This window comes from Mercenaria mercenaria, unplaced genomic scaffold, assembly GCF_021730395.1.
Source record: "Mercenaria mercenaria strain notata unplaced genomic scaffold, MADL_Memer_1 contig_3132, whole genome shotgun sequence".
Lineage (NCBI taxonomy): Eukaryota > Metazoa > Mollusca > Bivalvia > Venerida > Veneridae > Mercenaria > Mercenaria mercenaria.
Genome location: NW_026461245.1, coordinates 3,175 through 70,569, shown reverse-complemented (window position 1 = coordinate 70,569; position 67,395 = coordinate 3,175). Strand labels below are relative to the sequence as shown.

Sequence of the window (67,395 nt, the reverse complement as noted above, 5' to 3'; positions counted from 1 at the left end):
AGTCAGCTGCTTCTTTTAAAATCGCATATTTATGATTATTTTTTCCTCCCAAAGTTTCTTTCCAATTTTTTCCCTGATCTTTCTATGCTGCGAGATACATACGTTTAGAGTTAATGTCAACTTTGAGTGAACAATTTTCTTCACGGACATACCGACTACAGACTATTCCAAATATAATTACAAAGATACAGTAAGTAATTCCACTTTTGGTTCTAGGCTTCCCCTACTTTAGCCGGTTATATAAAGTCAGAACCTTGAACTAACTTCTAGGTAATACAGGAAAAAAGTCCTTAAAATCCAAGCCAAACATTGAAAAATTAGGTAATAATTTTACATTATTATTAAACAAAGTATTGTAAATTTATCTAAAAATAAAATCAATTAAACGAAATATTAGTATTATTTCTTTATTCACATGCATGTATTACATAATAAAGCAGTTCAAGAAGCATTGTATAATTGAATTGAATAATTGCCTAAACCGTTTATGGAATTAAAGCAAACTTTGTTGTTATCAAGTACCCCATCAATCTGCAACGTGAATACATTTTTGTTTTAAGAGTCCCCTATGCCGACGATTTTGTTTTAGAATGTAGATGTAAATGTGGTTAGAAATTATATGTTCTGAATTTTTACACCATAACACTTTTTGACAAAGGCGGTAAAATACTAAATGTAGCTTACCAAATCTAACAACATGTTTTTTCTGATATTCAAAACAAACATTATTTATCAGATTATTATATCAGTAGTATAACAATACAACAATCAGACATTACTTCAGGGTACTAGATGCAATATGTCAAGAATGTGCCATGATATTTTTGAGGATTTTTTTTATGTTTCATTTCTTTAAATGCTATAAATTCCACACCAAAAAGTTTAATTTGAAATAAGTTCAACTCCAAAATTTAAAATTACCTGCCTTATTAGAGTGTAGCTCCGTACCGTAAAACTATCATCCGGGTAATGTTAACCGATTAAAGACCCGCCACAACCGCTACAATCTAGTGACCTACATTTTCCTTCTACATGAATTTTGTGAAAATTATTCTGATAATAGTGGTATAATCCAGCTATATCACAAGACGACGATTGACAATTCAGGTCCTTCCCAATTTAATGTGGTTTTTTTTGCACAACTTCATCTGCAAAGTTATTCACTTAATCTCTTTTCAGTATAGTTTTAAAATCATAGAAACGTAACTATTTTATTTTCTAGAAACAAACTGTGGACTAAACTTAACTTCCGTTAACTTACGTCGATTACTGAGCATACTGCTATATTCATTCAATCAACTATTCAGACATTAAACATATTGTCTTGCCCTAGTGTACGTCACAGTCTCTGCAGATACTAGTAGTTCTCAATTTTTACATTCAAATCATATAATTGTATAATTAGGCGTATAAAATTGTTTGCTTCCGGTATCCCGACCTACCCTAAATTTTTGGCCCGACCCTAAATGTTTTTATGGCCTTTGAGAATTTTCTTTTACAACTTTTTGTCAAAAAGTTGCCAAACTGCACTTGTTATGCTTTAAACAGGGTCAGTGATGTTAGAAATCAATCAATTTCCTGATGCTCTAAAGGCATAACCCCTTTATTCGTATTCATTTTTTGACACAAAAATAATTTCCGAAAAGTCTCCATTAATAATAAAAAAAAATTCCAAAAAAAAAAAAGCCAGCCTATCTACCTTGATTTTTCGAGCATGTTACCGGAAACAAAGAATTTTTTTAGGCCTTACCATCATTGCAATACAAAATATTACAGTTACTTTATGACTCATCTTTAAGGTAATCGACCAATAATGGCAATCGTTAATTTTCGTGCGTTTACGTATTCTAGAATGGCATTTCGGCATTCTTCGGACGATAATTAAGTTTATACAAGAACCTTAGTTTACGTTCATATCGGAAAATGCCAAAATCGCTTACGGAGAATAAATAGTCAGATTGTAGCGCGTCTTTAAGGTAATGGACCGATAATGGCAATCGTAAATTTTCGTACGATTACGTATTCTAGAATGGCATTTCGGCATTCTTCGGACAATAATTTAGTCCATACGAGAACCTTAATTTCCGTTCATATCGGAAAATGCCGAAAGCGCTTACGGAGAATAAACGGAAATTTCCGATTTTGTCATTATGGGTTCCCTTCCTTGAAAACAAGAAAATTTAAAATACAATCTAGTGCTATATTTCAAGAGTCAACTTAAAAGCTCATCTTCTAATATATTTTTTCACACAGTTTATAATAAAAAAGTAAGAAAAAAGGGAGAAAATATGAAAGTTGAGGAAAATGACAGTACATGAACAGAGAATACGAAAGCATATACAGTGTTTTGGTATGGTGATTTTCTTTGGCTATCAGTAATAGATTATGTTTATATATTCAAAAGCAACTATTTCAGAGTTATTTGTTTAATAATATATAAATAATCTTAAAGCAGTTTGTCGGATATTTTGTCTTTGTCATTTTATATTAGAGTGTGAAAACAACAACAGCAAAAAATAAAAACATGTTTCAAAAAAAGCAATTCTAAATTTTGAACCAAATCAACATTTTGTATAGAACATATACATCTTACTTAAATAATATTTATTACCTTTTGTATTTTTACTGTTTACGCACTGCATAATAATGCCTTTATATCATTTAAATTGAAAATAGTTCAATCCATCTATAAAAGATCTTTAAAGATTAATGAAAATGAATACAATATCAAATTGCTCTTCTAAAATATAAATGCTGGAGTTTTTCTATATGCTTTTCTTGCCAAGTCGTTAAAGTCGTTAAGTTCGATGAGTTTGAACTACTTGCCAACTTTGTTCGAACAGAGCTCGTACAATCATTTGAAAACGCCATCAATATTATGTAATTATACTATTATGGTGTCCGCAACTGTACTTTGTACAGTCGTCTGCGATATGATCTGAACTGCCTCGATTTGACTTAAAACTAAACAAAACAAAAACAAAACTAAACACAAAAGCGTGAACTAGTTCTTTTAACAGTGCCAAGTAAAATGCATAAACGAAACAACTCAGTAAAAGTAACTGTAGAACACTATATAGAAACATGTTGTTACTTCAAACAAAAAAATATAATATGAAGGAGGTATTGATCTGGTTGTCGGATTGGTCGAACTTACATGGGGTGCTATTGCTTATAAATATATGACATCAATACAAAAGGATTTTTCTGGAACGCAACCACGATATTGATTCAGATTCAAGTTATCAAAATTAACCCTTACCTTTCTAAATTTCTATAACGAACTTGTCCATCTTTGATATTGGACAGTACCAATAACTGTTAAAACTGCTGCTTATCAAAACGATACTGACTGAATAGCGAACAACGCAGATCTTGATCAGACTGCACGGATGTGCAGGCTGATTATAATCTATACTGGTCGCAAGGGCATAACCAATCATGTCCAGGATGCTAAGGGTTAAACAAATAAACTGGTATAATATAAACACAGTGGAGCTCGTTAAACTGGTATTGACCAAACAACTATATAATCCAAATTAACAGGACAGTTTAAATAAAAGTAAAAACCACCAGAAGGAACCTTCACATATCATATGGTAAAAAAGGCACGATGTGATAAAAATCAACAGGAAAAATGTCCAACATGGATATCAAATTGTAACAAAGTCAGACAAGTTGATGTATAGACACGGCGATCCGCATTTGACAAAGTAATCTAACCATGTTATCTCATGCTCTGTTACCCTTGCCAGAACAGAGCGTTAATTCCAATAAATTCAATATTCCCCCACAGAGCGTGAATTTCAATAAATCCAATATCCCCCAATGAGCGTTAATTTCAATAAATCTAATATCCCCCACAGAGCGTTAATTCAAATAAATCCAATATCCCCAATGAGCGTTAATTCCAATAAATTCAATATCCCTCCCCCCACCACAGAGCGTTAATTCCAATAAATCCCATATCCCCAATGAGCGTTAATTTCAATAAATTCAATATTCCCCCCACAGAGCGTTAATTCCAATAAATACAATATCCCCCAATGAGCGTTAATTCAATAAATCCAATATCCCCCAATGAGCGTTAATTCAATAAATCCGATATCCCCCAATGAGCGTTAATTCCAATAAATCCAATATCCCCCAATGAGCGTTAATTTCAAAAAACCTAATATCCCCCACAGAGCGTTAATTCCAATAAATATAATATCCCCCAATGAGCGTTAATTCCAATAAATCCAATATTCCTACCCCTTACCTAAATATGTTTTATCCATTATAATACATGACACGTGACCTGCTCTGATACAGTTGCCAGATAAGTAATAGCAAAAAAGTATATTGATGACATCCGCTATATATATTAAAGCGTATTATTCGCACACTATAAGTTTTAATTGTTTACTATATAGCTACCTAGACCACGCTGTCAGCTTTTAAAACAAATCAGTTGGATAGTAGGAACTTCCCTAATACAGGTTGCGCCATATAGGGCATTGCAACGGTCTAAAGCTGAGAATCTTGGCCTTGTGTCCATATGTGAGACATTTCTTAAGTGGTATGAAAATACCTACAACATGTAATATTGCAGAAACAGTTCAGCACATTTTGAATCTTAATGATCCGCTCCTGAAGTTTTAATTTTCATTGCACGAGACCTACTGTAGAATTAAATTGGAAACTAAAAAAGATTGTTCTAGACACCGGAAGCAACAGCTTACGCAAAGTTTTACCCATTACCCGTCTGGTATTTTCCCAAACATTACCACGAAGAAAATGGCGCTACATTCAGTTAAATTACGTTGCTAATAAAATAAGACAGCGATTCCATTGTCAGATTGTTGCCTATGTCGTAAAAAATGGGCGTGCATACATTAGTTACTCAGTCTGGTGGAAATGCCCGATGACATCCATTTAACGCAGATGATTTTTTTAACAGGAGGAGAAGGGGCCCAGCCCTGTGATTTGGGGAAAACATAGCTCGGTATTTCGGCAAATGGGAATAAAAAACCTGATGTAAAGTCAATATTTGGGAAAAACTGTATGAATAAAAAGAAATTTTCTGAGGGGAAGGGACCTAATATTATCCCCTATTATAGAAGAAAAAAACCCTGATTAGTATATGATATTATGCTGAATACCATTTCAATACTATTTCTTTGTTGGTTAAAACGGTAAACATGAATTTCCCTCCACGTCATTAGTGTTATTTGGTTACAGGCCATGGCTGTTGGTTTTAAGTTTATGCTTCCCCGCTTTGGCGGAAGGTCCATTTACAATGCGCATTTTTGTAAGAGTACCTAATGGCGTTTTTTAACATCAAACTTTATGTGTAGTCTGTTCCTTTTTTGCTGGTTGCTGGGTCTCTCAAATTGCTTTGTTTAAACCTGCTGTTCAATTTTAGAATAACTGCAAACAACAACTATTCTCTTCGTGGTGTAAATGGCATTTTGATATGGTAAAAATCATGGTCGCAATGAACGTGACTTATTTTCGTTATGTGTTATGTGAAAACAATTTAACGCAAAAGATTCTTCATGGAACCATTTAACTTACACTGTTCACAGTGAATGATTTGTGAAAAGTGATGACCGCTGGTGGCCGTGGCTTGCTAGATCATATGAAGTAATATTTGTATGAGCGGAAAAACTTAGATGATCGATATTGATTATTGAACCATCATTACCCATTCATTTTCATAAAAATATTAAGATATAAAAAATATCTCGCGCGCTCAACAAATTATTTTGGGTGCACGGCATCTTATCTCAAGTGCATGACATATTTTTTCGATCGCACAACAATTTATTTTGAGAGCATGACATCTTATCTAGAGTGCTCGAAATTTTATCTTGTGCGCACGACACATTATGTCGATCTCTAGGGATAACTTAGTCTAAAAATGTGTGTCTTAAACATAACCCATATAAAAAGACATGCAATGCATTATTTACTTATAAAAACAGTTTCGTTGTTGTTCAGAGCCCATGTTCATCTACGTACGACGGGCGGCGCGACATTAATGTCACATGACCTAAACAGGACTCCGAAGAAATCAGTAGTGAAGACCTAAAAGTTCTGTGGCGAGTACCGCTTTGAGGTTCAAACCTGTAAATATCCAAGCAATAGCGTGTGTATAGTGTAGCACCATTAAAAAGCAAACATGAAGTTCAGAATAATATGTCTTTTCTAAGCCCTTTCTATAATCCACACAATGCAAACTCACGTTGTAACGACTGTTGAACTAACCTATTACTTTTTCTTCTTTAGTTGTGCGACATTTAGCGTTGGTGTTGCGGCAAATAACGGCGAACAGATTCTTGCGACATTAAGCGTTACATGTGGGACATATAGCGGCAGATGTTTTTGCGGCATTTAGCGGTGGCTGTGACATATCACGTCAACCTTGCGACATTTGACGGTGGTTGCGATATTTAACGATGGTGCGATATTTAACAGTGCCACAATTGTGACACATTGATATTTTCCAGAACATCGCACTTACTGAGGCTTTTTCATGGTTAAACAAAGGTGAGCTCAATTTGATGTTTTAAATTCTTTGCCTTTTGGTTTAATTAGTAGTTAAAGTAAGACCTTTTGCGCAAAATAACTATGAACATGGGTTATAACTGCAGATACCATAAATCAGAAATTTTCAGTTACTTCTCTCCCTTTGCACATTAAAAATAGAACAAGGATGTATAGCCTAATTTCCTCGAAAGTAAAAGATATTATTTTGTTGACAGGGTACTGTAAAATGTTTAAAAAATGTCTAATAATGTAAACTGGGACAGAAGGTTTCTCTGACATATATCGGTAAGTTTCCTTTTGTATAAAACTACTGGAATTAAATTAAGTTGTTTTAATATCTTAAAATGTTTTAATGAATTTGGCCGTATTTACAATTCGTGTTTAAGCATGTTGTCTTGGGCGATATATAAATAAAATCATAATCTATATTCTGATAAATTTGATAAAAAATCTTTGTGTGAATAATAAGGTATTTTTCTTGAGGTTCCGTGGAGCAAGGAAACGGTGAAAAGTGAAATTAAACAAGCTTGTATCTTTCATAACCTAGTGTGTGTTTTATATTAGATGGCCCGATTTCAAATTTATTCCATTTAAATACATATTCTCAAATGGTTTGTATGAGTTTTATTTGACAAATAAAGTAAACAAGAGGGCCAAGATGGCCCTAGGTCGCTCATCTGAGAAACGCACCATAAAAGTGTAAACATGTTTGACCTAGTGATTTCATGGAAATAAATATTCTTGCCAATTTTCATTAAGATTTGAACAAAAATGTGGTATCTTGAGTTTAAACACGTATTTTCTTTGATATGATCTAGTGACCTAGTTTTTGATCCCAGACGACCCATATTCAAATTTGATCTAGATATTATCAAGGCTATCATTCTGACCAAATTTTATGAAGATCAATTGAAAAATACAGTCTCTATCGCATACACAAGGTTTTTCTTTAATTTGATCTAGTAACCTACTTTTCTATCCCAGATGGCTCATATTCGAACATGACCTAGATCTTATCAAGGTAATCATTCCAACTAAATTTCATGAAGATCAATTGAAAAATACAGCTTCTATCGCATACACAAAGATTTTATTTGATTTGACCTAGTGATCCCAGATAATCTATATTCGAATTCAGCCTAGACTTCATCAATGCAATCATTCTGATCAAATTTTATGAAGATCAATTGAAAAATACAGTCTCTATCGCATATACCATGTTTTTCGTTAATTTGGCCTAGTGACCGAGTTTTTTTTACTCCAGATAGCCCATACTTAAACTTGACCTAGATCTTATCAAGGCAATTATTCCGACCAAATTTCAAGAAGATCAGTTGAAAAATACAGCTTCTATCGCATAACAAGTTTTTTATTTGAATTGATCTGTTGACCTAGTTTCTGATCCCAGATGACCCATATTCAAATTTAACCTAGATTTCATCAAGGCAATCATTCTGATAAAATTTCCTGAAGATCAATTGAAAAATACAGCCTCTATCGCATACACAATATTTTTCTTTGATTTGACCTAGTGACCTACTTTTTAATACCAGATTACTCAGATTCAAATTTAACCTAGATTTCATCAAGGCAATCATTCTGATAAAATTTCCTGAAGATCAATTGAAAAATACAGCCTCTATCGCATACACAATATTTTTCTTTGATTTGACCTAGTGACCTACTTTTTAATACCAGATGACTCATATTCAAATTCGACCTAAATTTCATTTAGGCAATCATTCTGACAAAATTTTATGAAAATCAATTGAAAAATACAGTCTCTATCGCATACACTAATTTTTTCTATAATTTGACCTAGTGACCTAGTTCTTGACCTCAGATAAACCAAATTCAAACATGTTCCAGATGTTCTCAAGGTTATCATTCTGACAAAATTATATGAATGTCAGTTGAAAAATGCAGCCTCTATCGCATACACAATGTTTGTAATTGATTTGATGTAGTGTCCTAGTTTCTGATCTCAGATGACCCATTTTCGAACTTGGCCAAGATTTTATCAAGGTAATCATTCTGTCCAAAGTTCAAAAAGATCAATTGAAAAATACAGCCTCTATCGCATACACACGTTTTTTCTTTGATTTGACCTAGTGACCTAGTTTCTTTACCTTAGATAACCCATTTTCAAACTTGGCCTAGATTTCATCAAGATTATCATTCTGACAAAATTTCATGAAGATCAGTTGAAAAATACAGCCTCTATCGCATACACAAGCTAAATGTTGACAGACAGACAGACAGACAGACGACGGACGCCGGACATCAAGCGATTACAAAAACTTACCTGAGCATTGCTCAGGTGAGCTAAAAACGGAACTGTAGAATATACGACATTGATAGTACACATGTATCTGCGGGTGTCTGCCGTTAGTGATATTGAGTCACATTTACAACATGTTTTCCATGCACGGATGCAGCTTGTGAGGGGAACCCCCACCCGAAGAAACCTAACAAAGGAAAGAAAATAAGAAGGAAAGTAAATGGTTTTCAATAAAGGCAACATTAGGACCGCATTCAAAGTGTATATGACTGCTGCTTCATACGAACCCGACGTAATTCATATTTATGTTAAATATTTCAAAGAAACAAAGACGTTTACCTTTAAGTATACTCAATTTTTTTATTTTCCCCAAAAACACGTGAACTCATAAAAATGTGAAAATAATGGGTTATTTATATAAAATTGCAGTGGAAAATGGGTTCTTAAATGCTCGTAAATGGCGGGGTTGGGGCGGCGTCATGAAACCTAGCTCGTCGGCTACTTATCTATTTCAGCCTGTTCAACAAAAATTTATTGACAACCCTGTACTTGTAAACGGCTAACATCCAATAAAAGCACACGTAGGGCACGCCACCACCCCCTCCCCCACCCACCTGAGAAAATTTGCTGGATCCGAGCATGTGTAACTATGATAAAAACTGATAAAGATATGAAGTTTAATATTTTATCACAATACACACAACCTGACTACTAAAAATGATACAAACAAATTTAATTTTACATTGCAGTAAAATGGCTGCGGGGAGATTCTCCACATCAATCAAAGACGGTTCGGATGCGGACTTTGAGTACACATGTACGCCGTGTGGGGAAGACCATATAAGGGAGGAAGCTGTCAAGTACTGTCCAGAATGTGAAGTGTATCTGTGTACAAAATGTACCAATCAGCATGGACGGAGAAAAGCTACTCCTTCACATAAGCTACTAGACAAAGATGTCACTAAACGAGGTTCTATGGTAACCATAGCTACAAAATGTCGTTACCATCCAAAGAGAGAAATTAAGATGTACTGTTGAACCCATGATATGGTTTATTGTGCAAAGTGCATAGCAAAGGAACATAGGTACAACTTCTATTTTGATAACTCGTGACATAATTGCATAACAAATATACTTTTATTTGAAATGAAATATTTACCATCGCATAACGCCTTGGTCAAATTTAGCTCGAGGGGGAGGGGGTCTGTGTTCTCCGCATTCCGTTGTTTAGGATATTTTGTTGGTTTTTTTCTTTAACACTAGATAAATTTGATTTATTTCCGAATCACTTTTACCGAACCTTTCTTTTCTTTGCCAACGTGCCGTTAAAAGTGCTTTAAAAGTTAAAGTGCTTGTTTTCTTTTATTTCTTAGGTCAGGTAATGACGTTAGTGAAATAGAAGACATGAACACATCTCTCGTTCACGAAAAAGAAGTACAACGTTTACAGATGCAGACGAGAAACATTCAAGATCGTCTTATGGCCATTGATAGGAAAACACAGAAAAACATCTATAGTCTTGAAGAGCAAAGGGATGGTGCACTCGCCAAAATCGAGGAAATTGTGAGGAGCTTGATAGAACATATCCGAAAATTAAAACATGAAGCAACGAGTGCTCTAAACAAGGACTATACTTTGGAGAAAGAAGAATTGAAGTATAACATCAACAAGACGGCAAATACGAAAAAGGAAATAGAGAATGCAAGTACCCAGTTGCAGACATTTACCAGTATGGAAGCAGGACAACAGTTTGTTCAGATGAAACTGATACAACAGACTGTAAATGATGCAGTAAAATTGGTTGAAGAACGTGAGGCGACAGGTAGTAAAGCTTTATGTTTTACAGAAAATACAGATTTGAAAACCTCCATTATGACAGCGACATCTTTAGGATGTGTAAATACAGTTATAGCAAATGAACGTCAAACTGTCCAAAAAATATATAATGTGAAATCAAAAAAGGAGGTAAATATCAAAATGCAAAACGACATTAGCACGTGTTATATATTTGATGTATGTCAGCTCCAGAACGGTACGATAATTCTGGCTGATTTCAGTAATATTAACATTAAGAGGCTTGATATGAATTACAACATCAAGGACCACTATGACCTAGGTAGCTATCTCAGTGGTATCTTTTGTACTGGTCAGAATGAAGTCGCTGTGAAAATGTACAACAACAAAGTTTAGTTTGTATCAGTCGGCAGTTCATTGTCTAAGCTGAGAGATATATCTGTAACAGGTGGAAACTATTGGGGAATGACTTCTGGTGCCGTCTGTCTTCGAAGAGATGGTACGGTACAAAGAGAACTTCGGGACAAAAGGCTTGCCGAAACAACAGGTGTATGTGTATCTAGTGATGGAACCGTATTTCTGTCTGGGTCCAGTTCACAAAATATTGTGATCTTCGATAAGAATGGGAAATGTCTCGGAGAGTTGGTAGCCAAAGACGCTGGTCTGAAAACTCTAACTGCGTTGCATTATGACGGCAAAAGAAATTGTTTAATCGTATCATGTGTTAGTTCTGACAAAGTAATTATTTTTGATATATCCGATTGAAAGACGCTGGTCTGAAAACTCCAACTGCGTTGCAATATGACGGCAAAAGAAATTGTTTAATCGCATCATGTGTTAATTCTGACAAAGTAATTATTTTTGATATATCCAATTGACTTTGTATTAATTTGTACTTTCAAAATTCCAAAGCAACTCAAGAGTTGTGCCTAAATACATCTAAATTAATTACCAATTTGAAACTAAAGTTCAGTCTTGCAACTTATCTGTAAAAAAAGTTTGATTTTAAGGTATAATCATTATATATAGGTATAAAAAGAAGTCAAAACTACAAAATTATACAAGGGGCCTCCGTGGCCGAGTGGTTAAGGTTGCCGAGTTCAATTCACTTACCCCCTCACCGATGTTGGTTCGATCCTCAGCCGGAATGTTGAACTCTTTATGTGAGGATGCCATCCAGCTGGCTTACGGAAGGTCTGTGGTTCTACCCAGGTGCCCGCTCGTGATGAAATAATGCAAGGAGGGGCACCTGGGGTCTTCCTCCACCATAAAAGCTGGAAAGTTGCCATATGATCTATATTGTGCCGGTGCGACGTTAAACCCATCAAAAGCAAAACCAAAATGACAAATCACTTTTATTTATCACCTCAAATATTGCCATTCGAATCCAATCTTATACGGTTTTCAGTTTTTCTGATCTACTGGACGCGGTAACGTTGTCACTTATGGAGCTTGTGCTGTGTCTTACAAAATGTATATAGCGTACGTGCGTGTAAAAAATTCAGTTATTTTTACAGTTGATACAAACTCATCGATAACCTTTTACTTCATTAATTGCCCGATGTTTCAGATATTTAGCGTCATTATCGATCTTTATTATTGTTAAAAGTAGGCGTTTCTTAAAATATTTTATTAAAGCTCTATAACGTAATGGTGTTCCGGTAGACCGATCGTATAGTCGTACTGGCGATCCCTTAAGAGGTAAGTATGGTGGCTGATTTGGTTATTCATTTGTTCTATAAAGTCAAGATTAGAACGTAGACCTAGGTCTGCAATTATAGTTCAACATTCGAACATTTCAAGCGTGATAACAAATAAAAAATGCAATAATTGACTACACAATTCATGAAGATTTTAAACATTACTTTCCGTAAAGTAATCAAACTTAAAAAATTGTCTGTATATATCAATACCTTGAATGATTTCGTTTTGAAATGAATCAATTAATATATGAAAATTACTAACATAATATTACTTACATAATATTACATGTTATGTACAATGTATTACTTCCCTTTATATTTATAACCTTTCCAAATAATCTGAACTTGTCGAATTTTCCAGTATTCACTTACGTATACTAGTCTATGATTTAGAAAAGTACTTGTTCACATTTCGCTCTGTCATTATTTAAGTAATGAACGTTTGTATGGATGTGCATTCGGGTAACTTTGAAAGTTCAATTTAGGGAACGCTTCTCACATGCAAGTCATGCTGAATGAGACATTGCCCGTATTCATCAACGGTTCAAGTTTGGAATTTAGAATTTTGCTATACAACGGCTGAAGTGATGAAACTGTGCATAAAGTGCATTCTGACTCAACAAAATTTCATTAGTATGAATTTGCTAACAACAAAACGCCGTTTCAATATTTTTCCAGTTATATTAACGACGGTGTCGAGCATAATGCCCAACTTTATAAGGCATACAGACACTTAATAGAAAAATGGCGCGAAAAAAAATGATAGTCGCATAATGGCGGATACAAATAGTTCTCAGTTTTTTTGCTCTGTAGAGCTATTTTCCTTACTTTCTTCGCAATTTTTTTGCTAAAATCACATGACAGATCTATGCTTGACATGTAGGTAGCATTTTCATAATGAAATAACAACATGACAAAAATTTTCATGGAAACTTAGATCATACACCACCAGTGTTATTTGGGGTCTCATTATTTAGCTGATTTTGCAGTTTGTGTGTTTGACTGAAATTATTTTTCTTGCATCAAACATGACCCCCACTTTTCTTTTGATTTTTATTTAGCATTGACAAAACTCTTCAAGAAAATGTAGGTTACATACATTTAAAATGGGTCCTGATCTGTGCTGCGGCCATTGGAAATAGGTCAATTTTATATAGAATAAAGAACAATAACTATTTAGTGTGTTATAACCTATACTGCTACCTCGCCGTAGACACGTGACATAATACTTCACCCAATCATATTATACTGACACCGGGCTGACCAGTCCTAGAACTGTCCTCTTACTGTCGAGCGACAAGCGAGGAAGCTACTAAATTGTAGAACCATCTTTCACGTCTTTTGCCACACGGCAAAGGAGCGAACCAAAACCTCCCGTACTCGAAGCGGGCCCACTACCACTGACCTACCTAGGCGGTCGTTAGATGCAACACAAAAGATGATAAATAACTTTGCGAGAAATACAGTTTTGCTATTATACTTTATCCTAAACACGGACAGACGCATAGGATGATAAGTATATCAAGTTAACTGGATGTCGCGCAGTCATGAAGGAATGCTGTCACATTGAGTCGATTTGAATCCACAACTGTTTTGAATGTTTAAACGATCAGTGGTATATTTTTACTGATATACGATGTATGAATGTATTGAGATGTAAAGTTTACAGATGTACACCTTTTATTGAGGAACAGCTCCACAGAGATGAAATCTTGTTCAACAATAATTGTTCTAGGATTTGGATCCGTAAAATCAATTGACAATATCCCGGTTGTTCAGAAAGCCACACCATATATTATAGCAACATAAATGCCAAAGAATGCCGAGGTAACGAGAATATCACAAGTGTATTATCGGCACGAAAACAGTATATCGGAACCTATAAAAGGTAAAAGGTAAAGGTCTTGTTTATTATAGTGTCACCCCTACTGAAAGGGCAAGCCAATTTGGCTTATGAGACACCTTTATTGTGCGTACCAATTACCTCCCAACTCCTACCACTATGCCAGGCGCCAGGCGGATAGAAGTCGGTAACCATTCATTTAACTAGCTCGCGGCTCACGAACCGGCCATTTCGGAACGAGTCCCATGACAAACATCCCCCGGACGAACGATCCCCATGGGGCTCGAACCTTCGACCTCCCGATCCCGAGGCGGACGCCTTAATCACTGGGCCACGGTGACCGGTTTTATCAGGAGCCAAAATTTTCAGCTCTGAAAGTCCCAGGTTCGATCAATTTTTTACTTCCGGAATACATTTTGAAGAAAACAAAACATTCCACAGTTCACACTTTCTTTTATTGGTTACCCTTTCTAAATTGTTCAAATTTTACAACTCAATGATAACAATTTCTCAATTACAAAACCCAAAAAATAAGCAACTAAAATTTCCTAATATAATATCTGGGGGGAGAGAGAGAGAGGGATTATTTCAGACAGGTCAGTGAAAGGAGATATCCTATATCTGATACAAAATTACTACTTTTACATTAAGAAATTTAAGGTAAATCCTGAAACAATTTCAACATGTGTAATAGAGTTCCGATTAAGCCGGTGCTAGGGCGCGTGAGAAGTGTTGCACCGAGTCTGCTATTATTATTCTTGGTTGCATTCTTTGCTTCCAAAGGATCTTTTCACAGATTATATTTACTACCAATACAGACATTAGTATCCACAACTCATTCATGCGAGATTGCTAGTTTGAGAGAAGAGCCTCTTCTATTCTTCTATCCGCATACTGATGATGCTGAAAGTGAATCGTGTGCCGTGATCGTATCCGGATCAAGAGCTCCGGAGTTTGAGCCCTACGAAGAGAGAGATAAAGAGACAGAGACGGAGAGTCCACAGTTGGTCTGAGTAATTGGTCCAGCGGATATACTTTATTCCTGATAGATATTCAGATAATAATAAAGCATTTCAGTTGGTCTGGCGCAGAGAAAAATCATTCTTGACAGAGTGTCTTCATATTACAAGTAAGCACAGCTACTGGTCCGATGCAACGAATTTGTTCCTTAGCGGGAACCTTTTAATCAAGTTTCTTTTCTCCACAACCGTGATTTTTGGACTTCTTCGTAGATTTTCATATAAAATTCCTATCGTAATATTGTTCCGCCGAGGTGGACCGAAATTAAAGTCTTGGCACCATTTTTGCTTTTATCTCGACGTGTGTAGTTTGTCCTTAATTGATATGCACAGGTGGCGAACAAACATACCGTCTTCTTTGTACAGAAATTACATTATCCGTACTGTTAAAGCTAAACGCCTATAGATTTATGCAAAATATTTCAAAATTTAGACAATGCTTCCATTTTTACGTGATTGCAATAAAAAGAAAATAAAGTGATTCTGTGCATTTTATGAACTTTTTATCTATAAGAAAACACTCTGTTAATCAGTAAAATGTGTAGAAAACTCTCAAAAAGCGTTAGTCATGCTATTGAAATTTGATGCAAAATAGTAGGAATTTAGTATTTTATATAATTCGCAGTATCTACCTAAACAATTCTTTTTAATATGAAATTAGGCGCTGCCTATCTGACGGGAAAACCTAGTGATAGTGATACGGATTCTTTCTTTTTTTCTGCATTAAATTGTGCTTTCTGATATTTTCTGTTTGGCTTTCAGTTTTGACAGTAAGCCTGATGGTTTTGCTATTGTTATAAAAATAAGAAGGGGAAATGTTTTAAAAAGTTTTGTTTAAATGAACATAGATCTAATCATTTCTTCAAATGTATCAAGACTAGACAGACAAATATGGAAAACAGTGTTCATGAGTTAAAGATAATAGCGATATTTGGGTGCACAGAATCTAGTCCCAAAATGCACCATTAGTTGTACTGATGATAAAATAGAGAAAAGTGGAAACTTCACATGTCGCTCAACACGACAAAAACGAAACTGTTGCATACACCCGGACAGATAACGGGGGATTTTTGACCTGTCACTTTTTTATTTCTGCAAATTGTTATCATTTATTGGTATCAAAATAATGCTTTTCCTGAGAACTTTACATAATTCAAATTTATATCTAGTAAGCAAATTTTAACTCACACGAAGTGAGCGCCGGAAAGGGGTATGTAGAATGGGGGCTGTACGAACATTGATAAATTCGAACACTTTGTCATTTACAAAATTTTCCTCATAGTATTATATATGGTGCAACAGTCATTCAAAAGTGACCCAATATCAGGCCTTTATGTGTTGTCAGTGAGCATGCGTAAAACACACTCTTCCTCAGTAGTTTTGGATAAATATTTTATTATATACAGATGCAAGTCATTTATTTATACATAATATTACCAATTTTGTTTCTGTTTACAACGATCATGCCTTTGCTATCAATTTGTTTCTCTAATACAAATTTCTGAATCCGGAAATGCACATATTCTTTTCAGTTCATTTGTTACAAACAAATAGTTTCTAAAAACGACAAAACAATCCAAAAAATAAAACACAACAATTTGCACATTATGCCTGCGTAACATCACATTCAATATCATCTTATTCTGATATTCTTTTGTAGTATAGATACCGGAACTTACATAATCCTGCTATCCTAAACACGGACTATTTTAATTCTTTTAAATGCCATTATTGTCAAATGACACTCTTTTAGGACAAATTGTGTTCCACTAATACAGCTACATGTATGGTAAAACTCGTGTATGTGAGAATGACAAACAACCATTTACTTGTGAAATTCTTATTTCAAATTCATTGACCAGAATTTTATATATAACACAAACACTCTTGGTCGAAATTCAATTTAATTTACCTAACTGCTAACAGTCTGGGACCTTTTTTTGAATATGATTAAGGTTAATTTCTTAGCTTGATAGTGATGGTAGTGAGCCTCTCAAGTTTATAGCCAACATTTTTTTCCAAGTGTAATTTTACTAAAACTCTAGTCAATGAATTGACTTTTAGAAAGTAGTTGCATGTATGTGAAAGATTGTGGAAGGGAGGGGAGATAATTGCAATATCGATATATGCTTTTCCATGCCTTCGAATATTTTGTTCAAAATTTACAGACAGAACATTGGTTAACTATACTTATTATTGATTTGTGTTACAGTAATTGAAAAAAGTGTGATAATTATAAAGAAAAAAAATTAAATTGGGCCTTAGCTAAAAAAAGAAAAAAAATCAAACACCTTACGAGATTCGAACTCGGACCTTGCGCATGGAAAAAATGTGCACTAACCACTGGACCAGCCTTGTGACATAAATGTGTGATAAAATTATGTATATAAATAAATTTTGTTAGGACAGCGTGTCTATATTCGTTTTACATTGACATTTTTGAAATTATTGGCTTTTCTACATTCAAAGAAATAAATAAACAATGGTTTTGTTATGCAAACAGTGCAGTAATGTAGCTTACATCATAATTCATTATTAGAAACAAAAAGCGGGCCGCTTGAATCATCCATAAACTCGTTTCATAAAAAAACCCGAATAACACCGATTTCTATTGATACCGCGAATTTTCAACTGGATAGAATAATTTGTTTTAATAATGCGGCGCCCGATCGTTCATAAGAAATTTTATTTTATCAAATGTCGTCCTGAAAATTATTTATTGCGCAAGCACGGAAGCAGGTCCGGTAGAATTATGGGAGAACAACAACAACAAAACCGGTGAAGGTATAGAACATATTCCCAAGTTGAACGGTATATAGGTTTCCTTTGTCATATATACACGTACACATTATCTATAGACGGAAAAACCTTCGGTTTTCCCGTATTAATTTCCGATATCTAATATCAATTGGTAGCTATGATAAAAAATGAGCTTTAAAGTTCATATAAGGGGCATGTTCCTTTAAGATGCAAACGAGAATAAAAACACACAAAGACCTATCAAACGATGCTACATCTTAAAGTAAATAGTTTGTTTGATGTTAAAGGCCAAGCTAGAAAGAAACTATAGAAAGAAAATCAAACAGTGGTAAAATTTATTTAAGCAATACAAATTTAGTATGACAAATGAATTTTGAAGCGAAGTAAGCCAAAATGGTTATAATATCAAAAGGTACGGCAAATGTTTTTATTTTCATTTATCGCGGTGCTTTAACTTTAAAACTTCTAAAATATGAACCATTAAGGACACTTACAGTACATGTAATATAAACAAAAGTAACTTTTGTTGAAAGTACCTCAAGAGGTCTTAGCATATTATTTAAACAAGATCATCACCTTGCGGGTGCAGACGCTCATCTGATTTTTTGTCTCTGTATAATATTTTCTAAGTCTAAAAGGGGCAATAATTCTTACAAAAAATGAGTTATGTTTCTTGCTGTACAGAGTCTATTTTTAACGGTGAACAAGTGTTGCAAGATAAATAGGAATAGCTTTGATAGTTTAGTAGAAAAGCCGAACTAAACATAAAACCAGGCAACGCCAACGCTGATGCCGATCAAGTCATGATAATAGCTCATTATTTCAAAAAAAAGAGAAAAGAAAAAAAAAAGAAAAAGAAAAAGAAAAATCAGCTAAAAATCTGGGTTTTCAAATTAATGATATTATTGTAGAACGAAATTACATTCGTTTAGATTTAACATTACTACATTGCATACCGTTAAACACCTGTAAATATACTTAACACTTACAATGCTGGACACGATTGCCTTAGCGACCAGTGTAGATCATGATCAGCCTGCACATCCGTCAGTATCATTTTGGTAAGCGCCTCTTTTAACAGTTAATGGTACTGTCCAAACTGAAAAAAAAACTGACAAGTTTATCAAAGAAATTAAGCAGGACAAAGGTTAAAATTCAACGTAACTGTCGATATATTCTTTCAGTTTTACATGTAAAACCCAAATTGTTAAAATGCAGCCCACTTTGATCATTCTATGAGATGAAAGATAGAAATGAACCGAAACTTTTCTTTCAAACCAAATGAACAGTTTTTATTCTTTTAAGTGCTTTTTCAATAATTGTGACGGTGGATTATGGAGGAATATCTCCGTTGAATGACACATTCTATTTGATCACTTTTCAATCAGCTAATCACTGTGTTTCGTTGCCTGTCTCAAATTTGTAGTGAAAGAAAACGCTGGAAACCATGCACTTCCTGTTTAAGAAACTATTCGGGGTTTGAGCTTGTTTTCATGATGAAATTCAATTGTAAGACTGTCTCGCCACGGCAAGTTGGCATAATATATATATATACATAAAAAACAATGAATGTTCAATAGCTATAAAATCTGAGATGAGTTGTCGGCAGCCATTTTGAATTTGGAAAATTGTCAGATGAGCTATGTTTAAGTCTTTAAACTAATAAAATGACACTGAATTTCACATAATATATGAAACTAATTCAATAAGATTTTCAACAAAAGATGAAATATGGGCAAAATGTTTCAGACTTTATTTAAATCTAAATTTTTGGCAAATTTATATCGGCCATCTAGAGTTGTATCGGCCATTGTTAATATAGGCTTTCAAATTCTGTTGTTTTTTTTTCCTTCTTTTTTTTAATATATATAATATTTTATTATGAAAAACCCATTTTGCCCTACTTCCAACATAAACATTTATTTAGATAATCGTTTTCTTCGTCTTGGGAAATGGGTGGTCATCTTGGCGGCTATTTTGAATTTTAGGCGCCATGTTGATTTTTAAACCTCGGTCTCAATAAAATATTTAGAGTATGGTATCAAGCATAAACATGCAAAGTAATAATTTGGTAAGTAATGCTAATGCTAATTCTTAGCACTATTTAGGCATTATTTTCTGTATCCAGATTTGCGGACGGACAGACGGACGGACTAATTCATACTAAGGTTATAGGTCAGAGACCACCAATTCAAAAAAGTACAGGGAACTTACTGGGACTGAGGTAAGTGTATACCTGGGAATAAGGTAACGTCTGTGCGTTCTGATTTGTCAGTCATGTAAACAAACCCAGGAAGTGATTTCAAAATTGATAGTTTTTCACTGCATTTACAGTATTTTATTATACATTTTGACAAAATTTGCTACATTTTATGTGTATTGAAAAAAAGTTTTATCAAACGAATTTCTCCCGCCATGTCAATGATGTAAACAGGGGGTCATCTCATTCACACGAAAATTACTTAAATAAAGTATCACTATTCATATGTTTTTCGTCCGATATTTTGGTAGAACTAGGATAGTTCTTGAAAAACTTGTAATTAGATATACATGTTTCGATTTATGGAAGGCCGTACACGCCATAATGTTACAATGTAAGTCTATGGGAAAACAATTGGTGGTCTCTAACCTATTGTACTAAAAAAAAAAAAAAAACACAACACACTGACTTATCTGATTTATTCAACACCAAACAATAATCATTATAAATTTACATAAACACTCAAGCTGTAAATGAACAGAGCTCTCTGTAGACTAAATAAATGGAATCAAATATTTAACACATAAAGAAGGCAGGACAATCTGTATAAATTCAAATTCTGATTTCATAAGGCTTTATACAAGAAATTAGTACGTATATCTAACATATTACATGCAAGTGTTAGAAAATATCAAAAGAAAAAAAAGAATGCTCAGATTTTCATCATTCAGCGCCAACAATGCTTTAAAGAGTCCTTTGTAGAGATTTTCACCACTATGTAACCACTGCATCCTCGTACAGTAATCCTGAAAATGACCTGAATGCTGTTACTAAGATGTCAGTGAAAAACAGGTGAACTAATACCGCGACTTCAAATGAATTAATTTGTTCATCTCTGTTTGCTTTAACCCTTACCGGCTAAATTTCTGTAATGAACTTGTCCATCTTTCAATTTCGACAGTACCATTAACTGATAAAATGTGTGCATACCAAAAAGATACTATTTGCGAAGATCATGATTTACACTGGTTGCACACTTTTAAGGCAGAATCAATCATGTCCAGCATCATAAGGGTTAAGGACACGTCACTGTTGAGATAGTTTAGCGTTAATGCAATACACAATCGGTATTTAAATTGTGTGTTCCAATACATGTGCTCATTAGATAAATCCTCAATATGTATGTGAAAATAAGGGATGTGTTTTGTATGACTGCAACGCTGCGAGTTGCTCTAATAAGTGACACATTTCTGAAACAATAGGAATTCTGGTAACAATATACATTCTTTTATTGTTTTAATTTGTGAGTTGTAAGCTACAATACAGAAGACCCATTTTTAAGATAATCAAACTGTAAGTTAGAAATAACAGAAATATTTTAATTAGGTCATGAGTCATCATACACCTGTCAAAATTTGTCATTACTTTTCACGAGCTGTCAATATTATATTTATCTCTCCATTCTGCAAATGCATTGTTTTTTGTAAGTATCTTGGTAGGACATTGTGGTGTGTAACACATTAAATATGTGTGCTTGAAATTGATTAGTTGAGCTCAATGAAGTCAGGTAAAATTTCTTTTGTTTTAGTTTATTGTCTCTAATAAAGGTACCAGACCTCAATATCAAGATATAAGAATTGTTCCATTCTAGTAGACAAAGGGAACTATTTGGTTGAATCATAACATAACGGTTTTTGGAAAGAACTGAATTTTCTTTGTATTTTTTTATCTTTCACCGGAAATTCAAAACGTGATACCACCTTAAAAGTGATATAGAATCACCGAAGCTGAATTTTTTGCTGAAAGAGCTCCCGTCTGACTCCTAGATTTATAATTTTCTGACAAAAAAGGTATGACTGCTCATTCTGAAAATATTGGTATAATACAGCTATACCACAAGACGACAGATTGACTGTTTAGGCCCTTCCCAATTTAATGTGTTTTCACAACTTCATCTGCAAAGTTATTCACTCAATTTCTTTTCAGTATAGTTTTAAATTCATTGAAACGTAACTACTTTATTTTCTAGAAACAAAGTGTGGACTAAACTTAACTTAATACGTCAATTACTGAGCATACTGCTATATTCATTCAATAAAATATTCAGACATTAAACATATTGTCTTGGCCTAGTGTATGTCACTGTCAATTTGTAACGAGATACTAGTATTTCTCAATTTTAATATTCAAATCAAGTATAATAACCATCATTGGAATACAAAATAATTCAGTTACTTTGTGGCACGTCTTTAAGGTAATGAACCGATAATGGCAATCGTTAATTTTAGTACGATTACGTATTCTTGAATGGCATTTCGGCATTCTTCGGACGATAATCTAGTTCATACGAGAATCTTGATTTCCGTTCATATCGGAAATGCCAAAATCGCTTGAGGAAAATAAACGGAAATTTCCGATTGACATTACAGGTCCACTACCTTGAAAACAAGAAAAATAAAAATAAAATCTACTGCTATATTTCAGAAGTAAAAAAGGTAGAAAATATATGAAAGTTTAGGAAAATGCCAGTACATAAACAGAGAATATAAAGATATAGACATAAAATGTTCAACAGTATTTTGGTATGGTTATATTCTTTGGCTATAAGAATGCGTTTATATAGTTTAAAGCAACTTTTCCAGACTTATTTGTTTAATAAGATATTGAAATGCTCCAGAAATTTTACCTTTTATTTATCCTTCATTCTTTCACTTGGGTTGTTTACTTTAGTTTTGCAGCTTTTACTGGCGACAACGCATGGAGCTGGATGTTGTCTTAGGTTATATTCACAAGAAAACAACCAGACATTACGTATTGTACCAGCATTTTGATCTATCCTTCACTTTTGAAGCCGTTTTCCATGACAGAACTTTGTCAAAGTTTGTATGTGTATCCAGTTTTCACGACTTATGTCAGCAATTCCTTATTCCTTCATTTTAATTTCCAATGTTAAATTCCAATTTCATACTGTGTAGCAACTTTTATAAAGTAATTCTGCTGGGTAATTCTTTGAATTTTGATGTAAAACACTGTATTTTAATGTTTTATGCAGTATACCTGTTGCCTAGAATCTTATCCGCCATGTTTGTTTACACGGTGAATAGTTGCAAAGGGAGTGAATATTTTCGTGCTAAAATTACGGCTAGTTACACTAAATCTTTTCCAGATAGCATTTGTTTGGAGTTTATATTGTAATTTTCTCTATGTCTCTTAAATATTTTGTGTCTTTTTATATTTTTCAGTCCGCTAGAGCCACCATTTTTTCTGTGGGATGTTCGGTGACAGTATATAAGGGCTGTTCACCGTCATTCTGGAGCTCCAACATCAAAATTCCGGCTGCGCACCGTATTTGGCCATTCTTCGAAATTTGCAATATTTTGGCTTGAAATCGAAATTATAAGGGTGTGCACCATTTTTAATTGTTTTGTTTTGGCATTCTTAAGTGTTTTTTTTGGAAAAGGAAAACTTATTTGCTGTATTTAAATTATTTTGCAGAAATCAAACTTTGGCTCGAGAAACTGATAGATCAAGCTGCTTTGCGACTATTCCGTTTTAGATTTTATTCAATGTTTGATGATTTATTTATGAAAAACTATTATTACGGATTTGTTAAATAAATAATAGAAACTTTTGATAGTCGTTTGTGATATTTTAAATAGTTTAAGTCTTAGATTTTTTTTGTTAAGTCTTAAGTAGATATATTTTCCCAAGACTTAAATGTTGGAGTTCAACTAGAGAACATCGATCTGCGAAAGCTGGCCAGAAGCGATCTTAGTACCAGTAACGTTGAGCAGTCAACTGAAGTCCTGTCACACCTAGCGGTCTACAGAAGGGCGGTCACGTTGAGCAGTCAACTGAAGTCCCATCATACCTAGCAGTCTACAGAAGTACAATCACGTCGAGCAGCCAATATAGCCCGGTCACGTCAAGCAGCCTACAGGTGTCTGGTCTTAGCACTCTACAGAGGTGCAGACACGTTAAGCAGCAGTCAAGTCAAACTGGGCGGTCGAACGGTCACAGTCACGTCTACCAATTATATATGTTCAATACCCGAACCTAATGGTTCAATCCGACCCAGTCAAGTGTAGTCCAGAATCACACCCCCAACGGCTGCAGTCCGGTAGCCCTTACTAGCACATGTGTTAGGCAGTGATTGACCACTGTCATAGCATATAGGCTATATACTAGACACAGAAATAATTCAGAAGGCTCCTCCAAGGGGAAGGAGCGTAACACTATTTGTGGTGGCAGCGGTGGGATCTACTGTTTTCCATAGGTTGATCCAGAGATTCGAACCTGAACTTGAAGCTACCAGTGACCAGTGACTCTTAATTGACAGACACCTGAATTTTAGATACCCTTTAAATAAGCAGCAGCAACTATGAGTAGTACTTCACCTTTTGACAGTGATGGGGTGGTAAGCTTTAAGAGTAATCAACCTCTGGATGAAATGCACACAAGGTCCGCAGATTGTGAAACAGCGGATGAAATGTCTGAAGTGGCTTCTATTATGAGTGACCACTCTGCTGTACTCACTCAGGACGCAAGGAGTGGCAACACAAATGAGAATGCAGTTGTTCAGATATCTGCAATGATGAACGGTGTGACCGATGTATTGAAGGACGTTGTCAAAGAGTTGAAGGAGTTGAAGCAGACTCCTGCTAGGCGATCCAGTTCTGTTAATTTTTCACCATCCATGAATGGTGTAGACCAGGCAAGAAGATATGATGAAGATCAGGGAGGATTGTGTGGTGTATCTATGCGACCATAAAGGGTAGCTGCAAGTCATGGGTACGGCATACGGGACGACATGGCATACGTCAACCGAAGCAACTTTGAAGGTGCATCTATGAGGCCACAACGGGTAACCGAAAGTCGCCGGTACGGCATACGTGATGATACGGCTTACGTCAACCAAAATAACTTTGAACACATGAATTGTAAGTCTTTTAATGTAAAAATACCTTCTTTTACAGGTAAAGAAAACTGGGCAACTTGGATAGCCCGCTTTGAAGCTGTTGCTCATAGGTATAGATGGGGTCGAGAAGAGAGACTTGATCAACTGCTACCAAGAATAGAGGGCCAAGCGAGCGAGTTTGTTTTCACGCAGCTTCCCCCTTCAGTCTTGCAGGATTACGATGAGCTGATCAGTGAGCTGAATAGTAGGTACAGGAAGATTGAAACAACGCGTTTCTTTGCGGCCAAGTTCAGTGCTAGGACCCAACAACAAGGGGAGACTGCTGAGGAATATGCAACAGAACTAAAATGGCTTTACAGCCAGGCACATGGGTATAGGGACAGACATATACGTGACGAAGATCTCGTGCGCCAGTTTTTAGATGGTCTGCTCGATGATGAGATACGTTTTGAAGTAGAGTACCATAAGGAGCCGCAGAACATTGATGAAGCCGTGTTCCACGTGGTGAACCTCATCCAGACAAGGTTCAGTGGTAGATCTGATAGGAACAATTACACCAGAAGGGCCCAAGTCTCTGAATACTATGATGATGAAGATGGAAAATCTTCTGTAAACAGAGTTCAGTCTGGGAATAAGGTCGAAAGGAAGGCCCCTACTAAAAATGTCGTTGCTGACAATCCGGATGGCGCTACAAAGCTGCTGGGACAGATTCTGCAGCGACTGGAGAAACTAGAAAATGATGAGGTCCCACGGAAATCGAGGGATCAAACTCATAGGCAAGAAAAACGTGACGTTGAATGTTTCAACTGCCACGAACATGGACACTATGCAAGAAAATGTCAAAACAAAAGGACATACTACAGAAATACCCAGGGTGACAACATATCAGGACAAAACCGACCGAACATCGATAATTTAAACTCGAGAGGACTGACCCTTGTGGCCAGAGGGCAGTCCCAGTAAGTGAAATCAATAAGGCCTACAACACTTCAGAGAAACAGGATCAGTCAACTCGAGAGATGACCGTTAAAACAATCAACGTCAGTAGGAAACCTAGAGATCAAGGCATTTACATTGAGGGTTTCATTGGGAAACAGCCTCTAGAAGTAACTGTGGATAATGTAGCTCCAGAGACCGTGATGTCATCTAGGGTGTATGACAGTCTTGATGAGAGTGTGCGTCCAGAGTTGGAGATACGCGACTGCCTTGGGGAACAGGGAGGTTTCCACGAAACGAAGAGAGGTAAAGCAACAGTTGATTTAAGACTGGGCAGTCTTATTGTGAAGAAAGAGGTACTAGTTGCAGATGCTGAGGATGACGTTGTGCTGGGTCGAGATATTTTAGTACATGGTGAGCACGGTCCTGCAGATCTGGTATTGAGCCAGGATATCTTGATATTAAATAAAAAAGTAATACCTCTCAGGTTGAGGGGAAGCAATTTGAAAAGAGGCTGGTTTCCCGTGGGAAGTTGGAGGCTTCTAATGGTGTGTATGTGAAAACCATTGTTGATGATCATTATTCTTATTATTATGAAAATGATGATGGTGACGATGACGATGATGGTGTGATGGATATCACAAACCTGTTTAATGAGTCAACATTTAACAATGATGAGTCATCAGTATTAAATCTGGTTCAGGTTGACAAACCGCTGGAACAAGATACAGAGCCGGATGACGCAAAAAACATGAAAAATCAGGATGTCTCTCTGAAGAGGAGGAACCGTACGACTGGATGTCAAACACCCCCGACGAGAAACAAAACCTTGTTATAGCAGATGCTTTAGGTGTGCAAGAGGAAGGCGTTCAACACAAGTTGGAACTGGAACACAAAGTGCTTGAACATAGTACACAGCTGTTGCAGAGCCTGTCAGCGAGAACGATACCCGAGAAGAGGTATTTACTGCAGAGGATGAAAATAAATACTTACAAAGTTTGTGATGCTGCCTATATGGAGTTGTACCGGTGCTCTCAGCTTGATGCGCACGGAGATGCACATGATGTCCAAGGACGCAGACGCGAAGAAGGAAAGACAATGTGCGATATCGCAGACGAAAATCGCACCTTTGATCCTGGAGGACGGACGTGATGACGACGGTTAGGTACCAAGGGGGATGAAGAGATCGTACCTAAATCTTTAGAAGAAGACGACATAGCCGTTCACATGCTGAAGCAGATGCAGCCATCACAATGAACGAGGCTGAAGAACAGAACTTTAATGATGAAAAAACTTTAGACATTGTAGGTGTTTTAAAATCATTAAGACTTTGAATTAATGACAGGAACATTTATGTGATAAAGTCTTTGCTTTTTAAATGTGCAAGTTTAAAACTGGACATTAATTGTTATTAGTGAAATTTCGCATGTGGAGAATTAAAAGTGAAAATAGTTAACTTGCATGAAAAGTCTACGTATTCAAGTCAATCAGTTCTTGTCGATCTAGTGGTTACCAGTTTAGTAATGCATTTATCATTTATTTAGTTGTGTTGATTCAAAGATTGTCATTTTGAAAAATATAAATATTCTTGATGTAAATTTATTGTGACTTAAGGTGATTCATTACATATAAGCATGGCTTAAGGTGCTTCATCACATGTTTACTATTTGTAAATGTCAAGGTAAAATTTAAACATTTATGGCAACAGGAGTTTTGCCATGGAAAACCGGGAGGTAATGAAATGCTCCAGAAATTTTACCTTTTATTTATCCTTCATTCTTTCACTTGGGTTGTTTACTTTAGTTTTGCAGCTTTTACTGGCGACAACGCATGAAGCTGGATGTTATCTTAGGTTATATTCACAAGACAACAACCAGACATTACGTATTGTACCAGCATTTTGATCTATCCTTCACTTTTGAAGCCGTTTTCTATGACAGAACTTTGTCAAAGTTTGTATGTGTATCCAGTTTTCACGACTTATGTCAGCAATTCCTTATTCCTTCATTTTAATTTCCAGATGTTAAATTTCAATTTCATACTGTGTAGCAACTTTTATAAAGTAATTCTGCTGGGTAATTCTATGAATTTTGATGTAAAACACTGTATTTTAATGTTTTATCCAGTACACCTGTTGCCTAGAATCTTATCCGCCATGTTTGTTTACACGGTGAATAGTTGCAAAGGGAGTGAATATTTTCATGCTAAAATTACGGCTAGTTACACTAAATCTTTTCCAGATAGCATTTGTTTGGAGTTTATATTGTAATTTTCTCTATGTCTCTTAAATATTTTGTGTCTTTTTATATTTTTCAGTCCGCTAGAGCCATTTTAAATCTTTACCACAATTTTTCTGTGGGCACAGTTTTTCTGTGGAGCGTTCCTGGTGAATTCACCATTTCTTCAGTGAATTCACCGCTGTGAATTCGCCGTTATTTCAGAGAATTCACCGTTCTTTTAGTGGATTCACTACTTCACCATTTTTTCTGTGGGGTGTTCGGTGACAGTATATAGGGCTGTTCACCGTCATTCTGGAGCTCCAACATCAAAATTCCGGCTGCGCACCGTATTTTGCCATTCTTCGAAATTTGCAATATTTTGGCTTGAAATCGAAATTATAAGGGTGTGCACCATTTTTATTTGTTTTATTTTGGCATTCTTAAGTGTTTTTTTTTTTTTGGAAAAGGAAAACTTACTTGCTGTTTTTAAATTATTTTGCAGAAATTAAACTTTGGCTCGAGAAACTGATAGATCAAGCTGCTTTGCGACTATTCCGTTTTAGATTTTATTCAATGTTTGATGATTTATTGATGAAAAACTATTATTATGGATTTGTTAAATAAATAATAGAAACTTTTGATAGTCGTTTGTGATATTTTAAATAGTTTAAGTCTTAGATTTTTTTTGTTAAGTCTTAAGTAGATATATCTTCCCAAGACTTAAATGTTGGAGTTCAACCAGAGAACATCGATCTGCGAAAGCTGGCCAGAAGCGATCTTAGTACCAGGAACGTTGAGCAGTCAACTGAAGTCCTGTCACACCTAGCGATCTACAGAAGGGCGGTCACGTTGAGCAGTCAACTGAAGTCCCATCACACCTAGCAGTCTACAGAAGTACAATCACGTCGAGCAGCCAATATAGCCCGGTCACGTCAAGCAGCCTACAGGTGTCTGGTCTTAGCAGTCTACAGAGGTGCAGACACGTTAAGCAGCAGTGGTCAAGTCAAACTGGGCGGTCGAACGGTCACAGTCACGTCTACCAATTATATATGTTCAATACCCGAACCTAAGGTTCAATCCGACCCAGTCAAGTGTAGTCCAGAATCACACCCCCAACGGCTGCAGTCCGGTAGCCCTTACTAGCACATGTGTTAGGCAGTGATTGACCACTGTCATAGCATATAGGCTATATACTAGACACAGAAATAATTCAGAAGGCTCCTCCAAGGGGAAGGAGCGTAACAATATAACTAATCTGAAAGGAGTTTGTCGGACATTTTATGTAGATTATATACATCATGCTCAAATATTGTTCACTTTTTATAAATTAATATTTATGCTTTGCACAAAAATGACTTTATACGAGTATATAAATTCAGATTGAAAAAATATCTTTAAAGCTAAACGATTTTCAATACCACAAAGTTTTTGAAAAAGATTAAAATATCAAATTGCTCTTGTAAAATTTAAATGCTGAAGTTTTTCTAGGTGATTTCCTTGCCAAGTCTTAAGGACATAAAATTCGATGACTTTGAACTCCTTGTAACTCAACTCTGTTCGAAAAGAGCTCGGATAATGATTTGTTTAAACCACCCATTTTACGTAACTCTACTATTCTGTCCGCAACTGTACTTTGTACGACTGTATTGATTTGACTTAAAACTAAACAAAAAAAAAATAGCAAAACTAAACACAAAAGCATGAACTAGTTCTTTAAACAGTGCCAAGTAAAATGCATGAACGAAGCAACTCAGTAAAGGTCATTGTAGAACACTATATAGAAACATGTTGTTACTTCAAACAAACAATTGATACGAAGGAAGTATGGATCTGGCTGTCGGATGAATCGAATCTACATAGAGTGTGATTGCTTATGAATTTATGACATCAGTATTTTTTCTGCAACGCAGCCACGATATTGCTTCAGATTCAAGTTATCAAAATTAACCCTTACCTTGCTAAATTTCTATAATGAATTCGGACAGTACCATTAACTGTTAAAAGGGGTGCTTACCAAAACGATACTGACTGAATAGCGAACAATGAAGACCTGATCAGACTGCACAGATGAGAAGGCTGATCATAATCTTCACTGGTCGCAAATGCATAACCAATCGTGTCCAGCATGCTAAGGGTTAAACAAATAAACTGGTATAATATAAACACAGTGGAGCTCGTTAAACTGGTATTGACCAAACAACTATATATAGAACAGTCAGTGGAAAGAATACCACAGTGAAAATTATGTACAAACTCTGACTCATACGGTGTTCCGTTAGGGCCAGCGCCTGCTCCCTGTGAACGCGAAGCGCGAAGGTACGACGGTACCGTGGCAAAGCGCGACAGTACGATGGTGATAACACGACAGTGCGATGGCGAAGCGCGACAGTATGATGGTGACGGTCCGTCGTACTGTCGCGCTTTGCCATCGTACTGTCGCGCCTTACCATCGCAGTGTCGCGCTTCGCTATCGCAATGCCGCGCTTCACCATCGTACTATCGCGCTTCGCCATCGCACTGCCGCGCTTCATCATCGTAGTGTCACCATCGTACAGTCGCGCTTCGCCATCGCACTGTCGTGCTTCACCATCGTACTGTCACGCTTCGCTATCGCACTGTCGCGCTTCACCATCGTATGTCACCATCGTACTGTTGCGCTTCGCCATCGTACTGTTGCGCTTCACCAACTTTTCTCTATTTACTTAAGGACCGACTTTAATGTATAGAATTGTACGGTCAGACGGAGGGACGTGTTTTGGATCTACTTACTAATAACCTTGTTTAACATAGATCTACATTTTAATCCTATATGTTTCTTCAATTAAAATTGTAGGGCCAGTGGAAAAAAGACAGGGTCGGTCGGGTAAGCTGAAACAAACAATTGTATTCTAGACCTTCTTAACACTTTTACATAATATTTACCCAAACACTTTATAGGCAAAATTCATACAACATTGTATTTTTTATTATTTTTAGCTGACAATTTATACTTTTAACGTTTCGTGGCTTTAAATATATGAGCTGATTAACAAACATTTTGTAACAAAGCAATTAATTACATGTAAATACATAATCATTTATTTTTCCACAGAGAGCTTAATTTTGAATACAATGTTATTTTGTTCATAAATAACACTCGATTTAAACAACACCCTACCGGTTGATAGTCATTTTTATTATCCCTCAAGTAAACAATGTAAAATAGCCATAGACCAACGGAGCCTATTTTGGAATAGTACATTTCACATTTCAAACAATATTAAGGTATGTTATTTTTCTAATATCATCATGCCAGATGATATTCATTTGAGTGACACTCTGCCGGGAAATTTTCATTTGAATAACACCCAGGTGTTATTCGTTTGAATAAAGCTGCCGGGTGATATTCATTTAAATAACATCAGGTCTGGTGTCACAAACGCCACAAACTTTACAAAATAAGGTACAATTTGATATAATGAGTCAGTTTGGACGACGTGGACAGTGTCAGGATACGAGTTATATGATCCAGGAAAGTGCATACGCCTTTAGTATCTTGAACAATGAAATGGGTCCAATCGCTAAGGTGACTATATCTTAGACTAGCTGACAAACGATATAGAATGTCCTTTGTTAAAACGTAAAGCTGGTGAGACCAAATATCTCATACATAAATTTTCCTCTGGCCACCTTGCCTAAATGATTCGTGTACCAATGATTCTTAAATGATTTTAATTATGAGCTCGATAATTTCAGTGATCAGGCTAATTACTAAATGTTTCAAACTAACAATCTTTAATTAACAATAATTTGCTCCTACAGGCTGGAGACTCTATACTTGACTGGTCTTTTTGTCGAAGTTCCCATTAGACAATGTCTTTGAATCAACAACATGCGAGTCCTATCGCATAGATGTTCGACCTCTGTCCTCTTAATTGAAATTACAACTCTATATGAATGCCCTGACTCCTGGAATGCTCAGCGCCTATATGCTTTCATATGTAGCATTCAAGTACCATATATATATTAGGTATATCCCAGATGCCTTGGCAGTACTTCACCAATAATGCTGAACCGTTTATTAGCTGGAACTCTCCTACTATCTCAGTAGATTACCAAACTCTGGGTCTCTGTCTCAGCTTTCCGGTGCTCAGCCTATATTTGCTATCGTCTATAGCATTCAATTACCCTTAATGTAAAACTCCTATGCGCTGGCCCTATAGTTCGAAACCTTATTGAAATTCTGCAACTCTTCTTTAGTCTATGAACTTCAAACGTTTTCTTTTTAATAATTTATCCGCCCCGACAGTGTAGTTGCAATAACTTCCTTATCAAGGTACTGGGATAAATTATTAGTGGAATCTTCGATGTGTCTTCTTCGATCGCTGGATACCGAATGATCTCTCTGTCATCCATCTACCTATTTATACCTCAGCAGGTGTGCTATTTATAGAACTTGTTACTGATTGGTTTAAATTTATACATAGCATTTTACAACGAGTATTTGCTCTAACAAATATCTGGTTCCATTTAACTGTTGTATATGACATGGTGTGTGATGCGGGGATCCAGCTATCAACATTATGAACCCAAATTAGCCAGAAATGACCCAAAGTCTGTTATAAACAGCAATTCAACAATAAATATAGCAATGGCACCATGAAAAGGGAGTCAAACACTATCTGTGCTTATGTGTTACGTTATCAATATATCGGATATACAAATTATACTGACAGACAGGAAGGACTACACAGTCTAAAGAAACAGTCCTTTGAAGTTTGTACAGATTCAAGTGGGTCAATGTATGTAAAATGTCATTCAATGAATGTGAGAAGAATCACCATGGCCTGGACAGTAGAGAGAAAAGAAAAACAAACAACCAAGAATGTATAAAACAAAAAATGAATGTGCTATCGGACAGCAAAGTCTGGTGTTCAAAAGTTCCCATTGGCATTAATAAGCTTTACGAATTTATGCCAAGAGTCTCCGCTGAAGCCAGTCTTAGAGATATAACCATTGTACGTATAGGCGCCACTATTACTTCGAATCTCCATTCAGCTGGTGTGTCTAGCACTGATATAATGTCTGTCACTGGCCACAGAAATGTTCAAAGTCTAGCATCATACATAAGGCCACCTGAAGAGGATCGCAAGAGAATCAGTGGCATACTGTCGCATACTGTCTTCTAGAAAATTCAGCAACAGCCTGCCTGTCCAATTATGTAAGATGATGAACAGCAGTCGACTTCGCAATCCCTGCTTCTGTGTTCACTGAATGATACTGACAGTGAAACTCATTCTCATATTTCTACACACCTGAAAACACATCTGAGCAACGTCGACATAAAAGTGTCAAAATCAGCTGCCAGTTGTCAGATTTTATCTGGTAATATTACATCCAGCACAGTTAATGTAAATATATACCATGCAAAGTGCTAACTTAAGTTAAGACAGCCTAAAATCCTTAAAAAGAGCGATTGTAAACTTTACACATCGAATGACGTAGTGTTACAGTGATGTTGTTCACTTTTATGATTGGTTGCGCTCACATTGTTGGATATCATGTATTAAAATACGAATATGGTAAAATCGTGTTGTCTTCTTTTAGTTTCTTTCAGATTTAAGACACACCAATTGAAATAGATTTGTAAAATATCTAATATTCTGTTGCTCGATAAATGGATATTTTCAGTTTTCGGGGGAGTAAACGGAAGAGCCGATATATATCTACAGAGAAGTGACATGCGCATATATAATGCGGCGCGCTCAAATAAGTACGGCACAGAATCAGGCAAGTAATTTAAAAAGCTTTTTTTCTGCGGAAGTCGTGTTAGAATCGAAATAATATATCGCAGCCGGTGATTTGTTGTTGAATAAATCATTATTTGGAGTTCAGATGCGAAGGAATTATATCACGAGGGCGTAGCCCGAGTGATATAATGATACGCATCTGAACGACCAGCTGCGATATATTATTTCTTAAACAAAAACAAAGGGACGGTGACTGGTTTCCTTTAATTGAGCAACATCGGAACTTCGAATTTTCAAGAATGAAAGAAAACTTCAGGTCAACACAATTTCTTACATCTATCCATAAGTTCGTGTATAGATTAGAGTGACAAAGGAATTTCATTCCAGATTTTGTTCCCACTAGTTATGCATGCAAGTCTTCACGATAAATATCTCAATGAATGATCGACCTAACGAATAGACTGTAGAATGTTTAGCATTTTTTGCATTAGGTATGAAATACATGGCATGTTTAAGTGTGTGGAACTTTCGGCTACCTCAAACACAGCCATGTATTCCATAACCAAAGGGAGTCATTAAACCGTTATTTATATTTAATATGTACAGTTTTGCTTTCAGTTAATTTTACATTGAGTTTTCCTTTGTTTCAAACTTCTAAAAGTTATAAATTACTTGCTCGAAAAGCAGACTTAACCTAACCGTTGCTGCAAGATAGCAAACGTTTCATAGATGCATCACAAGGAACGCTTTTACGGACAATGTCCAATGAAATGCAGGTAAAGTACAAGACGATGGCACGTATGTAAACTCTGGAATATCTATCTTTGACATGGGAATTGAAACGCAAAGAATATTTTAGACGTTAAGGACAAAACGCTTCAACTGTAAATATTTTTTTTTACAGTAGTTCGTTTAATAACTGTTCAGAAGTAGCTGTAGCATCTCAAATTATTGAGAATTTATTTCTTAACGGATGAAAATAAACGCATACATGACACAATCTAACAAACAGTTTTTGCTGAGTTTGCATGTAAACTAATGTCCGACATATTCCTGAGAGAATGATGGCCGTTCTATTTTATGAACTGCATGTTAATTGTATGAAATACCCCGGGAAAGGAGATGCAATGTATCAGGACTTTTGGTACGAGAAAAATTGTGTAAAAGCAGTTACAATGGTTACGAATCCTTTTGCATTTATGGTTGAACCAATACGTACAATAGGTCTGAAGTTTTTCAGGTCAGTCAGGTTTTATCATCAAATATATTTGTTTTGAATTTCTAAAGCTGGTCGATTACATCGGTTCATTTTCCTTGAACTATTCTTACATGTTAAAAATCGATATTTTTCTTACAGTTTGATTAACCAAGACATGTTGAACTTTCTTACTTAGTTAGTCCATGTACGTAGGAGAGCAGTCTGTGTTCAGACCCTGTGTTTTGTTCACAGGAGATAACTCCTGAGGCTATTCAAATTTTGTGTAATTATGCCATTTATCTTCTCAAAACACTGGAAGAAAGATTGGTCAGAATATAAAAGAGAAATAATTTAAATAAAGGAATTTATGTTCTCTTGAGAAATAAATCTATGATATTTTTCAGCAGGTTCGCAAGAGCTGTAATTTCTGCTTCTGTTACTCTAATCCAGTCCATATAATATAACGTGCCTCGATTAATCTATATCACGCACCCACTTTAAGCAACGTTTTAAATGAATCAAAGACTCCAAGTGTTAACCTCAATTATTGATACTTCTGTGGATTAATTTTCACGTGTCTCGTGGTGAATGTCATTTTATTTCAGGAATTATTATCATATTATTTTTTTTTTAATTTCAGCAACCAAAGGTTGCTCATTTATTATCCCCGTCATTGTGGAGAGTGGGGTCGGAGAGCCATCCACCACTTCCCCTTACAGAATCATGTATAGCAACTACTCATATAATTTTTTTAACTAATAATAAAGATATACTGGTAGTTAAACTTCGTTTAAAAATGGGGTTTTCGTATTTTTTTTCCATTTACAATGTGCTTGTGCTATTCTAGCCAAGCAAACTGCCCTATATTGTATAGCGTTTTAACTCTTTGTTTCAAAATGTTGGTATGAACACTGGTTGCATGTATTTATATATAGTAAAAACTTTAATAGTATGTTTCAGACACGTTACTGAAATTTCGTTAGTTTAAATCACACTTGTAGCTATGCTATAGTGATACAAGAAGTTTTTTTTTTACATTGTACCAATATCTAACATTTTGTTTCAGTGTTCAAAATGAAGTGGTAGATTTTGTGGCTAAATAACACTATGTACCAAAAATACAAACTCTATATTATATACAACTTAGTTTCAAAACACAGATTAGCCTAATTTAAACTAAAAACATCAAAGGTACATTGTAACAAGTTTTTGTACAGAAACAAATTTGATATGGATGTAGTGTCTGTTTTGGTTTTCTTTTACTTCTGTGTAAAACTACATTACAGCCAATAGGATCCTTATCTAATGAAGGTGTACCTGAATAATTGGAGCGTTTGTAATATTATTATTTTACATAAGTTCTATTTCTAACATAATGAGCATGCTGTAAAAAAGACATATATGTATACAAATGTGTTTCTTCAGTCTGTGTTAAATTTGAAAAGAAACAAAAACAATAGAGATACAGTTTCAAATTTCAAAAACCAGTGATACAGCTAAGACAGTATGCTTTTGTATCTATCAGTCTACAAAAAAAAACAAAAAAGCTTTTAAAAGGTCTTTGGTGCAAACTACTGAGGTTTCCTTCTTACTGTAAGATATTCAAGAGAAGGAAAAAAAAGTTGGGGGGTGGGGGGGGGGGGGGGAGAAGATGCTGGTGGAGGACCTCATTGTAATGATAATGTAGGCGTTAATAACTTCACTTTTTGCTAATTCTTTCTCATAGTGTTATTAAAAATGTGTTTATTTAGATACACATGTACGTGTATATAGGTATATAACTTTAAATAAAATTATAACAGACTTTTCATATAGTATGTATGCTATTCACCTATTGAGATATTTCTATAGAACTAAGTTTCTAAACTTTTCCCATGACTTTTCAAATTTTTCATGTCTGAGAGTTTGTTTAGCAACATATTTTTCAATGTTATATGTGGCAACAATTTGAGTCTTAAAATTTTCTAGACTAGGCCTTAATCTTTTCAACCTACTATAATATATATAATGTTTCGCATATAATATAAGTTTGTTTAATACATTTTCCATCTTTGTATTACCAAATAAAATATCTGAAATAGTCCAATCTTCAAAATTCAGATTACATTTATTTTTTATGTAGGACTGAAGCTGTAGCCAAAATTGTTTAATTACTTCACAGTCATAAAACAAATGAATCAAAATTTCTGGCTCATTCTGACAAAAGGAGCAAGAGTCTTCATTAATAATCTTCATTTTTTTCAGCAAATAATTTGTGGCAAGGATTCTATGGTTAATCCTGAATTGGAACCATATTATTTTGGGATCTTTTGTGAATTTATAAGCCATATCATATATCGAATTCTTTTGAAAAAAACTCTGCTTCTGTGGTATTTCTTAGTTCATCCTGCCATTTTGTAAAGAATTTGGATAATGTCCTACATTCTGCATTATTTTGTAAATTGATCTACATCCTTTTTTATCCTTAATTATTATTGCAAGACTTTGCGGAATATGTATATGATAGTTGATCTTCTTTGGCAGATGTTGGATATTGTTTACTTCAAGAAATTCATTTACTGCTGTCAACATACCTCTATATTCTAAAAAGTTACTTCTAATATTGTAAGTGGCTAGAAATTCATTGTATGTATAGAATTCTCCATCATGATTTAAAAGATCACCTAAAAACAGAATTCCACCTGAAATCCATCTATTTATACAAACACTTGAATTTCCAACCTTAATTCCAGGATTAAACCATAAATGAACAGAATAACATTGTTTACTATTTTCCGGTGTTGCATTTAAAGAGAGAGCATAATAACTATAAAGAACATCTTTCCAAAAAGGGTTAATATCTAAATGTAGTTTTGTTTTAATATAGTCTGTCCCATACTTAGAGATTTGCTTTACAACTGGACAAATACTATCTACTAACTGACTAAATTTATTATTTGAATTAATGAGTCTTCTTATCCATGTTGCTTTTAAGCTATTCATAAAACATTTTAAATCTATCATTTTTAGCCCCCCAAACTTATAGTCTTGTGTTATATATTTCTTTTTACTTTGTCTCTAGAGTTATTCCACATAAAGTTGAAAAAAAGGTTCTGTATAGTATTAATCTTGGCCAATGGTGGATTTGGTATACTCAAAAACAAATGATTTAATTTTGCAAGAGCAAGGGATTTTATAACAACTAGCTTGCCTATTGGAGACAGGACTCTTTTAGACCAACTTGAAAATAGTTTCTTAATTTCTTCAATTTTTGAATCATAGTTCAGATCTATAATTTCAGATAATTCTGTGGTAAATTTAACACCTAGGACTGTAAAAACTTCATTGTTCCATGACAAGTTATATTCTGGGCAAAGAATGGTGTTACTATTTTTTTGTGATCCAAACCAAATTACTTTTGTTTTCTCCATGTTGATATTAAGGCCTGAAATTCTAGCATAAAATTTTAATGTTAACATGTGTTCTTTAGAGATTTGTTTGTACCGTCCAAAAACAGACTAGTATCATCTGCATACTGGGAAACTTTATACTCCTTTCCATGTATCATTATTCCTTTTATATTTTGATTATTTCTAATTAATATTGAAAGTATTTCAGCACAAAGAATGAACAGGTAGGGTGACAGGGCATCTCCTTGACGACAGCCTCTCTGTAATGAGAACCATTCAGACATATGTCCATTTACAATGACACAGGATTCAATATTTGTGTAAAATAATTTGATCCAGGATTTTATGGAATGGCCAAAGTTAAAAAAGTCTAAAACTTGGTGCATAAAATTCCATGAGACAGTATCAAACGCAGCCGCGAAGTCAATCAGAAGTAGTAAACCAGGCATATTATTTTTTTCTGTATAAAAAAGCAAGTCATATAACATTCTGATGTTTGATGCCATTAGTCTACCTGGTAGAAATCCAGTTTGGTCTTCATTTATGATATTTGCTAGGATATTTTTGATACGAAAGGCGATTGAAGCAGAGGCGATTTTGTAAGCAACATTTAGTAGGGAAATTTGTCTCCAATTTTTTAAATAAAGCTTGTCTTTGTTCCCCTTTGGTATACATGTTATAACTCCTTGTTTCTGGGTAACTGATAATTCACCTATTGAATATGCATAATTAATTGACCTAACTAGTAATGTACCAATATCTTTCCAAAAGAATTTAAAAAATTCCACTGTGAAGCCATCATTTCCAGGACTTGTATTGTTTGACATACACTTCAAAGAGTTCAACATTTCATTGTATGTGAGAGCCCCCTCAATAGATTGCTTATCATTTTCTGAAAGTTTAGGTACTTCTAAATCTAATGTTACATTTAAAGAAATATTTTCTCTTTCTTCCACTTTGTATAAAAATTCATAGTGACGCTTTGTTTCGGCAAGAATTTCATGTTGTGTTTTTAAAATATCACCTTTTTCAGAGATTAAAGAGTTCATAAGTTTTGAAATATAGTTTCTGTTTTCAAGATTGCAAAAGTAACGTGTAGGTTTCTCTCCTTCATGTATCAATTTAGCTTTTGATCGTATGAAAATCCCATCCATTTTTTTCTTTCTTAATTCTGCCAATTCTCTTCTTTTATTGTCTAATAATTCATAATCTATATTTGTTTCTTTTTCAATTTTCTCAATTTCTTTTAAAATTTTTTCTTCCTTATTAATTTCCATTTTTTTCTTATGCGAAGCATAGCTTATTGTCATTCCTCTGATATTCAGCAACATTATCTCAAATAATAACTGATCATTAATATTGAATCTTATTTCTTGAAGAGGTATATTATCTACATCCTCATTATTTTCTGGGGTGTCAATTACATACTGTAGTTTTGTTTCTAGAATGATTTTCTTAACTTCATTTATATATGTCTCATCCCTTAGTAGGGAGTTATTGAATTTCCAGTAGGACAAACCTTTTTCAAATTTACCAAATTCTAATGACATAAAAATTAGTGAGTGATCAGTACGATATCCAGGTATTATCATATTATAATTCATTCAATATCACATATATTTGAATTGGAGCAATTATTTTATGTCTGTTGAAATAGAAATGGCGTCACTGAATCATGAAACTGGAAATGAGATTTTAAAGACGTTATAAACTATAAACGTAATTCTCATGTACGAATTATCATTTAAATAACAAATAATCAAGGCCTTCGAGTGTTTTGTCGTCTAATAATCATGGTTCAGAGTTCAGATGCGCAAACAACGAGGGCGAAGCCCGAGTATTTTAATATCTAAGCATCTGAACGATGAACCGTGGTAAATAAGACTACAAACCACAAGGAGGCTCTGATTGTTTTCATTCTTATATAGTCATTGATTTTTTAGTGAAAATTATGTTGGGCTTCGTTTATTTGAGTAGTAAATAACCGGACATCATGCGGCAATCTGACGTCATATTGCTGTCTTAACGGTCCGCGCGTCAACCGTTTTTATCGCAGAATATACAGAGCTTGACTTTCTTCTATGTTTAACTGACAATCAAATCGAGCCATGTTAGAATGTGTGTTAAAATTGTTGCAATGACATTAACGATAAGCAATAAAAATTATATTATATTTCTGCCTTAAGTATCTAACATAAGTATTCCAAATCTAAGGTCAGCGTAAAATATGTATATCGCTAACACTTTAATAAAGACATGTAAAATCCTTATATTCTGTATTTTAGATGAAGAAATGAGGATATTACTTGTTGGAAAGACTGGAGTTGGTAAGAGTTCGACGGGTAATACATTACTTGGCAAACAAGTATTCGAAACTGCTCGGTTACTAGGGAAGCGCAGTATGAGGAAGCTGTTCGATTTGGTCGCCGATTAACTGTAGTTGACACGCCCGAGTTCTACGATACTGAACAAAGTAACACAAAAATTGTTCGTGAAATTTTTAGAGTATTTGGCTTCTTGAGCCCAGGAATACATGTGCCTATGTATATCATGGGTGTTGAAAGATTTACAGACGAATGCATTAAAACAAAAGACTTGGTATTAAAAACATTTGGCGAGGAGATAAGCATGAGTATAATCATTGTTATAACACATTTCGACGATCTTGAGGCTGAACATGTTGAAACAAAGAAGTATCTGGCTTCTAGTGGTAAGGACTTTATGCAGTCTCAAAATATGTGCAATAACGGAGTATTCTTTATAAATAACAAAGCTAAAGCACATGATCTCGATCAACAGGTTATATCTCTGATAAAAAATAGCCGATGATTTGACGGAAGAACATAGTGGAAAGTGTTTCACAAATCATCATTTGAAACTTGTAAGAGCTTATCTCAGACAAGATAGGAAAAGGAAAAAAATAAATTTATCCTGAGCAAGACGAATGCTTTTTGAAAGAGCATCTATAAATCTTGGGTTGCAAAAAGTTGTGGTTTAGGATGAAAAAAAAGGAATAAACCGGTTCCTATGGCATTGCCGAAAGGTTCAGCTCATTTTGTTTTACCAAGTATTCCAAGAAGCATTCCATCAGGGGATGAACAGAAAGCAGAGAGAGATGGAAAGACCAAGATCAAACAAATATCCTTTAGATTAACACCAGTTCCTATTCGCAACAATATCACGGAAGCCGTTGAAGAAGTCGTTAAAAGTATTAATGCATCTGGTTATTCCGATGACTTTCGCAATTTACGAGAAGAAAACTTCAAGGAAGAAGAAGAAGAGAACATGTCTTATCTAACGAATGTGTCCATTAGGGAAACATAAGTTACAACAGGCAATGATCTTATAGAAGATTCAAAAGGAAACGTTCAAATAAAGTAGAAATGCACCTGGTCGATATACTGACATTGAAAATGCAGTACAGGAGACAAACGAGGACAATGAACAAACGCCTGATATAGCTACTTATCTAGAAACTCAACTGCTTGAGGACTGTTTAGAAGGCGGATCAGAAGAAGCTGAGCGTGTTGATATAGATGTTACTTCAGACGATCGACAGAAAATATGAGTTAAATCCATCTTAGACAAATTTGCTGATTTCTTTGTTTCTTTGTTAAACCGATTATGTATTAATTGTGTTTTATGGATTTGTGTAAATATCTGCTGGACAACTATCAATATGTTACATTGAAGGGCTCCTATCTACCCGATCTCGAACACGTAGTGATGATAGAGGTAGATGTAAAATTTAGGTGCTGACATCTGTTGTTTTGGAAAGTTCGTGTTTATTAACTGCGACGTTGATTAATAGGAAATGGCCGTTTTCAGTCGCGAAGAATTTATGCTACAACAGCAGAAGATATTTCGCTTCTAAGATGTAACGTAGTCTTTAGACATCACGTTTCATATTTGTTTCTGTGTATTGCTGTCATTTCCAATATGAATTATGTTAATTAATATTGTTTTGTTTTTCTAATGGTGTCGGCCCAGTACAGTTTCTTCTTCTTTGCTGTATAGTAAAACAAGCACCTTCTGACATGGATTGTGACATTCACAACAAAATTGCAGCATTGACAGCTCTGTATTTCTAAAGAATAACCCTGTTCCAGTCAATATAGCTTAGAAAATCACTATCATCAACGATGAACTTTTTTGCTACACATCAAAGTTTTAAGTCCATGTTCATATTTCCAATACACATCTGTCACGTCTACCAGTCTGGAGTAGTTTTTTAATCCATCCGCACAGGAATATAGTCCTGAAAAACACAGACAAAACAACTGTTAAAGACATCAGAAATGGCACAAAATGTACACAGTGTCAGTGAATACATTTTAGAATTTAACATGTCAAAGTAGGGATGGCTTTAAATTGGGAACTTCAAAATTTCAAAGAACTACTTCCTAGGATACAACGACCCGGAAGTACTTCAATACTGGGATGACACCTAATGTATTGATAGTATTGAACCATATCATACCGTACTGTACCGTACCTTGCCGTACCATACTATACTGTACTGTATTGTGTACTGATACTGATACTGGTACTGGTACTGGCACTGGCACTGGCACTGGCACTGCACTGCACTGCATTGCACTATAACTACAATACCATACTATAATATATACTACTTACGACTGCCTTGATCCGCATAGAATATTTCGTTACATTTCTACTTTCAACCTTATGTTGTCCTATCTATCAGACTACCGTTACAGCAGGTGGCCGTGGTTTGGCTTGCTAGAACATGTGTAGTAATATTTGTCTGAGCGGTTAAACTAAGATGATCGATCTAGAACCATCATGACTCATTTATTTTCAGAAAACAAATTATCTCGCGCACTCGACAAATTATTTTTTGAGCACGACACCTTACCTCAAGTGAACGAAATCTTATTCGATCGCACGACAATTTATTTTGAGAGCATGATATCTTATCTAGAGTGCTTGAAATCCTATCTCGTGTGCATGACACATGTCGAGCTCTCGGGATTACTTAGTCTAAAAAATGTGTGTCTTAAACATACCGCCATATAAAAAAAGACATGCAATGCATTTTTACTGATAAAAAGAGTTTCGTTTTTGTTCAGAACCCATGTTATCTACGTAGAACGGGCGGCGCGAAATTAATGTCACATGACCTAAACAGGACTCCGTATGATTCACTGTAGTGAAGACCTAGAAGTTCTGTGTTGAGTACCGTTTTGAGGCTCAAACCTGTAAGCGTTTGTTTAGTGTAGCACCATTGAAAAGCAAACATGAAGTTCATAACAATATGTCATTTCTAAGCTCTTTCCATAATCCACACAATGCAAACTCACGCATGCATGCAGGCACTTACATGTTCAAAATTATTGAAAGTAATATCTAAGTTGTAAAGACTGTTGAACATACCTTTAAGTTATTCTTCTTTTGAATTAGCTGTGCGATATTTAGCGTTGGTGTTGCGACATATAACGGCGGACAGGTTCTTGTGACATTTAGCGTTTCAGCTGCGACATATAGCGGCAGATGATTTTGCGACATTTCACGATGGTTGCGACATTTAACGGTGGTGCGACATTTACAGTGCCACAATTGTGTAACATTGATATTTTCCACCTGGTTAAGCAAAGGTGAACACATACTTTAATGTTTTCAATTCTTTGCCTTTGATTGAATTAGACGTTAAAGTAAGACCTATTGCGGAAAATAACTATGAAAATGGGTTATAACTGCAGATAGCATAAATCAGAAATTTTCAGGTACTTCTCTCCCTTTACACATAAAAAATAAAACAAGGAAGTTTGACCTATATCAAAATTTCTCGAAAACAAAAGATATTATTTGTTGACAGAGGACTGAAAAAATGTTTAAAAAATATGTCGAATAAAGTAATTTGGGACAGAAAGTTTCTCTAACAGACATCGGTAAGTTAGCTTTTGTATATAACTATTGGAAATAAATGAAGTTGTTTTAATATCTTAAAATGTTTTAGTGAATTTGGTCGTATTTCCTGTTCGTGTCTAAGCATGTTAAACTTGAGAGAAAATATAAATAAAATCATTATCTAGATTCTGATAAAGTTAATAAACACTCTTTGTGTGAATAGTAGGGTAGATCTATTGACTTTTTTCCCTTGAGGTTCAATGAAGCAAGAAAACAGTGAAAAGTGCAATTAAACAAGCTTGTATCTCTCGTGATCTAGTGTTTTTAATTATATTAGATGACCCGATTTCAGATTTACTCCATTTAGACACACATTCTCAAATGGTTTGTATAAAATGTGATAGAGTTTTATCTGAAAAATAGAGTAGAAAACTGAACAGTAGAATATACGACATTGATGGTGCACATGTATCTGCGGTGTCTACTTTTGTTATTGTAAGTTAAGGTATAGGTCCATGTTTCGGAGAAAAAAGTTTGAACGTCATCAAATCATAGAAAGAAAGCATTGTTTTACATGAAAATTTAACAGCATATATAACATTTATATTATTCTACAAAACCATTGTCAATTTACTCATATATATATTGAATTCCGGAAAGGGACTGCATGAAGAGGCCACACTTCTGGACACTTCAGCGCCTTTAAAAACTCACCATTTTTTAAAAGCTGTTACATGTCTTCGTTTTGATGCATTTGCAATATCGTGCGAGTGTTTAAACTTTACATAACTAGGTAAAATATCGTTTTTGACAATTGTTTACATTTATTTCTTTACAAATGGCATTCTTATTTAAAGGGGGACAACTCATTTAGAATATTGTAAGTATCCAACTCTGTGGGACAGAACAGTAAAACATGTATTGGACAGATAAGTTGTGTGTCAAGATGTTATTCATTCACTAAAAAAATCTGTTGTTTTGTGACATACTGCTAAACCTTAAACCGTTAGTTTAGGACTAAACGTGTTATCATTTTGATAAAGATATTGATGCAAATTTACAAGCATGTATAACTATGATAAAGACAGATAAAGATGTGAAGTTTAATATTTTATCATAATACAGACCACTTTAACTTCTAAAATGAGGCAAACAGATTTTAATTTTACATAGCAGTAAAATGGCTGCGGGGAGATTCTCCACATCAATCAAAGACGGTTCGGATGCGGACTTTGAGTACACATGTACGCCGTGTGGGGAAGACCATATAAGGGAGGAAGCTGTCAAGTACTGTCCAGAATGTGAGGAGTATCTGTGTACAAAATGTACCAATCAACATGGCCGGAGAAAAGCTTTTATTTCACATAAGCTACTAGACAAAGACGCCAAAAAACGAGGGTCTGTGGTAACCATAGCTACAAAATGTCGTTACCATCCAAACAGAGACATTGAGATGTACTGTGGAACCCATGATATGGTCTATTGTGCGAAATGCATAGCAAAGGAACATAGGTACAACTTCTACTTTGAATACTCAAGTGACATAATTGCTTAACAAATATACGATCGTATATGTAACAGCAGATAATAATTTACAATACATTTACATGTTTGTATATTTACCTTCTTGAATATCAATTGTTTTAGAAGATTAAATAATTTTCAAATTTGACAGTAGTAAAAGTGATGACACATTTTTGAATACGTATAGGGCTTTAAATTTGTTCAGGTATTAATTGTAAATGAAAAAGCTTCTAAATAATCTAGAGTATAGGTATAAAATTATCCTGAGTGTTGTATTTCATGTATATCAAAATCATTCCAGGACAAAATCCTCCTCACTCAATTTGACCCGTGTTGGAAAAATTTCACCTCAGAGTCTTGATTTTGTTGAATAAAATCTCAAAATTTTAAAAAGGTATCATGAAGTGCATATTACAATTGATAAGGTTATAATTAAAATCAAAGAAGGGATTTTCTTCGCATTGATCAAATTTAGCTGGAGGGGGAGGGGGCTGTGTTGTCCGCATTCTGTTGTTTAGGATTTTTTTGTTTATCACTAGATAATTTAATATGTTTCCGAATCACTTTTACCGAACCTTTCTTTTCTTTGCCAACGTGCGGTTAATAAAAGTGCTTGTTTTCCTTTATTTCTTAGGTCTTGTAATGACGTTAGTGAAATAGAAGACATGTACACATCTCTCGTTGACCAACAAGAAGTACAACGTTTACAGATGCAGACGAGAAACATTCAAGAGCGTCTTGTTGACATTGATAGGAAAACACAAAAAAACGTCGAGAACATTGAAGAGCAAAGGGACGATGAACTTGCCAAAATCGAAGACATTGAGAGGAGCTTGATAGAACATATCCGTAAATTAAAACATGAAGCAATTGCAACTCTTAACAAGGACTATACTTTGGAGAAAGAATACCTGAAGTATAATATCAACAAGACGGTAAATACAAAAAAGGAAATTGAAACTGTAAGTAGTCAGTTGCAGACATTTACCAGTATGGAAGCAGGACAACAGTTTGTTCAGATGAAACTGATACAACAGACTGTAAATGATGCAGTAAAGTTAGTTGAAGAACGCGAGGCAGCAGGTAGTAAAATTTTATGTTTTACAGAAAATACAGATTTGAAGACCGCCATTATTGCAGCAACATCTTTAGGACATGTGAATACAGTTACAGAAAATGAACGTCAAGTTGCCCAAAGGATATATAAGGCGAAAGCAAAGAAGGAGATAAATATCAAAATGCGATACGACTGTTACAATTGTTATATATGTGATGTATGTCAGCTACAGGACGGTACGATCATACTGGCTGATCACAATAATATGAAGATTAAGAGGCTTGATATTAATTACAACATAAAGGATCACTGTGACCTAGGTACCCATCCCATGGGTATCTGTTGTACTGGTCAGAATGAAGTCGCTGTGAAAATGAACAACAACAAGGTTCAGTTTATATCAGTCGGCAGTTCATTGTCTAAGCTGAGAGAGATAACTGTAGCAGGTGGAAGCTATTGGGGAATGGCTTACTGTGCTGGAGAGCTGTGGATATCTACCGGAAGTGGTGTCAATGTCTACAGTACATCCGGTATTCTACTTCAAACTATTAGTCAAGATATCTATGGTCAGAATATATTTAAATCGCGTACTCAACATATTGCAGTCAGTAGGGAAACTGTTATCGTAACAGACTACAGTGATGGTGCCGTCTGTCTGGGAAGAGATTGTACAGTACAAAGAGAACTGCGGGATAAAAGGCTTGCCGAGACAACAGGTGTATGTGTATCTAGTGATGGAACCATATTCCTGTCTGGATTTCATTCACACAATATTGTGATGTTTGATAAGAATGGGAAATGTCTCGGAGAGTTGGTAGCCAAAGACGCTGGTCTGAAGTATCCAATTGCGTTGCATTATGACGACAAAAGGACTTGTTTAATCGCAACATGTGCTGATTCTGGTAACGTAATTAGCTTTGACATATCCGATTGATTTTACTTAATACTATTCATTTGTACTTTATCAATTTCAAAGCAACTCAGAGATATGCCTAAAGACATCTAAATAAATAACTAATTTTAAACTAAAGTTATTTCTTGCAACTTATCTGTAAACAAGTTTGATTTTAGAGTATAATTATTATATATAGGTATTAAAAGTAGTCAAAACTACAAACAATACAATAGGCCTCCTTGGCCGAGTGGTTAAGGTTGCTGACTTCATATCACTTGCCCCTCACCGATGTGGGTTCGAGCCTCAGCTGGGGCGTTGAATTCTTCTTCCTCCACCATCAAAGCTGGAAATTCGCCATATGACCTATATTGTGTCGGTGCGACGTTAAACTCAACAAAAACAAAAACAAAACAAACAACAAACAGAATAATACAAGTCACTTTTATTTATCACCTTAAACATTGCCATTCGAATACAATCTTATACGGTTTTCATTTTTTCTGATCTACTGGACGCGGTAACGTTGTCATCTATGGAGCTTGTGCTGTGTCACACAAAATGTACATAGCGTACGTGCGTTTACAAAATCCAGCTATTCTGTACATGTTAAAGTCGATACGAACTCACCGATAACCTTTTACTTCATAAATTGCCCGATGTTTCAGATAATTGGCGTCATTATCGATCTTTGGAATTCTGTGTATCTACCTGCATGTATATATGAGCAATATAATATTGTTAAATCAGTTAAAATTATCGATCTTTATTATTGTTAAAAGTAGGCGTTTCTTACAATATTTTGTAAAATAGCTATAAAATAACTGGTAGACTTATCGTATAGTTGTACTGTCGACCACTTAAGAGGTAAGGACGATATTGCAATAACACGGTGCAACCAAACCACAACACGATACGACAGCACGATAACACGATGCGATAGCGCAACGTGATGCGACAATACGACTTATTATCGCATTATCACGTCGTGCTATCACGTCATATTGTCTTCTTGTATCACATCACACTGTTACTGCATTATCAAATCGTGTTGCCATGCTGTCGCGGTCGAATATCACACAATAGCATCATTCTGTCGTGGTGTCGAGATCGGCAGTAAGAAGGTACGACATTATATCGCACAACAGCAGATTGTTGTGATGTATATCATTAATACCGAATACGACGGTACAATATTAATATCCTTATTAGTCTGGTAAGACGTGTGCAATTACAATAACATAGTAGATAAAATTTGATTAGAAACCTTTAAATACTACAGTAAATATTACAGCAAAGCTGCAGTGTTACGATTTAAACAGGTCGTAGACCAACATTCGTGTTAGGCCTGAGTCTACAAACTGTAGATCAACATTCAAAACTGTTCAGGTCGTAGATCAACATTAAAAATTGTTGAAGTTGTTCATTTGTTCCATCAAGTCAAGATTACAACGTAGACCTAGATCTGCAATCATAGTTCAACATTCGAAATTTCAAGAGTGATAACAAATAAAACAAATAAGAAAAGAATTAACTGAATACTTAGAAGATTTTAAACATTCCACTCCATAAAGTAATCAAACTTGATAATTTGTCTGTATATATCAATACCTTGAATGATTTCATTTCGGAATAAATTAATTAATAAATTGAAAAAATCTAGCATAATATTAAGCGCTGTGTACAATGGATTACTTCCCTTTATACTTATAACCTTTTTTCAACAAACTGAACTTGTCGGATTTGCCAGTATTCATTTACATAATGGGCTATAACTTAGGAAAGCCAATTTTCATATTTCGCTCTGTCATTGTTTAAGTAATGTAAGTTTGCATAAATGTGCAACTTAACGAACGTTTTTCACATGCAAGTCATGCTGAATGAGACCTAAGCCCGTGATCATCAAAGGTTTAAGTCTGGAATTTAGGAATTTGCTATGCAACGGCTCAAGTGATGAAACTGTGCATGACGTGCATTCTGACTATAAACAACCGCTCAACAAAACTTTATTGGTATTAATTGCCTAACAACAAAACGCCGTTTCAACAATTTGTCAGTCATATTAACGACGGTGTCAAGCATAATGCCCAACTTTATACTGCTACTTCGCCACAGACACGTGACATAATACTTCATCCAATCATATCATACTGACACCGGCCTGTACTGTCCTCTTACTGTTGAGCGTCAAGCGAGGAAGCTACTACATTGTAGAACCTTGTTCACGTCATTGGCCACGCGGTAAAGGATCGAACCCAAGACCTCCCGTACTCGAAGTGGGCGCACTACCACTGGACTCCCTAGGCAGTTGTTGCAGAGAGCACGTTAGATGCAACACAAAAGATGGTAAGTAATTTTGCGAGATATAAAACACACTTATGCTAATAGTATATACTATATCCAAAACTCAGACAGACACATAGGATGACAGGTAAATCAAGTCAACTGGATGTCGCGCAATCATGAAAGAATGCTGTCACATTGGGTCGATTTGAATCCACTTAGCCTTTGAGACTCGGCTATTAGAGACATTAGACATTAGAGTGATGTTAAGCCTAAACGTGGTATAGTTCAGTATTGAGGTCAGCAATTCTTATACGCCCATAGTAACGTATAATGTTATGATGCCGGTGTCCATCTGTCCGTCTGTCTGTCCGTTAGCAATTTCGTGTCCGCTCTGTAACTCTTGAACCCCTTGAAGAATTTCGAATAAACTTGACTCAAATGTTGACTACATCGAGACGACGTGCAGAGAGCATGTTTTGGATGGCTAGTTTCAAGGTCAATGTCACACTAAGGGGTCAAATGTCATATGTGCAATTTCGTGTCTGCTCTGTTACTCTTGAACCCCATGAAGGATTCAAAGAAATTGACACAAACGTTCACGACATGGAGACGACATACAGAGCGCATGTTTCGGATGGCTCGCTTCAAGGTCAAGGTCACACTAAGGTTGTATATGTCATAGCTTTTGGCGTATATTGCTCTGCATTGCGGTGCTCTTGTTTGTAATGGAACGGTCTGTTATTTGGGTAATGCTAAAAAATTCGTACGATTTGATAAAGTTTATGTAGGATCATAATGATTTTTTTTTTCGACTAAAATGTATCGCCATGATAGTACAGGTAAAAAGAAGTATTTATGTAAATTTTGTGGGTGTGGGTTCATAGCTATATTTCTATAAATTCTATAAAATGTAATTAAGCAATACAAATTTAGTATGACAAATGCATGTTTGAAGCGAAGTAAGCCAAAATGTTTATAATATCCAAAGTTACGACAAAATTTTTATTTTCATTGATCGTGGTGCTGGTAACTTTATAGCTTGTAAAATCTAAATCATCCGGGACACAAAACATTTCTAAGAATACCATTTTTAAGCTAAGTGATCAAATATCACTTACACTTACATGTTATATAAACAAAAGTAACTTTTGGTGAAAGTAAGTCAAGAGGTGTTGGCTTATTATTTAAAAAAAAGAACAGTGGTTTTTCAAACTAATGATATTGTTGTAAATAAAGAAGGAAACTATATTATTAACTGTATATTCGGAAAGATTCACTTTAGTAAATTCATATGGACCAAATGCTGATAAACCTGATTTTTATAGCCTAAGGCATATTTTTCAAAATATAGATGACATAGGAAATAGTTCATTCATATTATGCCAAGATTTTAACTTAGTAACAAATGTTGATTAAGATTACTGTAACTACAAATCTATAAATAACAATAGAAATGCCAGGATATTTTTACTCGATGCCATCAAAGACAGACGCCTGCATGATCCTTTGAGAAAGTTGAGAGATGATGCAAAAAAGAATACACGGAGAAGATCATTTTCTAGCCTACAAGCAAGACTAGATTTTTTAGAATTTTTATTGTAACTGACGACTTTCTTTCTCAAATCAGAGTTTGTGATCAAGATATAAGCTATAGGTCAGATCATTCGCCTGTTATTTCAAAATTATCCGTAGAAAAATTTACCGATAGTAAAGGTTTATAGAAAAATAATAATTCAATGTTACATGATAGTGAGTATCTCAAATGTATAAAGGAGAAAATAGAAGAGGTAAAAGCACAGTAATGTTTACATATCTATAATCTAATGTCTAATCTACAAGAAATAGGTAATGCTGGTATTCAATTTACAATCGATGATCAATTATACTTAGAAACCATTTTTAATGGAAATAAGAGGAAAAGGAAAAACTATATCGTATTCTATTTCTAAAAGTAAATCTACCAAATCTAGAGAAAAGTACAGTGCAACCTCTGTAGAGCAACACCTTTTGGGAGATACAAATTTTGACTGTTATGTAGAGGTTGTTGTTCTGCAGAGGTAAATTTGATAGTATATTTCAGCTTAGGGAAATTTTGATGATGTTGTTATAGAGAGGTTTTTGCTTAAGAGAGGGCCGCTCTGGAGAGGTTGTATTGTATTTGATTTCCAAGATTAAAAAGCTTGAGGAAAATCTAGTCATGAAGCTTTACTTATTTCAAAAGCAGAATTAGAGAATATCAGGCAGAAAAAAACGTCAAGTTTCTTTTTTGTAGTTTAGAAAAGTCTATGTAAACAAAACAATTCCTTTTACAGAAAAAGATGACGGAAGTACGGTGTACAGCAAGACATGTTAAAAGAAACCGAACTGTTTTGCAGTAAATTATATACCAAGGGAGATACACTCTCTGATATAAGTATTGAAGCGTTTTTAGAAAATGCCAATGTTTCGAAGCTAAGTTACTGTAATGATCAATCAAATGATCTAGGACTCCTTTCATATGTAGAAATTTCGCAAACCCTAAAATCTATATATGAAAACAACGAAAAGAGTCCTGATTCGGATGGTTTTACTTCTAACTTTTTCAAAGTATTTTGGTTACAACTTGGTAATTTTGTAGTTAGGGCTATCAACTGTGTGAAGGGACAGCTTTCTGTGACACAAAAACAATGTGTTATCACTTGCATTCAAAGGGATGATAAACCAACGCAATAACTAAAGGACTGACGGCCGATCACATTATTGAACTCTGTATATAAGTCAATTTCAGGTACAATAGCAAAACGACAATTTAAAGTAGGTTTTAGATATTCCTATTGACAAGGATCAAACAGGATTTCTCAAGGGCAGATATTTCAGCGAGAATACCCGTCTTATTCATGATATAATGAACCTCACTATGTAAAATGAATTTCCGGGTCTCTGGATGATGATTGATTTTGAGAAGGCTTTTGATACTTTGTCGCTGGAATTTATTGACACGACTTTTGTATTCTTTTATTTTGGCCCAATGTTTAAGAAATAGATAAAACTGTTTTACACATATATGAAAATATGCATTCAATTATACGGGTATTTGTCTGACTATTTTGTTATTAGACAAGTCTGTCGTCAAGGGGACCCTATAAGTCCTCCCATTTTTCTTTTATGTGCAGAGATTTCAGCCATCAAAATAGTTTAATAATATTTTATTGCAACTATTACAGACATGAATGAAAACAATACATATGTATACATATATATATATAGTGCAAATGGGTCGGGCTACAAGTTTTAACAACATTAGCGACAGCCCTCCCCAAAACGTCACAATTTCACATATATATCTGTTCCGATACTTGTCTTGCAATTATTGTATGGTAGATTTATTACAGCGTAGAAAATGTATAACTACGTAATGACAAGATAAATTAATTTTGAAAAAGAGAGTAGGAAAAGAAAAAAAGAGGATTTGTCAAATGCCCCCTTAATACTGCCGAACCCTGGTTAAGTGTTTATTGGTGACAGAGTTCAATACTCGAGACGATAACGATAATTTTAAGGTACATTCGTACTCTTTTAACGACATAAACTGGTTTACGGTAAACACGTGTACATGTAACTTCCTTGTTTTCTTGTTTGAATAACATTAATTATTTCGAAAGATTTCGAAGGTAAGCGGGAATTTTTCAGTTAATTTACTTATATACAAGCTCAAGTCATCTGATTTTAGACTTTCAGGACATAGAAAATTGCCGTCAAGCTAAGTATACATCAAAAATGATAACTTTCATATTCGAGGTTATTTTTAGATCTGTGTATAAAAACAATATATTTAATTCAAGCAGACATTGCATTTATTTTTATAAATTATCTAGTGCTGTAGACAGTGTATTCTAAGTAGCTTACTCTTTTACTCTTTTTGTTATGATAAATGAAAAAGTAGAATTATGGGCAAAGACATACATCAGCTAACATATAATTATTGTAATTTCTTAACAAGGATAGCTAAGAAATTATCAGCTGATAGCTGCAAGTTTAAAAATAGCCAGGCAGCTCAGATGGAAGAGCAGCCTAGACTTTGTCACATCAAAGTTATAGGAAGGTCTCAGGTTCGAGTCCTGGTCTGGCTACAACTTGATGATTGATATCTGTTAAGTTTAATAGCTTTAGAATTTGAATCTTTCGGTATGTTTGATGAATTTTTGGGTCTCTTTAAAAATGAATTCGTTTTCAGCATCAGTTAATTGTTCGTTTCCAAACAGTAGCTTATCTGAGCTCAAAGGATGAAAGATTCTAGTTGCTAGGAATAAATTACGCCTCTGTAATGTAAATTGTTTACACTTGAAAAAATAATGTTCAGCATCTTCAACACCACTACCGCAGTCACATGTAGGGTTTTGTCTTAAGTGATTTTTAAACAAGTCTGCATTTAAATTGCTGCATTGGTTTCTGATTCGAGCATGGTAAACTGAAGAGATTCTTTCACCACTTAAAAAATATTTTGGTACATCCGGTGATTTAAAATGGTCCCTTAATGATGATTTGAAGTTTGAAAGTGTTTGTGAATCTCTAGTATTTTGGTCTAGTTCATTCCATAATTTAATAGAAGACGGTATCACTGATTTGGAGTAAATTTCTGTCCGTCTTTGAATTGATGAAAAGTTTGAATTGTTTCTCAGGTTATAAGGATTAGTTTCATTAACAATAGGCGGAAATAAGTCAGAAAGATATATTGGTAATAGACCATGTTTTTCTTTGTATACTAATATAAGTTTTTGCATTTTACGTCTGTCTGAAAGAGACACCCAGCCAATTTCATTTAACAATCTATTGATTGAAACGGAACGTGTAAGACCAGTTACTACCCTTGCAGCTTCATATTGCATTTTTTCTAAGGATTCTTTTTCAAAGACAGTGCAGCTATCCCAAACCACGGATGCGTATTCTAAAATAGGTCTTAGATAGGAAATGTATATTTGATTAAGTGTAGCACGTTTTAATTTGAATTTTAACATTTGCATTGAACCTAGAACTTTTGATGCTGAAGACGTTATGTTAGATATATGTTCATGCCAAGAGCCGTCATTACTTAACGTTACCCCTAGATGCTTATGGTGCTGGACAGGAGACAGATTAGTGTTATTAAAGACTAATTTTGGGAGTGATCTATCAGCCAAGGAAAACGTAACAACCTCTGTTTTTAGCGGATTAAAATTTACCAACCATTGTTTTGACCATTCATTAATTTTTTGAAGGTCTGAATTAAGCGTTTCTTCAATTGTGTTTGTATCGAAAGATGATACTGCAAGGCTGCTGTCATCAGCAAAAAGTCGTGCAGTACTTACTAAAGAATCAGCTATGTCATTAACATATACTAGAAATAAGAGAGGGCCAAGCACAGAGCCTTGAGGAACACCGGCATTTATATATTTTGTTTCAGAAAAAGAAGATCCTACAAATACTCTTTGCATTCTGTCACTAAGATAATTTTCAATCCATTTGTTAAGTTTGCCTGTAACACCATATTGTCTTAATTTGTGTAAAAGACCAGAATGCCAAACCCTGTCAAATGCTTTTGATATATCACAAAAGACAATACAAGTAAATTTTTTTTCATCAAAATTAATGCTTTACAAATTTGATGATATATATCAATTAGTTGATACACAGAAACTGTTGAGTGACCAGGAAGAAAACCTGACTGATTTTTGTAAATGAGGTTATTTGAATGAAAATAATTGTATAAGTGTTTGAAGATTACTCTTTCCATGGTCTTACCAAGACAACTGATTAATGAAATTGGTCTGTAGTTGGATGGAATATCTTTGTCACCCTTTTTAAACAACGGCATTACATTAGCTAGTTTAAGACTACTTGGATATGAGGTTTCTTGCATTGACCTGTTGAAAATAATGCAAAGAGGCTTACATAATGTTTTAGCAGTTTCTTTCAGCATACGATGGCTTATTTCATCAGGTCCACTTGCCTTTTTAATTACTAAGTTGGAGAGAACATCAGAAATTTCTTGTTCTGTGATATTTATATTGTTAATAGAGGCATCAGTTTTTGAAACAAAATCTGGAAGTTCAGACTGAGAGTCATCAATTGTAGATATTGAAACAAAATAATTGTTTAAGGTATTGGCTATTTCGTCATCAGAAACAGAATAAGAGGTATCTTCATTCTTAAGTGGTGGTATTTTGTCACATTTGGTCGAATTTTCTTTAATAAGCAATTTTACCAGTTTCCAATACTGTGAAGGATTTGTATTATTTAAATCATGTAGTGAAAACTCAATGTTATTAAAAAATATTTCTTGGGCATGCTTTTTCATATTATTTACTTTATTTCTAACTCGTTTGAAGTTATTCCAATCTGAAATATTATTTGATTGCACAGCCTTTTGTTTAAGTCTATCGCGTTTTCTTGATGTTCTGCGTATTTCGGAGTACCATGGCTTATCACAGGGACGTACTGTTACAAAGTAGGTTGGAATACATGATTTAGCCATGTCAAGAAATTTACTGACAAAAGATGAGAAAGCTTCATCAATTGAACCATTTAAAAGAAATGACCAGTCTTTTAATCTTATAGTATGGTTTAGTTTATCAAAATCTGCATTTTTATAGTTCCAAACACGCCGCTTAAAAGGAGTACTAAATTTAAAATTAATTTTTATATGAGCATATGTGGCATAGTGATCACTTATAAGTCGGTCTGTTTCAAAAATACCAGATTCATATGTGATAATGTTGTTTGAAATGGCAATTGGATCAATTAATGTACTTGAATAGTCACTTACACGAGTTGGTTCTTCTATAATATTTCTCATATTATTCAGATTAAGAGTATCTTTAAATTTTCTATTAAGTGAATTAAGTTGGTCCTCATTTATATCTCCGACTAATATTATGTTATTTATTTTCTCTGAAGCCTTTTCAATACAAATATTTAGTTTGTCCCAGAAGTCTACAGTATAGTGTGGTGGTCTATAGACTGTACATATCAAAAAAGATTTACTTTTATCTTTAATTTCAATCCATACAGATTCTGGGAGGAAATTCTCCAAGTCTAATAATCTTTGGGGTCTCAAATGAGATGAAGCATAAACAAGAAATCCACCTGAATGTGCTGTGTTATCCTTCCTGAATAAATAATCAAAACCATCCAGAGACAATATACTATTATTTACTTCAGTAGTTAAGTGTGTTTCAGTGAAACATAGAATGTCGTAATCCATAAAATTTTCTTTGATGTAGTTAATTTTGTTTCTTATACTGCGGATATTTTGATGTAATATTGAAAGGCAATGATCCGTATCATTTACAGGGCCTGGATTAAGCTCAATATCTCCTGACAACAGTATTAATTTGATTAAAACCATGTAACAAAAACAACTAGGTAATAAGTCAATATGTGAATTGTGTACAGGTGATTGAACATTCATAAATTTACTGTTTTGGTAAAAATTTTCATGAAGATTTATCGAGCTATACAGAACAATAGCTAAAATCAAATCACACTGAATATGATGGACAATCTCAGAAGTAAAGTTATTAACATATTTAACCAGCTTATTTTTTATCCACATGAAATAACTGGTCACAATAAGGATTGGATATGAAACAAAACAATAAGATTTAGAAACTCTCTGTCTACCATTGTAATAAAGCCCTATTGTCACTCTCCATGAAGCTATGTCATTACCTATTAGGTAAAAGTTTTAAGTCAATAATTGTGGAGAATGAACAACAGGCTTTTGTATTAAGTGGGATGGGTAATACCCCAGGGAACCGGCAGAAAAGGGAACTATTTGGCAGTTGGCGACAAACAATGAACAAACTAAACAGTAAGAAAACAAAGCATAAAGAAATGCTAAGTATGAACATTTTTGAAGAAAAAATGAAAAATTGAAAGATCATTTCCTGGATAGACTGAATAGGAATTATAGCAATTAACTATATTTAAAAAATATGCTACTTCATAATAGAAATGATAGACTTACGGTAAGTTATGGCAAAAACATTTTAAATTTTGCAATTGTAGTACAGTGAGAAAGAAAACAAAAAAAAGAAAAACAACAACACAAAATAATAATAAAAAAAACACAACAAAACACAATGCAGTAGACTGACTAACCGTTAGATGCAAATCTTAAATCTTGAAATTTGCAACAGATTACAAACACGGGAACGTAATTATGGTAAACACACTTTAAACTATATACTTATTTTAAGAAAATTAATATAATAAATGCATCATACCCTGTAATCACACTTCAGACTATATACTTGTTTATAGTAAATAATAAGTGCATCATATTAAATATCTACAGTGAAAAACTTAATTTCAATTGAATTTATTTGTAGTATATTATACTTAAAATTAAATTTTTAATTTTAAGCAATTGGTTAGTGAACTATTTTCATAAGTTTTGTAATTTCATTACTAAAATAAGTAAGACTAGAATTTTGAGACTCCACACAGGAAAACATTAACAGGTTTAAGTCTGGAAAAATGCCCATGGAAAACAACTTCTAATTATGTTATAAGCATCAGTGTTTGGTGTTTACTTAAACAGTTGTGTAATTATAATCCATACGTAATTTATATAGCTAGAATGTGTAAAATTCTAATACTGATTTAAATACACCAGCACTTGATTGTATAGATAAACGGACGCATGACGTGACTCACTAGCTATTGAAATATACTTTGACTAAATATACAGAGCGCGGGTTGTCATATGCATACATAACAAGGGAAAGAACTCGTAAATTTTCCAGTGGTAATAAGAAGGTTCGCTATCTTCCCTTTATTGATGAAAGTGAGCGGTTGCTCATAATTAACGTAACGTACTATATTGCACTAAGTAGATAATAAAAAAGCAGATCGTTTATGGGTTTTGTTTTTCATCAAAATTAGAAACAGTAAGAAAATAAAAGGAATTGTAATTGATGGAGTAGAATATAAAATAAGTCAGTTTGCTGACGATACATCGCTGTTGCTAGGTGTGTCTGAAACCTCTTTGCACTCTACTTTAGATGTTTTGAACGAGTTTGCAATGTATTCTGTTCTAAAGGTGAATTATGAGAAAACACGCGTAGTGTGGATCGGTGCTTTGAAATACAATTTAAGGTCAATAAGGACAAGATGGAAATTAAACTGGGGTACAAGATCATTTAAACTGCTTGGGCTGAAATTTTATATTGACCAAAAAACATGTGCGATATAAACTACAATGAAAAGGTTGATAAAATATGGAACGTAATTTCATACTGGAACAAAAGAAACCTTACACCGATTGGCCCCCGATAACTGTCGTAAAATCTCTTCTTTTACCTTTACTGACATATCTTTTTGTGTCTTTACCAAATCTCGAAACACAGACCTTACAGGAAATAAATAAACTGCGTTTGGCAAGGGCCGACAAAAATTATTAAACTTTCAGTTGCAGTAAAGGAATCACGAGTGTAAAAAACATAGCGGACCATATACAAGTACGATATACCCAATACCAGTGCAGAATGCAGAGCAACAAGAGAAGTGGAGCTTTTAAAGACTGCCTTTCGTGGGGTATTGCATCTGTTCTGGCACATCAGTAATCATAATCATGCATCGGTTTCATTTCCATCTCTGCCTATAATCTTCAACAAAATGCAGCGTTCATTCGAAAGGTAGGCACTTTGTTAGCGTCAAGTCACTTGTAGATTTCCTCACAAGATCTTCTCACAATGTGATGTCTTTTCTAACAAGGCAGTACACACGAGTTAATAAACTTAAACATTTATCCCAGAAGGATTACTTACACACGGGTGGTAAACGCGCAATCCAATTCCCGCTGGAAATACGCTTAAAATGGGTTGCGCAACGTCCGGCGCTGTGTTGCGCGTAAAAAAAGACGAAATTGAGGTATGTGAAGTTATGATTTTGCTTAGTATGAGACAAGAATAAATTTTCTCGAAAAAAGCAGAATGCTATTCGACACAAATATGATAAGACATCATATGTATAAAATATCTGTTTTGTAATTTATGATTCGGCTCTATTATAACAAAAACTCAGGCGACACGAAGCGTGAAAAAAGTATGAAATCAACAAAAATGGAAGTTTCTGACCTCATATGCCTTATCTGAGGAAATCTGATGCTTTTTGTGATAACTCATCTGTTATAAAGTAACGAATATCAAAATTATTTGCTTCAAATCCGGTTTACGGGGACATAATTGACAAAAAATCATCGGGAATGGGGTTGCGCACTGGGAATGGAGTTGCTCGTATACATCATAATGTATATAATGTATACGCGCAACTCCATTCCCGCGACGCAACCCCATTCCCGATTATTTTTGCCAATCTTTCCCCCAAAACCAACATTTCAATCAAGTATATGTAAGATTCATGACTGTTTTACACGTGTTTGATTATTAGGAGCTTCACATTTCCAGAAAGGAGGCACAAGAGTTAGAAAATTTGCATTTTTCATGAGTCCATGCTTTTTTGACAGTTCGAGCCAGCAGATTTTTCGTGATAACAGAGCTGATTCTTAAATAAATAAATTAATATTTCACACATATGATCTTTATTCATTTCTGTGTCGAATAGCATTTTGCTTTTTTCGAAAACACTCGTAAATGTGTCATTATTTACAAAAACAAAAACCCACCTACCTCGATTTTGTATATATTGATGCGCAACACATAGCACCGGAAGTCGCGCAACCCATTTTAAGCGTATTCCCAGTGAGAATTGGATTGCGCGTTTACTACCCGTGTTACACAGTGTTTATTATGAAAACTACAATACACGTAAAAGTTATTCAAATTCTTCAAAAGCTTCAGCATTTTCCTTGAAAGGAATATTAACTTTACAGCACAACAACAACTGAAGGATGATACAGCATATTCTTCAATGTATACGTATTGAATCCATTTATATCAAATCAAATACTTCAATGTCATCTCTGTTCCCGCCTATTATCATTTTGAACATTTGCTGGTTGCAACAAATAGCTCTTTGCCAGGCTGATTTATCATCAAATTTCACAACTTCACCTATCAGTTTGCCATTCAGTTCATATATGATCACATTGCGAGAGTTGTGTCTAAACATGAGAAGACTTCCTCCTTCTGTAAGATAACTATCGTAAGCGATACTTAACTTCGTACCATTGTAATCGTTACAAACTTTTCCATTTTTATCGAGCACAATCAGTCCCTTGTGAGAGTCAACAACATAAATCTTGGAACCATCGTTATAGACAACTACACTGCATATGTTCGAAAACAGCATCTGCCCTGATAGGTTCCTACTGAACTGTTGCAGCTTTCTCCCCAGCACACTGTATATATAAATAGACGTGCCTCTGTCTGAAATATACAGATTGTTATCAGCATATGCTAGTCCATAACATTTAAAGTCCGTTGTTAGTTCGTTTTTGAATGTCATTCTGTCTGTTAGCGAAATGAAGTGAACTTCTTGCTTGTATGGCAAACATACAGCAGCCTGATGTAAACTTATGGAGCAGGCTTGCCATGGTCTCCTAGGCAGGTCACAAAAGTCTATAACAGAATATGTTAAGCTGTCCAAACGTTTCAGCTTGTTGTTTGCGTGGTCAGACAGAAGTATTGTACCATCCTCCAAAGTACAGGCGCTTTTAATATTACATGCATATTCATCTGACGGAATTTTAACACTGTATTTCTTGATGTCTATGATTTGAAGTTTAGCTTCCGGCGGAACGTTACCAGCTTCTGAAATATTTGATTTTTTATTTATCTGACGTGAACTTTTCCGTTTAACAGAAACTGTTTCTGTATGTTCAGCCTTCTTAGTGTCAGTCTGCGTAATATTTCCAAGGGCATATAATTCTTGTAATAAAGCAGGAAGTCTAGAATCTGCTCTAAATTCAATATCAGGTTCCTGAGGTTTTGGTTTGCTTTCTTCCATGGATTTGACCACTTTGCTAACTATTTCATTACCTTTTTTGGTATCAACAAAAGTTTGCGATGCATTTTTATTAGTTACTGCAGATACAAGCCTATCTCTTGCGGACTGTATGCTGGCTTTGTTTCCCTCAATTGCCTTCATTTCTTTTTCTAACTTGATTATAAAGGATTTATATCTAACTTCGATTGAAGCTACTGTATTCTGTTCCAGCTCGTCAAGTCTATCATTGATTTCCGTTCTAAACGTTCTGATGTGTTCTAGTGTTGCAGTTTTTTTCTTCATAAGCTCATGTATTTCACGTTGAAATTTCTCATGTTGAACTTTGAGCGTTATCTCAGTTGATTTTAATTTCTCCAGTATATTGTCTTCTTTGTTGATACGCTTTTGTTGTTTTGCAGAAATTCTGGTATGTAAAAGATTTCCTGGCATAACCTGTATAAATAGAGGAAACAATGTGGTTTGTTTGTCAAAGAAATATTCAAACTCTCTTTTAATCAAATGTTGATCTGTTCACTCGAGAGCAACAACCTCTAAAAAGATTTCTGCCGTGCACTGGTAATCAGCAGATATAGAATCATGTGATTGTGACTGAACACAATCCAACGCAATTTACACGGTTGCTGACAGAACAAGATGATATATGAATCCCCAACGTTACCTTTAGTACATTGTTGGCAAGATGTTTTTCTTGTTTGTTTTATCTATAGGATGTTACAAAATGTACACTTAGTAATCAAGGAAAAATTTTCTTAAGAATAAATTTATAAAACAGTGGTAGTTCAAAGTAAATCATTCTCGCATACCAGAGCTCTACCATGGTTCCCCGGTCGTCTCGGGTACCATGTCAAACATCTGATGAATGAGAATGAAAGTAAATACGACGGCAGTATTTAATTCAGAATGCTGTACAAAGTGTTAACAGACAGTACAGGACATAGATTAATATAAAAACCAGGGATGACATAATCCAGAGAAAGCCCAAAACTGCCCTTTAGAACCAATTGACATTTTAAAAATATTTATGGAGCCTTCTTTATTTTTGTGTTGTGTTACAAAAGTGTTGTTTCTATCAAATGAACCCAAATGTAAAGAACAATTTGATTGTGTGTGTGTGTTTTTTTTTGTTTTTTTTTTTTGTTTTTTTTTTTTTGTTGTTTTTTTTTTTTTTGGCATGGCCCGTAGAATAAATCGTGTCTGTCAAATATGCAATTAGCAATACAAAAATTTGTAAACAAAAGACAACCATGGAAATTTGTCAATAATAATTGATATATAGATATATTAATTGTTGATGTTGTTGATCATACGGTATGTTGATAGTACATGCAGTCCATGTTTTCCTACATACCCATATGTTATATTCTTTTTGTACATGACCCATTGTTATACAACATACATGAGTGTTATATGTAAATCATGTTAAAATATATAACACAGAGCAACTCTAATGCTTAAATTCCATTTTGTTATTTCTTTTCTGACATATTTTGGCTTGAAACCTTCTTTGGAAAAAAAAATTAACAATGCATGGCGAAAAACACTTTAACCTTTGCTGAGACGTTACATAATTTAGTTTGCCATAAATTATTTAAATGATTATTTATAAAATAACACCGTTTGCTTATTATTTAAAGAACGCAATTTAAATGTCTTTTGAACAATGTTTATGTATTAAATAAACTTGTGTAATGTTTGCATTTAGGCGATTTTTTTACAAAGTAACAAATATTTAAGATGTTAATCAAAAGCACCTGTCAATAAATTTTGTTTCATTGCATTGTACTATGTGCTGGTATATTTCATTCACATATTATTTGTCTTGTAATAGCGTGTAAACATTATCTTTTTGTTTCATCAATCGGTATATTGTGTTGTCGGAGCCACTTTTCTGACTCTACCGCTAGATGTTGACATGATATGATAAATAGGGACAAAGAATTTTGTTTGTACAGATATTGATAAACTGAACATATGAAATAAAATCCAAATTATGTTCTGTTTAAAATTTACTTCACAGCGGATTCAACTTAACCTTTAGCCTGTTGGCGGCAATCGGTTTTGTTTTGAGACCAGTGCAGACCAAGATCAGCCTGCACGTTCTTTCAATGAACATCCCTTTGAACGATGGACCAGTCCATTTTAAAAATTTAGCACGGTAAAGGTTAAGAAAAACGAGGTACCATTTCGCCGTATCAAACAGTGTCTGAATATTTCTATGTTCTTAGTTCGTACTCCTCCTTTAAGTTTAGTGCGACCGCATTACATATTCAATGCTTCCTTGGGCTAGTGTTACGGTTTCTGGTCCTTCAGAATCGTAAAGTCTGTTTAGTGTTCATTTATGACATGACAGAGTTTTCTTTTCAGCCGTCTATAAGGATAATGCACTTTTAGTTTCCTCTTACGAAGCGAATCTGTTATTTCATTGCGTGATTGCATTTTATGCTTCTATGGAATTTCCCCAGAAATGTACCTATCTATTTAAAAAAACAATTTATTAGTATGATGCTGTTGTCGTAAAAAGTAATTGGACTCAGTCTTGTGACCAAGGGATCCATTCTTCAAATTTGTTCTTTCGTGAAAATAATCCACTTAAACCATCTCAGGATGTTGCACTTTTTATTGCGTTGCGAACATACACAATAACAAAGGTTCTATTATTACATTGGTTAATTGTATCCCGTGAAATTTCTAAACATTTACTAATAAAAAAACTTTCTATATATACAGGACTGTGAAAACAATGCCTTTACTACATAATTAATAGACGGAAACGTTTAAATATGTATTGATATTAAAAAAGATATTTAAAAAAAAAAGCAATATTTCAAGCTGAAATGTACAGTTGTGACATAAACCTGCCACGAAGATCAAACACGAAACATTAAAATAAATACAATTAGGATTTACCTGTGGTCTACTGCCATGCATATATCACATCCAACATCAACATGGTTTTGACAATACATATCGATATGGTGGAGAGTATGTCTGTCACATCTTCCTGATGGCGCCGTAGGTGGAGGTTCGCTTGATTCAATACGTGGTGACAGCTGCAAATTATCTGATCCCGATGGAAATCGACCTTTTCCAAGAATAGTGTGATCACTTAGTGATGGGAAGTCTTCATGGATTTTCACACATGTTAAACAATAGTAATCCTGACATTCCACACAATAATTTTCTGCTTCAGTATTTCGGCCTTTCAGTTTACAAACAGGACATAAAAGATCAAACGTTTCGTCCGACTGTACGTCTATGTTTAAGCTTGCGGCAGCTCCCATTTTTGTTGTTGTTGTAAAGTGTTAACCCAACCTGTGACTGAATGCTTTAGATATTAACCACCAAGTTGACAAAGTCAAAAGACAAACATCAGTATTCAGCACAAGCGTAACTTCAAAAGGGTTTATTCAAAACTATATTCAACATTTCGCTTTTTGAAAACCCTATTAACTGTATATTAACCAAATCTATGACTTACATTAACGCTTCCGTCTGTAAGCTAACCTTAATACACTATACTCGTTTGTCAGCGTCAAGTTTTGTCGGACAAGTGTTCGTTTTTCAATATAAACAGATGACAAATAGCTGTGAAACGTTTTTATTATATCCTCATAGTATTACAAAATAGATTTCAGACTTTGGTCTATACCAGAGCACGGGCATTCATTTGACTAAATAACAATAGAAATATCATTTGTTTATATGATAATAACTCAAAAATAATGTTAAAGATTAAAAGACAAATAGATTAACAATAAACAAAAATAAATAGATAAACAAATTAACAAATAAAACCCTCTGGTATCTGCCGATAAACTTTGGTTTGAAAGCAAAAAGTATTGTTTAGCTGTGAAACTGGATTTGCCAGCTTTGTAATTATTCAATTAAATGTATTAAACAATACCGTTGTTTTGCAGAGTTTATAAGTGGGTTCTGCCCCTAATTTGTTTATGTTATTATTATTTATGAAATATTTTATAATACATTGGGATTAAAGATCAATACTGCGAAGACTAAAACGGTTATGACTTTGAAAAAGTACTAGACACACTCAGTGCGACTTTTCTTTATATAATAAACAATTAGAGATTGTATCGTCATTTCAATATTTTGGGGTATACTTCTTCAGAATTTGGAACTGGCATAGAACGCAAAAAAATGCATAGCAGAGCATGCGTCTAAGGCTATGCACAAATTGTTTACAATTGTTTATTGTTACGAATTTTCAATGAAGGAAAAATGTATATTTTTGATTTGTTACTGCTCAGAAATTTAGGGTATTAATGAGGTAAAAAACATTGAAATAATCCAAACCAAGTTTTGGCATACACTTTTATGTGTTAATAAATCAACCAATCTGATTAGTTTGTATGGAGAACTTGGAAGAGTTCCCATGACAATAGATAGAAAGATAAATATGGTACGCTACTAGTGCCGTTTACTGAATTTGAATGCTGCGTAATGATACGAATAATATAAGTTAAAATTCAAAGTGGGCGTTTCAGATAAAAATTATGTTAAAAACCTGGGATTGCCGGGTATGTTGATAAGTCTATATAGTAACAGTATTTCCTTTTCTACTATACATCAAACAGAGAATATTGGGCAATAATTATTAAACTCAGTATGCTAATATTAACAATTCGCAGCGATTACTCTCTTACAGTAGATTTAAACATTCCTTTAATCTTGAAGTATATTTAAATAAAATTGAAGATAAAAATTTCTAATTGCTTTTAGCAGATTGAGATTATCATCACCAAATTTGAAAACAGAAAGAGATAGATATCACAACGCTGATCGAAATGATAAAAATGTACATTTTGCCGTCTTAATATATTATAGAAAACGAATGCCACTTTCTTTTTGTATGCCCGTTCTTTAAAGATTTACGAAGAAAATATTTAAAACCATGTCATTGTAGATGGCCCACTCGCGATAAATTTGATAATCTGATGTCTTCGGAAAGTAGGAAAGAATTATTGAATCTGTCAAAATTCACTTATTTTGCGAATAAATTGAGCCATATATCAAACATATTAAAAGTTAAGCTTTATTTTGAAGCAGCATATTTTCCATTTAACTTAGCTTATTTCAGATTAATATCTTTAGAATGTTCTGTATGTAATGATATTGAAAAGCTTCTGTCAGTATTTGTATTATAATATTGGATATGTCTCGCTACTTGTCAACACTGTTTAGGCTAGAAGCATTTTATAATGCTAAATTGCTGAATAAATGTTGTAGTTATTGTTTATAACGGTTCAAGCAATACCAATGAATTAATTCATAAAATTTCTAAAATGATATTTAG

The 67,395-nt window shown here is 34.5% G+C and overlaps 3 protein-coding genes across 5 annotated transcripts; 2 read left to right on the top strand and 1 right to left on the bottom strand.

The window, feature by feature from the left end:
- The first annotated feature begins 6,706 nt into the window (after positions 1-6,706).
- LOC128552761 (uncharacterized) lies at positions 6,707-48,030 on the top strand. Of its 3 annotated transcripts, none has more exons than XM_053533821.1 (3): positions 6,707-6,819; positions 45,568-45,906; positions 46,553-48,030. In XM_053533821.1, exons 2-3 carry the CDS (start codon positions 45,575-45,577, stop codon positions 47,907-47,909), a joined length of 1,689 nt encoding a protein of 562 aa, XP_053389796.1. In that variant the 5' UTR covers positions 6,707-6,819; positions 45,568-45,574; the 3' UTR covers positions 47,910-48,030. The 3 variants fall into 3 exon arrangements, with proteins under 3 accessions (XP_053389796.1, XP_053389797.1, XP_053389798.1); XM_053533822.1 differs by lacking the exon at positions 6,707-6,819 and adding an exon at positions 44,307-44,435 and having other exon boundaries at positions 45,571-45,906; XM_053533823.1 differs by lacking the exon at positions 6,707-6,819 and adding an exon at positions 44,307-44,435.
- On the top strand, positions 9,485-12,767 carry LOC128552762 (uncharacterized). Its single transcript, XM_053533824.1, has 2 exons — positions 9,485-9,900; positions 10,189-12,767. The coding sequence occupies exons 1-2, from the start codon at positions 9,863-9,865 to the stop codon at positions 11,003-11,005; spliced, it is 855 nt and encodes a 284-aa protein (XP_053389799.1). The 5' UTR covers positions 9,485-9,862; the 3' UTR covers positions 11,006-12,767.
- Positions 48,031-61,064: 13,034 nt separating the features above from the next.
- Positions 61,065-65,302, bottom strand: LOC128552763 (uncharacterized). Its single transcript, XM_053533825.1, has 2 exons — positions 64,989-65,302; positions 61,065-62,513 (listed from the first exon to the last, which is right to left on the bottom strand). The coding sequence occupies exons 1-2, from the start codon at positions 65,007-65,009 to the stop codon at positions 61,065-61,067; spliced, it is 1,470 nt and encodes a 489-aa protein (XP_053389800.1). The 5' UTR covers positions 65,010-65,302.
- Between the last annotated feature and the right edge of the window lie 2,093 nt (positions 65,303-67,395).

Excerpts from the sequence above, each read along its gene's own strand:
- LOC128552762 (XM_053533824.1), top strand. The coding sequence starts at position 9,863 with ATGGTTTATTGTGCAAAGTGCATAGCAAAGGAACATAG. Across the intron at positions 9,901-10,188 it reads TGCATAGCAAAGGAACATAG|GTCAGGTAATGACGTTAGTG; the intron begins GTACAACTTCTA and ends TTTATTTCTTAG.
- LOC128552763 (XM_053533825.1), bottom strand. The coding sequence starts at position 65,009 with ATGCATGGCAGTAGACCACAG. Across the intron at positions 62,514-64,988 it reads TGCATGGCAGTAGACCACAG|GTTATGCCAGGAAATCTTTT; the intron begins GTAAATCCTAAT and ends CTATTTATACAG.
- LOC128552761 (XM_053533821.1), top strand. The coding sequence starts at position 45,575 with ATGGCTGCGGGGAGATTCTCCACATCAATCAAAGACGGTTCGGATGCG. Across the intron at positions 45,907-46,552 it reads TGCATAGCAAAGGAACATAG|GTCTTGTAATGACGTTAGTG; the intron begins GTACAACTTCTA and ends TTTATTTCTTAG.